This window comes from Chelon labrosus (assembly GCF_963514085.1).
Source record: "Chelon labrosus genome assembly, chromosome: 18".
In the NCBI taxonomy this organism is placed as follows: domain Eukaryota; kingdom Metazoa; phylum Chordata; class Actinopteri; order Mugiliformes; family Mugilidae; genus Chelon; species Chelon labrosus.
Window position 1 is genome coordinate 21,474,089 of NC_140351.1, and position 71,845 is coordinate 21,545,933.

At 42.0% G+C, this 71,845-nt stretch overlaps 3 protein-coding genes across 9 annotated transcripts; 2 read left to right on the forward strand and 1 right to left on the reverse strand.

The window, feature by feature from the left end:
• The first annotated feature begins 6,487 nt into the window (after nt 1-6,487).
• On the forward strand, nt 6,488-26,749 carry pde7a (phosphodiesterase 7A). 5 transcript variants are annotated; one of them, XM_084566341.1, is made up of 13 exons: nt 6,488-7,151; nt 7,409-7,559; nt 17,979-18,039; nt 20,730-20,819; nt 21,456-21,619; nt 21,710-21,773; nt 22,967-23,163; nt 23,527-23,658; nt 23,785-23,876; nt 24,065-24,209; nt 24,299-24,395; nt 24,764-24,844; nt 24,938-26,749. In XM_084566341.1, exons 1-13 carry the CDS (start codon nt 7,147-7,149, stop codon nt 25,207-25,209), a joined length of 1,551 nt encoding a protein of 516 aa, XP_084422467.1. In that variant the 5' UTR covers nt 6,488-7,146; the 3' UTR covers nt 25,210-26,749. The 5 variants fall into 5 exon arrangements, with proteins under 5 accessions (XP_084422467.1, XP_084422468.1, XP_084422469.1 ...); XM_084566342.1 differs by having other exon boundaries at nt 20,733-20,819; XM_084566343.1 differs by having other exon boundaries at nt 6,488-7,034; nt 7,136-7,559.
• A 660-nt stretch (nt 26,750-27,409) lies between these two features.
• On the reverse strand, nt 27,410-32,833 carry mtfr1 (mitochondrial fission regulator 1). Its single transcript, XM_084566386.1, has 8 exons — nt 32,763-32,833; nt 31,729-31,828; nt 30,810-30,908; nt 30,006-30,148; nt 29,657-29,892; nt 29,254-29,512; nt 28,884-29,064; nt 27,410-28,760 (listed from the first exon to the last, which is right to left on the reverse strand). The coding sequence occupies exons 2-8, from the start codon at nt 31,762-31,764 to the stop codon at nt 28,713-28,715; spliced, it is 1,002 nt and encodes a 333-aa protein (XP_084422512.1). The 5' UTR covers nt 31,765-31,828; nt 32,763-32,833; the 3' UTR covers nt 27,410-28,712.
• A 361-nt stretch (nt 32,834-33,194) lies between these two features.
• armc1 (armadillo repeat containing 1) lies at nt 33,195-41,615 on the forward strand. 3 transcript variants are annotated; one of them, XM_084566389.1, is made up of 7 exons: nt 33,195-33,229; nt 33,968-34,179; nt 35,540-35,631; nt 37,243-37,435; nt 38,000-38,116; nt 38,631-38,705; nt 39,274-41,615. In XM_084566389.1, exons 2-7 carry the CDS (start codon nt 34,018-34,020, stop codon nt 39,463-39,465), a joined length of 831 nt encoding a protein of 276 aa, XP_084422515.1. In that variant the 5' UTR covers nt 33,195-33,229; nt 33,968-34,017; the 3' UTR covers nt 39,466-41,615. The 3 variants fall into 3 exon arrangements, with proteins under 3 accessions (XP_084422515.1, XP_084422513.1, XP_084422514.1); XM_084566387.1 differs by having other exon boundaries at nt 33,199-33,466; XM_084566388.1 differs by having other exon boundaries at nt 33,199-33,381.
• The last annotated feature ends 30,230 nt before the right edge of the window (nt 41,616-71,845 follow it).

A 71,845-nucleotide genomic window follows, 5' to 3' on the forward strand; every position in this document is an offset into this window, starting at 1 on the left:
GACAGACTATCATCAAAAAAACATGGGTGCTAGGCGCCGGGTCACTTTGGCCCAGAGTGGCGTCACGCTCGGTCGCAGCGGCTCAGGACTAACCCTCCATCCGACCATACAATTTCATTGTATGATGTATAGTGTATACATTATATAATGACAAATAAAGCACTATACCTTTACCTATGACAAAGGATCCTCTCAGTTCTGGCATCTTGTGGCATATCTAGGTGTACCTAATCTCATTTGACTCATACAATTTGACGTCTGCCTTCCTTGCACCTCTCTTCCTTTTATAGTTAGATCATAGATATGTACACAGTGCTATTCACACAAGCATAGGCATCAGTGAGTCATATTTAAATATTACAGACAGATGGTATTCCTGAAAATGAATGAATGCCTCTCCCTTCCCCACTGTAATTTGCCTCTCTTTGTTTCATCAGACTGCAAGCTGAAAACTGTGGCTGAAAGCGTATACCAGGTTAACACCTTAAAGGTGAGAGATATGCCTATAAAGATAAACTATTGTCACCCTCTTATCCTGCTTTTAACTGTAAGGTTTCATCTTATTGTGTTCCCTGAATCAGTGAAAATGCAGACAAAACAGCAAACATGTTCATTTTTAATTAAATGTAGGCATGTGTGTTCAATTTCTCCCAGTTTATGTTTTTTTTCCTGTGATGTACTACAAATTATTTATTAATTTATCTGTCACTTTGAGATGCCGCATACCACTTTATTCAATTTTAATCAGTTATCTTTAAAAAGGCTGAACTACTATGATTACATATTCATTAACGGCAAGGAAGGACCGCTCAGATGCTCACCATTTAGGTGACGCCTAAAAGTGAATTCAAATGAGATCAATTAAGAAGATGTTCTGGGTTATGTCTTTGTGATTGAAGTGAACTCCTAATTTTTAAGCCATTACTGCCTGACTCATAATATTGCAGCGCCTGATGGTAAAAATTCAATAAAGATTGACAAATTAAGAGCAGTGTGGAGATTTCTTGGAGATGAAAGGCAAATATGAATGACAGACAGTTCTGCTTTTGAGGCTAAAAGCTGCCAGTTTAAAGAGCGCAGTGTGAAACTCCTGTTCCTCTCTTGTGCTCATTGGTGGTACATGGCGCTTTGAGCATATAGTAAAAGGGCCTGAAGACACTGCATAGGGCCACAAACTATACAAGAGGACGTGCTACACACATGCATTCATGCATAACCACACACATAGAGGTCTACAAGCTCAAAAGCTAGATAAAAGTGTATATGGGACCTGAAAAGGAAGCAGAGCAAAGGGTGCCATCTGTTCTCTTGTATGAATATTTCAGTTAGGTGGAAGTCATATTGTATTCACACAGATGGTGAGCAGTCACTGCCTGTGATTTAAAAATTCTTGGTAAGCAATTCCGTCTATTTTCTGCATTTGCACATTTGTCCTAAAATGACCCACTGACATAAAGTTATTCATGTCAAAACAACACTTGGTAGAAAAAGTAGTAAAATCGTAGAAAAAGTAGTAAAATACACAAATCAACACAAAATAGTGCTGCAAACTGCAGCTAGTAGTGACTCATACTGGTCTAACATTAATTGTAAAGGTAGCAGTAGCTTGGGAACCAGCTTGGGATGAAGAGAAATAAATGAATGAAAGTTGAAGACAAAAAAAGAGCACTGTATAATTTGTCACGTTACTTCAAAATGTCGAGGACGCAGTAAAATAAAAGAGAAACTTCTGGACAATATATTCCTAAACTTGTAATTTTTATGGACAGTGTGATAAAAAACACATTTGTGGAAAAGTGATACAGTATTACTTGTTTTCAAAGTATGTACACGGTATATACAACACAGCATTTCTAAGCAATCGAAGTAAATGTAATTAGTTTCTCCATTGTGTCTGTGAGGGTTCTCAGTCATCCAGGTCATGATATATCCAAAAAACCGACTGGACTTGTAGAGTTTTATTTTTTTTTTTTTGAGAAGATGTTTCACCACTTATCCGAGTGGCTTCTTCAGTTCTAGGGGACTGGTGGGAAGTTTTTTGAGGTTTAAATAGTAAATAAGAAACTTCTACTGCAACTAGTTTCTCCAGTGGTCATTTTTGTGCGTCAGTTTGAAGACATCAGTAACAGAGATGTTCTATTTTTGTCTCTTATAGGGCAAGTTTTAGGAGGAGACCAGAGTGACAAGGTTTAGGATAATGTGCAAGGAAATCAACTCACCACTGGTTGTCCAAGGTAAGAGTTGTTGTTGTCCAGATCCCAATATTGTTGATATGTTATTGAAAAGAAAAATAGATGAAGTCATGAGTGCTGTTATAGATAAGAACTGGCATAATAGAAGAGGTACTGCATCACAGAAATACCATGCCACTGATGGCAATGGGCTACTAATTCTACCCATCAGAAGATGGTTTCATGGGCATTTTCCTTTTTGGTTTGTTTTGACGTCTGTCCACATGTCCATGTTTTCTAGAGATACACAGTATTGGTTCTTTCCTCCATTAGGACGTTCTTGTTTGTCATTACCTGCTAAATTCAAATCCAGGAAATTGACAATATTATAAAGATTTAAGCAAGTAATTTAAATTAAAATTGACATAGACATGTTTTTTAATCATACATAATTGTCACATACTTGTTTTACTTCTCCTTTGTTTCACATCACCAGTGAATGTTGAGGTGGGAGTACTTTGTCCTGCTTGTTTGAAACTTCTGACAGCGTCCTCATCACTGACATCCTTTTGTTCTAACAAACTGCAACAAATATTCAACTTGAAACAAGCGTGAATCAAAACAGGAAGAGCATAGATTATTCGCTTAAGCAAAACGTATCTCCAGCTATATATGAGTGAGCATTTTACAAAAGAGAACTGAGGCAGATTTGCATTTTGTTTGAATTAAAATTTGATGAGAAACAGATTAAGTCAAGCAGCCACTGTTCAACTATGGTAGGGTAATTTAAAAATATACTTACAACAGCCACAAAAACCAGAGTCCAGCCACCATACTACTAAGTGGTATAGGCAGTAAAACAGACCACTGTATACTTATTTTTGTCATATATCTTGTATTAAACTAGTAGCTCATGCTGATAAAACTTTTTTTAAGGATATCAGAGTAGTGTTAACGTTAAACCACAATATCTATATTCCCACCGAAAATGTGCATCAGTGAAGATGAATATACTGTTGGATTTGCATGACAAACATAACATAAAGCCTCACTCTTTTGTAAAACACCATACGGTGTCCTGATCACAAGAAAGATGAAAAGCAGATTTCCACTCTTTATGTAACACCTTCTCCCATACAGTGACGTAAAAGAGACGTCAGCCTGTTTTAACGAGCGCCACTGCAGCTCGTGGTCATGGGAAAGTGAGATGCACTCAGCATTCAAGTGCTTGCCTCAGCTTGGCTCAAACCTCATACCCTCTAAACCACGAGAAGTTCAGTCCGCCTTCTTTAACACTTAACTTCAGAGTGTAGTAAAGCGGGGTGATTGTAACATCTGACGTGTATACACGTCAAAAGATGTCCGCAGTGAGCAGGTTGAACCAAGGATGCAGTAAGCATGCAGAATCCTGCTATCATCATGAATCCTTTGACGTTCTCCGTACTGTCCAGATAATTGAAGTTAAATACATTGTTAAATGAGGAGTTTTACATTATGTACAGAGACCCCTATAAGGGAGGAATAGATAGACGGAGAAGTGTATCATCACGTTTCTTTTATTTAGTGGCAGCTTGGATGAAGTCAGCATACCGACATTTAACTGATCTATTGTCACAAAAGACATTCATAGAAGTCCTAGGGACAAATTATTTCCTAAGGTGTTCTTTCTTTATTATAGCTCTGTTTTAGAGATCTCAGGAAATGAGCAAGACAGACCTAGACTTAGACCTGAGGCATCACAGTTCATGGTTGATATTTAAATCCCTAAGAAGACCGGCACCTACGAATGAGTTTAGGGTCTATTGTTTCATCTGATTCTCAAAATTAAACTTCAGCTTCTGCTCAGCAGTTTATCTGTTTGCAGATTTAAATCAGTTATCTGAATCTTCACGCTGATCACATACTCACCATAGCTTCTACGTAGGAGAAGTGACTGCAAACCCCACTGGCCTTTAACACAGTCAAACGGTGCCATCTAGTGGTAGGAAGAGGGTAGGTTATGTCCAGGAGTTTCACAGCAGCTTACTGACATCACCTCAGTCGTCACCGTAGGATTTTCACTGCTGTCATAAACAACCATTTTTTATGTTACACATGACCAGTACCAAGTGCAACTGTTCTGGGCTAATTAATTTTATATAATATGTAGCTCTATATACTTTTATAAGACAGAAATACAAGTTTTCATCAAATTATACGCGTTAGCACCAAGATGTGCAAGGTTTGCAAGATCTTTGGAATCCATAATGTAGTGTGTAGTAGTTAGCATATTGAACAGTACAAGACTATTAAAAATGTAATCAGTTTTGCTGCACAATTAATACACTCTGATAACCTACTATTTATAGTACGTCTTAACGTTTTTTTCATTGTAAGTGCTCCTTTTCACCACAAGATGGCTCTATATACACAGTAACACATCTTTACGCAGTAATAATGGCATCTGATACTAAAGTACACTGTTGGATTTTAATTTCAACCTGATGATCATAACAGTACAGACTAGAGAATGTGAATTACTTAAATAAATGTATTAAAAGCTCAGGAGTGTCATTGTGCATGCATACGTAGGTCTGTCTGTTAATGTGCGCTGGTGTGTCTCTTGACAGATTCGCATAAAGAATCTTTTCGTCTATAGGTGTAAAACTGCTGCATGACGGAAAAGATAATGACTCCAGTGATGCTCATGCTGTCTTCAGAGGGTAAAAGGTAACTCAATTACAGACACCACAGCGGATTGCGGCCTGTCTCATGTGAGTTGTAAGTAAGACTAGAGTCTGGGGGGATGGAGCATTGGGGGTCTCGCATGCAGATACTGCACCTGTGACCCCAGGGGGAATCAGCATGTATGCACCTCACCTGTCTCACTAAAGCTCCCGAGGCTGATGCTGGAGCACTTAAACACACCTGCTGCAAAGCTGTGTGTCTGTGCATGCTGTGTTTTTGTGTATGTGGCAAATAAATGGCTGTGGAAGAAATTAATGAATGGAAATACTTCCTAAATCCTTTTCCTTGAGGTATATTTAGAGGGTGTGGTTGTAAAGTAAGTGCTGACGCGTCCATGCAGATGTGACGTGCCACTGACATAGTCATATGTCCGATCAAGCAGTTTTAGTTGTCTGGCAACAACAGTTCCGTGAACTGTATGTAAAACCAGCAACAGAAATGTGCAGCTGACATCTCTGTAGTGTTTGTAACAGATACCTTTTGAAAGGCAAGACATTAATTGCTTAAAACAAGTTTGACACCGCAGGAAAAGTCTCAGTTTACATCACATTAAAAGGCTATGTATGCGTTCTTAGCCACAAGTTATTCCACAATTGGTGTCATTCTATTTTTAGGGAAACATGTTGATTGTTACTCAAATAAAAGTTCTCTTTTTGTTGTCAACCGCAAGCTGTTAAAATAACATAGTCAAAAACTCTCCTTGAGGCGGCTATTGCGGTCGTTTTTTCACTCCTGCCACTGTCTGCCCAACATTTGTGTTTGTGTGTTGCCTTAGTTGCCTGGAAAAGATGCATAACCTCTTTGTGGGGGGTGTGATTTTGCTGAGCAACATTCAGACCCATGGAAGTGGGGAGGGAGGGGATTACGCCTGCATTGGCACTGGGCCTGACTGTTGCCATGGTTCGTCCATTGTCCCCCGGCATATGGACAAGGCAGAGAAACCTCCAGTCAAAATGTTAATCTTCTGGGTGGTTATTGTTGTAGTATGTTTGGGGACTTATTGGAAGCACTTATTTGCGGCTGGAGGTCATCAATGCCCTGTTGTGCATAAAAATGATCTCGCCAGTATCTCAGACACTTTTGATGCCGGCACAAACTCCAAACATTGCGTGCAGACAATAAAATGAGTCAACTTTATAGTGGAATTTACATGTGCCTTGAGTCACCACATGCAAGCATATGGAGCAAATTGCCACAGCCAAAGAGAGATGCAACATTTAGCTGTATTTCCTAGGCTGGTGTTTCAAACTCCTGGTAAGTCTCAGCTCCCAAGTAGTATGACTCATGAGAGGAAGGTAATCACAGGCAATGATGTGGACCGCTGCAGGGCAAGCCCCGTTGTGGAGGAATACCCTTGAGAAAGTCCACGCCGTCTGCGAACGACTGCTCATATAGGTCTTGGGATCGCCCTGGCCACACAGCCAATCATTAATGTCGTTTTGTATTCTCCAAACGGCGTCGTCCAATCAACGTTTAGCTTACACCAAATGCCTTCACGCGATTGGTCGAGCCCAGACAAGGGCGGTTTTTTTTTTTGCTAGCTCCAACAGCACCATCTCAGGCAGGTGGTGTGCGCTTTAAAAGCATACAGTAGGCTAATGTTTAGGGCGATAGGTAGGTAGTTGTAGGGGAAATAAACACATAGTAGGTTATTATTTTGTCGGTAGTTTTGTGCTGCGTGCCAATGCGTTTCATTTGAACCCCAGCGGAGTCGCCGTAGATGAGATGAACGTCGGGGTTTCCCTCTCTGAGCCAGACACTTTGTGTTTCACGGTCAGCGGTGAATTAGACAACTGCTCCTTCATCATGCAGCCTCAGAAAAAAGACGGAAAAGCCCTACATGTTGATTATTTGATCTCGCCAGTGCTTCGAGTCTGAATGAGAGAGAGCCCACCCGGCCACGACTGGCGAGCTCTCACATCCTGGAGCTGCCTCACTTCTTCTTCATCCGCCGGTGTGTTACGGAGAATATGATATGCTGATGACATTTTTTGGAAGTGGTCGTGCCTTTTGTTTTCATATCGGGATATGTAATATGCGGATCTACAAGCGCCACGAAGCCCAAACGAGCGGACGTTTTTTTCTGCTTTGAAAATGAGGAAGCGATTTCATAAAGACCCAGAAAATGGCAAGAAGGTCTCGTCGTCCGTGGGCCCGGATTTGAGTAAAATGAGAAGGAAAGGGGCAAATGCAACAGCAGCGTGAAATATATATATTTTTTTTCTCTCTCCTCACAGAATGACACCAAATGAGGTAAAACGGTGGGGGTTAGACGAGACGCAGCATCAATGAAGGCGATCTGGACAAGTTTTGAGTCGCTCATAATGAACAGAAATACTTTGCAGCTCGATATCGGATCGTCTCCACAATATTGAAAGATTATTTTTGTCCGGCTTTTGTGGAGATCTTCTAATTCATATATATTTTTCGCATTGCATCTATTATCTTTTTCATTGTGTATTTGATTTATTATTATTATTATTATTTTTATATTTTTGATCCGGATCCAGCCCTGACTATTCAATGGAAGTATGTTATCAGCTGCCGGTTTTGCCTCTAGACAGGCCGGTTCCCAAACATGTACTCAGCCGGAGGGGAGCCATTAGTTTCAGCTCCAGCTCTTCTCTCTTCGGGGCTCCTGATCCAAGACAGCTGTCACAGGTAAAAGAGAAATAAATATTTACACTTATCTTTATTGTTTTATCATTTGGGCGCGGTGGGGTTAGCTTTGTGAAACACGCGGGCCTTTAAACCAGCTTATTTCCAACAACTGTATGAATAATCCACAGGAATCTTGCAGGTGGTTGCAGGATATTTAGGCCCTAGTGAACACCTATTCTTATCCCTTAGTGAGCTAAAACACCCTCAACAACACAGCTCCCAAAACCAACTTTGTGTTTGTGTTTCCCACACAAAAAGGCCTCCCTCTTGGCTTGCACTTTAGCCAGCCCCGGTGCTGAAGTATACTAGTTTACTCCTGGGATTTGTCAGGAGGAACGTGCCACACTGTTATTTATGTTGACGTCCTCTGACACGTTGACAGAAGAAACATAAATCACTGGGTCACGCTTGAACTTTCTGCCTTCTGAGTCTTGAACTCTTTAAAACGTGCCTCCGTTCATTTCACCTGCTCTGTGGTAGAAGAAAAGAAAAGGTGGGCCGCAACAGCAGTCTTCCTGTTGTGAGGTCATGTTCTGCCTGACTGCCTGACCATGTATACAGCAAAACTAGCAAGCACAGTACAGTGCATGTCCAGTGCAGTCACTAACATTGAGTCATTTTTTTTACTATTAGACCGTCGTCCAGTACAGGAGTTTAAGCAAAGGGTACTGTGTGTGTGTGTGCAATGTTAGCTGTGAGAAATCAGTCACTTTTTCAATATCGGAAAAAAATCCTTGCTATTGCTTCATCGTGTTTTGGACAAAAGCAGTGGGTGTATTCTCATGTCTTTGGGTCACATCCCGCTAGTTGCTCATGAACAGAATTTCCCACAGCGCTGTATGGCATCTCCCAACCCATTAGCCAAGCATTAAGTCACTGTATTTGACTGTGTTACCCTCTTCTTCAATGGGCCGTCCATTAGTGCTTTGTGCAGGACCCTGCTCCACATAACCACCCATGTGTGTCCGCTTTGAACCTACCACCCATCCTCACAGGCAGCCCCCTCATAGACCAATGCATAGCCTAGTCTATCAAAGGCACTTCCACTTTGTCTGTTTTTCTCTTTTTTTTTCCCCAAGAGATGTTTTGAAATGTTGGCTGAGTTAACTGGACAGGATTTCTCTGGCCATCCAGTCCTCTATCTATTCTTCTGTTTGTTCATACTTACCATACCACTCCATTGTCACGCTCTTCCTCATAAAACTAACCCCGAAGGGCCTGAAACGGTCTTTGCGCCTTGGTGGTTCTTGAACCTTGCTTCTCAAAATGCAGCCAAAAGGAGAGTTCCCTGGAGCGGATCCCAAAACCTCAAGAGAGCATCCATCTCAGGATAATGCTGGATTGCTCATCTTAAAGCAAGTTTCAGGCTGTTGTGTCTCATTGCCAGGTTCAACAGTTGATTTCTCAAGCGGGCCAGAGTTCCTTTTCAGTCAGCCAGTATGAGGTGCACTGTCATTGTGCTCCTTTGTTGTGAAAAAAATGGGGCGTTTGCAACAAACGGTGCACTCTGCCGTGTTAAGCAAACAATGATGATCAGCCTGATGTTTCTGGTGGAAACATCAATAAGTCGTGTGGAGTTTACAAACACTTTATACATGGTGCAAAACTAAAACAGCAGCAGACGGAGTAATTCAACATAAAGACCTGCTGTCATTTGTAGTTTTTCCATCATGAACACTAGCTGAATTGGGTGAACATGCATGCGCGCATGCAGCAGTGTCACTCAGCCTTTGTCACTGAGCAATTACACTTCTACAAATATTGTGTTTCGGGCCCTATTTATGACCATAAGGGTGCATTTGTTCTTGGTGGCTGCTGTGTTTTTGTGTGTGGTTCCACAGGCCTGTTGTTTGTGGAAGCAGGGCTGGACTACCATTGCAGAAAGAGGCAGTTAGGCATGTGCCTGGGCTCTGTGGGCAGTGGTTTGGCTCTCTGCCAGACTCACAGATGGCCGGAGTCTCAGTCTCTTTTCTTTCTCTGGCTATCTTGTTCCGCTCACTCACAAGCTCCCTCACTTTCTTTCTTTTTCTCTTCCACCCCTCCCTCCTCTTCCCTCACAGATGAAGACATTTCCTCTTGTAAACAGAGAACGAAAGACTAGGGTTGAAGGCACGACTGAGTCTCAGAAGAATATGTCACTCTGTGGTTATGGAATGCTTATGACTGGGTGTAAATATGCTGTTGAAGAGGCGTTGTAAACAGCAATGGCATTAGATAAATGGGCTCCTTTTATCCGTTACAATGCCGCCATTGTTTTTTAGTACAATGCATGCTGCTTGTTGATTAATTCCCAAAAGTGAGTTGGGAGATAAGTTTGAATTTTGCTTGAATGTAGTGGCGCATCCTGGTTCCCTCAGGCTCCTCTTGAAAAAGACAAAGGTAAACACAGGATGGAGACAGATCAGATTGGTGCAAAATGAAAGCACCAGGAAGAACAGACAAGGAGTTGGACACGGCAAACAGTCATGTGGTTCTCATCTCAACTACAAAACACACGTTTTTGTATAAAAAACGCACGGCATTACTGCACGAATATTAGAAATGATGCACATGTCAGGGCTCAGGATTAAAAGACACAGTCACATGGTTGTCATGAAGCTGTTTAACTTGGAACTTTTCAAAAAAGGACAAAAAAAAATACACAAGTCAATAAACAGATGCACAGTATTGATGGGGCCTGTGCAGTCACATGGCTTTTGGTGATAATGGGAGGAGAGCAGCTTAGTCTGTAAACACTGCTGTCAGCTCAGTCCATCATATCATAGTCAGAGATATCATCAAGAGAGTGGTGGCCACTGACCCTAAATCAGCTCCATCTCATTTTAGATGTTTAGACTCAGAGGATGATGATAAGCCTGTGCATAAGGGTCGGAGATAGCGCCACTAGTTTCATCCACACTATGGATGTTTCTGTGCAGAAGTTGATAAGGGAATACAGTACAGTGCTTCTGTATAAGGGAGTTACTTTGTTGATTTTAACTGAACCGATAAGGTCTTTTTTTTTCTGTGCATTGCCATCAGATTGACGTAGTTTCAGGATGTGGTAAGAATGCTGAAGGAGCTGTTCAGACTCTGAGCCTAGTGTTTCACAACCTTTCACAAAAACGTTAACCCCCGCGATGCCAAAACCTAGGGTTTCAGCTGAATTTGCTTGAATGGGCTGGAGTGTGCAGCGCCGTTTGTTATTAAAGGAGACGTATGTTATTTATTAAATAAACTGGAGCAAAACCTTACATCCTGTGATTCAAACATATGCACTACCCATGTTTCTCAGCCTGTCTCTTTCTCTCTCTCTCTCTCTATGTAAGGAGGCCCCTATCACATGACCATTCTGTTTTTGTGCTGCAGTGTCGGGTGCAATCGGCCGTGAGAATGTGGTTCCACACATCAACACACTAACCGACACGATGTTGACTACTGTGGCTGAATTTTAATTATATTTGCTGTAGGTTTATAGACATATGAGAGTATACAGGAAAGCAGAAGAATATTTCTACAAGTGTTACTGGTTTTAAAACACATGGACAGATCACACTGGTTGGAGACCTAGGTTTTGTTTGCCCTCCTCATAAGTTTCCAAGGAGGGCTGGGGGCTTGGAGGGCATTAAGCTGGCCTCGAGAAGCAATTAGAGCCTGGGGATGATGTTTGAAATGAATGAAATTCCTGTGCAGGGTAGCCAGCCGGTGAGAATATGAAAGTAAAAGCTCCCCCTCCTCCCACCCCTTATCTGTGTTTATTTCATAGAGCACTGCTAAAAGCACATGTATACACCAGCCCTTAAAGCACCCTCTGTAGGAAAAAAAAAGGGCTTAAATCATTTTATGACACTTTACCCGCCAGTAAAAAAAACATTGGGTTGTAGATATATTACTGCTCGACAAGCATGCTGCTTTGTTCAGCGAGAACACTCATTTTCATTTGCTGGCTAAGGCATGGGGCCAATTCACCCCAGGCCTCTCCTCCAACCAGCAGTCCTCTCTCAGAAATGCACTGCAGCTGGAGTGTGTCACAGTCGACAGTGTACTCATAAAACACTCTTCCAACAGGTAGACTCTATCTAGAGGTTTTGTGTATGCAGGGACTGGCACACACACACTCCAAACCTGCCTGTGTTTATGGCCTAGCACTCAGTTATTGGAATGTGCCATCCCACACAGCAAAGCGCTGCAAGAGGTCATAACTCAGAAGGAAGCTTTTAGTTTATGAAACCGCGCTGAGTCCAGCTGCTTTTATCTCAGAAATTTACATGTGTTTGCGGTGTGCGTGTGTACACTGCTTTGTTTCTGATATGTCAGTTTATAGGATTACTGCTGGCTTCCTCATTTGCTTGGCACAGTTGACGTGCTGCCTGTAAAAGGACTGTGTTGAGTTAAAACTCAGTTTTAAAACTTAACAACATAACGGCAGGTTTTTACGTCTGTGTTTGAAACAAGGAAGTGTGAGAATGCGGCACAGCGCGCTGGACTGTTGAGTACCATTCAAAGGGCATCAGACTGTGATATCAACTCGATCACAATGCTGTGCTGACAAGAGAGTGTGTTTGAAAAAGCCACTGAAGTGTTTTGAAGTTTTTGCGACTCCCTCGCTGTCTTCTGATTTAAGGGGGACGAAACGCAGAAATTCGTCAGACTTGAACCACCAGACTCCAGCAAGGTCACACAAGTCCACTTTTTTTTTTTTTTTTTTTTTTAAAAACATTTGTGATATTGTTTGCATTTATCCAACTACCTGTGACAGAAAATGACAAACACTGAAGCCCCGGGGTTAGTCACACAAGTCAGGAGTTCTGACCTCTAGTCCTGACCTCAGAAACCTGAGTGTTGTGACTCCAGGCCGTGAGATGAAGCCAAGATAAGAAACAGAGCAGTATGTAAACGAGCTTATGTGGAATTGCAGGGAGCACAATGAGCGGACTGTTATGCTAGCGGTAAACTCCCAAACAAACAGAAATGAGCTTGTTCCCAGACTGCTGCAAGCAGACACTAAGGGGCTGCAAATCCATTTGTTAAAGGCGCCCATAGGAATAGTTTTTCTTAAATTTGTGAAGCTTTACCAAAGCAAAAAGAAAAAATATGGACAGTGTACGTCATGGTAATGCTATTTGTTTAATATTATGTACGGTTGTAATTCTAAAATTTAATTTCTGTAAAATATTCTATTCTATTTTGCAGTATATTGATGGCCTCTCTTCACACTGCAGTTACCCATTACAAATTAGACAAGTAAATGAACAAAATGTAGGTAGTGTGATAAGCTTAGGTTGGACCCTTTCTAGACAAACAATAGCCCTTTCTGTAGAAAAACATTAAAACCTCTAATAATAGAATCTAGAGGTAACGTGGAGGCAAGGCAGCTAATGTTAGCGGCTATGCTAATGGCTTGTCTTTTCACCAGTTTTCCGTTTTTATTTGTTATTATTGCCATTATTGAATCTTGGAATTGTGTTTTTTTTATAGACGTGAACATACAGTTGACAAATATATGTTTACGTCTTTGAAAAACCACAATTTTCAATGCTAAGTCTACAGGTTATACAATATTTTTTCTATAAGAATGGATCCATGGATTTCTATTGTTAATCCAATGTCCATTAAAGGGTCAATTTAAGTGATGATTCAGGTGATCAGATGAAGATTTAATGCCTTGCCGAAGAGACGGACAAATAATGATCCTGTTGCTTTGTAGTCAAGTGAGCCAAATGTCTCCCGTTATACCTTCATTTTACATGAACCCAAAAATAAATAAAACGCCAGTGGAAAACCGATTGGTAGAATTTTTAATCGCAATTCTCAGATGCCTGAGACTAAGGGTCGAATGCAAACTGGCAAACCAGCATGATTTTGCGTTGATGATAAGCATTAGTTCCTAAAGCTGTTATGTCGAAAAGACGCTTTAATTTTTTTAGTTATTCCAATGCATTCCCTGGTAGCCATTTTCACAGACAACAATTTCTTTTTTGTTTGTGGCTAAGATGGTGATTAGGAATGAAGACTGACACAGGTATTTTATCTGCATTTTTATTTATTTTTTGGTCATTCAGTCTGTAATCAGCTGGCAGACGTTCCGTTGCTGTGACGCACCTGTTAGCATTACTGATAACTATCTGTGATATGGGTGCATGCTTTTGGTTTTGAGGGTTGAGATTCAGATTCAGGTTGCAAAGATTAAAAAGAGCATTCTTCCAAATGCAGACTGAGATGAATATATTATTTATACGTAGTATTAAGCTACAAAACATCTTTTGTTACTGGTTAAACTTGATTGCTAGTATGGTCTATGTTTATACCATCAAACCATACAATAGCCTACTAAATACACCCTTATAGTAACTTTTCATGCTTGTTGTTGTCATCTGTTTGAAACTGAATATTTAGCACAGTGCCTTTGTCACTGCTCAGTTTGAAGATTTCACTTAATTTGAAACTTAATAACTTCAGAATGAGCAAATAGTTGGATATTGAGATCTAGCTGTTTCACATACACCTGCTTCATAATTAAAACTTGCGAGTTTACAACTGAACCATGAAAGTCTTTTATTAAGTACCTTTAGCCTAGTACAGCCAGCCTCAATTCTTCTTAGAATATGAAACTGGTAACACGACATTTGGGTTGGGATGCTTCGAATGGCACAAACTGTTCATGTGACTGAATAGCCGTGCAACCGGTCCGAGCAACGAATAATGTGATGTGTGCTTCGCGAAAAATATACTTATCGCTGTTAAATGTTCGTCCTTTACAGTTATTTTGTTGTAAACTAAATTAACTCAACAGCGTCCAGATGACCTATAGAACAAGGTCACTGTTACTTTTCTGTCCACCAACACATGAAGTGCAGCAAACAACAACTTGATTGGCCCCAACAAATCTTAATGGATTTTGAACGGAGTGACTCCACGGTGAGTTTCCCCCACCAAATTAAGTTATCTATTTTCTATTTTCTATTTCTATTTCGGGATGGCTTCCATGCTCGAGTACCTATACAAAGTGTTAAGCTCTGAGTTTCTTACTCAAAACCTGCATATCGGTTTACTGTAACCTCAGCTCTGTTAAATCTTAATGAAAATGCCTTTGCCAAGTTCTGAATTGGCAAATGCGTTAAAAAAAGGTTATTAACCAGTGCTGGACTATATTGCTACCATTTAGCAATGAGTGCATACAAAAATGATTGCAAATCTGTCGTTCAACAAATTCATTTTGCATATGTAACATTGAGTTCAAGTCCTGCCCTTGACATCCTGCATGTCTCTCCCTTATCTTCCGTCACCCTCAACTGTGAAGCATAAATCCCAAACACACAAAGCTTACAAAGCGCTTCAGTTTCTTGTCGAATCACGACAGGACCACGGGTGCGTGGTGTTGTATGTGTTGATGCTGCAAAGCGTGGCAGGGGTGTGTGTTGTGGGCTGGTCATTTCAAGGGTAAAACGTGACTTTCCCCTCTGTTCACAGTGGGAATGTGACATTGACAAAGTGCAATGCTGCCTACTTCTTACCCGGCGCACAAGGGAGCACATGGCAGTAAGTGCCAACTGGTGTCTGGCCCTGTAGTATGTGTGTGTGTGTGTGTGTGTGTGTGTGTGTGTGTGTGTGTGTGTGTGTCTTTCCAGCAAGCTCTGGCCAAAAGGTTTGTTTGGGCAAGTGTTGGCAGGGCTGGTCACTCTTCATTCCCAGCCCTAGAGCCAGCATTATACAGTTCCCACGCATGTTACAGCCGATACAACCCCCTGACACACGCACTCACACAGAGACGCACTGCCCATGCATACATACACACAATCTATAATGCTCACACTAAACACTGGTGCCGTGTGTCAACACAGGGTCTTGTTTACACTAAAATACAGCTTTGCACATTACCCACCCTGACTCAAGTTGTTTGCTAGCCGGTAAAATATTAGCTTTGGATTGGCGACTGTCATGAGCTTAAAAACACAGATATTGTCAGGTATGTGTGCTGGAGATTCACAATAATCCCAAGGATATGAAGTAATGAGTGTACAAGCAAGTGTGTTGTGTTTGTTATGTGAGTGTTGTCATTAATTGGTCCTAGATCATGACAGATTAATCAGGCCCATCACTGCCTTGGTTCAGACTCTATAGCTGAAAGCCAAAATATAACTTTTACTGGATTTTTGTCCCACTTCCAGTGTTTTGTTTATGCTTTAATGTAATGAAATTTTCTTTCAAGCATTTTAATAACTTTCTGGTTTTCATTAGTTGAGAAGTTAAGGAAGCCTCGCAGACTGTGTGAAGATGTCCAGTATAACTTGGGGTTATCCATTGAGTCGGCCCTTTCACCAAACAGTCAACAGTCTGTCCCACTAGACAGCCATCTGTCTGGCATCCAGTCAGTCAGTGAGCTAAACTGCCAGTTATGCAGGCTCCCCGTGGAATGGGTAACCCTAGACGAGGGTAGCCCGAGAAGGGAGAGTGGAGAGTTGGCCTGGAGGGGGGCCAGGATGTGTGTTGTGTACAGGGAGGTGAGCCAGCACCTCAGCCCTGAGCAGCTGCCTGTCGACAGAGCAAATATGCAGTTACAACAGACATACAGCTACCCCTGTGATAGTGACAGCTCTGCTGCAGCTGCCTCCTGCTCAGGGACACACTGGATATTGTTGCAAACACAAATATTTTTGCTGGAATCTCCTTCCATGTTTTGGTAACTCGTTCCGCTTCTGCGATCGATAAGAGCACCCATATTCAGAACAAATATAATTTCAGAAGAATAAATGTTATTTTCTTGTTTTGCTTTTGTAGCCCATCACAAGATGCACCTCCAGAACATTTTTGGTGCATGATAAGTCAGTATAAACAATTAACTTCCTGTCTGATGTTTCAAGTTCATTTATGCTCAGTAAACCCAAACATATGTGTATGTAAATCTGAACCCAGTGTCTGAGAAAGTTTAAGTAAAACCTCTATTATCTTTTGTTATTATGGCATTTACTGGCAGTAAAAATGGTATGTCAGCAGAAATTTGAGCATCAATATAGATTTCACTTAAGTTGGTCCTAAATTACATTGTGTGGGATGTCCTTGTCCTTCCATGCTTTGAACAATGATATTCACAACTTATTTGTCTGAAATGTCTGAATGTGAATTTGGTAAACCTGGCTGTGGCCTATCATAGTTCACCACTTTTAAAACGTGTATTGTTTGGATTATTTAATAGAGCCGTGACACATCGACTGAGTTATCCACTGTTGAGCCATCAGTCAGTGTGCAGCCAGACCCTTTTCTCCAGCTTTTCTGCCAATTCAGCGTGTTGAATCTGCTGCAGAAATGGTGACTGAGATCACTCTGACTGGCTGTTCACCTTAGAAAACCAAGAAGAAAAAGTGTCAAAAGTACACCAAAACACACCTCAAGGATTTTCTTGTTCTGTATCTCTGTCTGGTGTTTTCACAACAACATAATCATCTAGACCGAATGAACTGTAGATCAACTGATGAGCATGATTCTGGAAAGCACATCTCTGTACCAGAGTTTGGGTCTCTCAGCCTCCTAGCTAATTGCAGCTCATCCAGTTTTCCATTTTAATGACAAATGCAGACTACTGACACCTACTGGTATGAAGAGTTATTTCCTTTCAGGCATGTGCTAGCTGGCAGTTGGCTGTACTCTTTCAGGTGTGTTCTTGTGTAACTTCTTGGTCCAGACATAGACAACATGAGGTGATGACACAGTCAACCGACATTGTCAGTAGCTCTTTGATGTCAGTTTGGTGTGTCTGATAACGTCATTCCCAATAGAAATGCACTATTTACAAAGACGTTGTAAGTGATTTCTGAGGTTAAAGGATTATCATATAATGTATCCAGTCATGTCCTAACTTAGTCCAAAAAGTGCCATATCAAAATTTAGATTTAGATGAACTTTTACTAGTTACTAGCCAACTCTTCCTATTGGTGTTCAATTTCAGTCACGTGCTGACATCAGAATAGGGAAGTATTTGTTTCCGAAATATATTTTGCACCCTTTCTGCATTTTTTAAACAGTCCTGAGACCTTCAAAAAGAAGTAAAAATATCACAGAAAGCTTCTTGGGCGGGGGCAGGTCTGTTTGGATGGGAGACAAAATAACTTCTATTTATGGGAAATGCTGTGTACTTGTGCGTGTTTCTCCACGTAGCACATGTTTCTCACATGACTGATAGCAGTGCGGTATCAGGCCAATGATACGGCGCTGGAACATGTTTATCAGGGCACACACATACACACTGCAGATTAGAACCAACAGTAAGAGCGCCACGCCGCCCGCCACTTATCGAGTCCTGCGTGCATGTTAAAATGTGTGTTTTGGAGAGATGGGATTGTTATACACTCACTTAATTTTGGGCTGAACACTGCTGGTCATAATTGTAACAATATAATTGTATAATTATATTTGTAAAATCTCTGTCTCTTTATGTTTATTCAGAGACGAGGGGCCATCTCCTACGACAGCTCCGACCAAACAGCGCTGTACATTCGCATGCTAGGTAAGTGTTTCCCCGCTTTTGGTGCATACACACATGCATTTACAGTAGAGACGCACACACATACACCTCCCATACATGTAAATCTTTCCATGATCATGATGATTTCTTAATACGCAGTGGCGTTAAAAAAAAAAAAAAAAAAAAGCAGTGAGAGGGATGGATCAGAAGTGGAGTGAGGGACGTGGAGATTATGAAGAGATGAGGGAGCGCTAAAAGTGCACGACCAGAATCCTCTCAGTCAATGGCCTTTTTCTAATCCTGCAGTCACAGTAGGTTTGTGTGCATCTGTAGAGTTGAGTGTCTTTGTAGTCTGATCAGATTTGTTGAGTACAGCATTTCATCTAAACCCTAAACAGACTCAAGTGTAGTTTTGTGTACTTGTGTACACGCAGTGTTTGCGTGTATCCATCTGCCCTCAGTGGCCCTAAATAGGATAAGCATTTTAGAAAATGGATGAGAGGATGAAGGGCTCACTGCTCTGCCATATAGATGGAATCAAATGCATCTAGGAAGACAACAGATCAGCCGTAGCTTCCTGATCAATAAGAGGTTATCGGGTTTAATGGTGCAATTGTAGCTCGGTCATATCTTGAGGTCTTTCTACTAAATATGAATGCACCCTGGTATGCAACTTTCGTCTCTTTATGTAGTTTTTCTGGACATATGTAGGAAGTATTAAACAGCAAGGGAAGTGTAGGGCTTATTGTGTTACTTGGTCGAACTGTTTGACTTTTGTTCTAGGTTTCTCATAATACTACACTTTGTTTCCTTCCAGCTTGATCATGAGTTGACTGCTCATGTGTCTCAGTAACAGCAATTTATTGCGCTAACCGAAGGAGCTTTAGCTTTTTAATCATTTTACTTGGCTAAATATGATGGCAGCTTCGTACGTCACTGGCATAAAGCATCTGTCTCTCTAGATTTTTATATTAAATTGAGTGTGAGGAGAGGCACGCTAATGCAGACTGGTGTTTGCCCGGGCCAGGGTTCAGTCTGCCAAGTGAACGCTGATGCGCTTTCAAATAGCAGGACTCAGAGCTTTCGCCACATCAGTTATAATGACATGACCTACATCCACCCTGGAGCGGCAGTGCTAATGCACCGTAGGGGGAAACATGGACCCCGTGACACTCAAAACACACTAATCACACAAGCGCACACGCACTCATACACACGTGCTGAGCCCTTGCACATGCATCTGCAGATGTGACAGATGCATATACATATGGACACACACTCAGTGCTAAGACTGCATGAATAGTAGTGTCTGGTTGTTGTTGGTTTTTCCTTCGTATTTTATGTTCTGCACGTGAAACGCCACTGCAGTTTCTCCACATTCATGTCAAAAACTTTACAAAGAGCTTTTCAAAGTACTTTAATGTTTAGTGTCGTCTTGCCTTGAATAGTAATTCTTAGTTTTTGGTATTTTGATAGGAGCTTGTGTAGTATTCAAACAGCTGTTTGCAAGTAAGTAACAACATGCTGGTTGTGGGAACACACTTGTGTGACTGCTTTTTAATCCTGACGCACACATGACACAATCTGAAGTGCCGTTGCTGGAAACACACCATTGCACTTGTCTAGCAACTTGACTGGCATTTTACTGCATCAGTGTCACAGCACCATCCTGTCGCCTCACTGTGCTCTCACTGCTCCCTACCGCAGTCTACAAGCAGGCCGGCCGCCGTCTGTTGGGTCCAAGTCTGGAGCCTGTTACCGTTCCTCTGCCTGACTACTAAAAACAGTCATAGATCGACTATAGATCACTCGCAGTGGCTCTGAGAACTAATGGTAGAGCAGACTGTCCTGACATGGCATTGCATGCTCAGCTGTTTGACTTGTCTGTCCATTGAATTTCCTTTTCTGGGACATGGGAGTGTGTGTGTTTGTGTGTGACTGTGCCCGCACATGGATAGTACACACCAGGACGAGATCAATTGGTATTATCAAAATAAGTCACACATTTTGCTTGTTTTAGTTTGCTAGTAGTACCAAAATGATGGGTTTTACCACAACATTTTATGCCCTGCTTCAGTTTCAATGATTATCAGGCAGATCACTTCCTAATTGTCATGAACAGCTTCATGGGGGTTTTCTGTCTAGACTCCAAGCTGCACTAAGTCAGCTACTGTATTGACTTGGAAAAAAAACCCAGACAGTTCATTTGGAGATTGATTATTTTGTTAGCCTTCAAAAATTACAAAGATGTTATTTTATTTAACAAAATAAAAATTGTTGTTTTGTATGGAATCTGTTTTTACTGTGCAATAATATCAGGCCACATTGCAACAAACACGGGAGGAAAAATGCTAATTTTACATCAGAAATGCAAAAGTGGCAATTATTAAGTACTAAATTCTCTTCTCTTTAGACATTGCCAGCAAACCAGAATCGGCTCCTTACAAGGACCGACGACAGAAACTGGGATGAGAAATTAACTGCCTGACAGAGGCTCTTGGAAAATAGGCTGGCTTAAAAGGGTTGGGTGTCAGCTATGTTGGTAATTTGCAGTTCCATTTGTCTTATTGTAGTGCTCTGTTCTTTGTCATGTGGTAAAGCCCATCCTCGTGGCGCATAAGCAAGATAAATTCCAGCATATAATCGTAAATACTACTTGGCCGAGCACATTCAGACGCCTTTCTTTGCACGCAGTATGAAATCTTGAGGAAATAAGTGCTGATTTCTTCTAGGAGATGTGAGAGTGAGAAGTCAGGTTGGATTTGAACCGGAACGAAGAAGCTCCCACCCATACCTGTGCATCGACTTCCGAACTCTTCATAGTGAGTATGAATCCAAGCCCAGTTGATTTAATTTATTATCGTCAACCTGTAGATATACACAGTTTGTTTTTCTGGAGCAAGATTGCCAGGTGGTTGTGCAGTGCTTTTACGCAGTATTTCACACGATGATAAAGATCGAGGTGTGTCTTAGTTCATACTTTTAATCAGTTCTTTGTGATAAAATACCCACCTTCATACTCAATGAAAGCTTTTTAGAAAATATCAAACAGTTACAAAGAAGTAGTGTGAGCACATGTTGACATTTTGACCCTAAAGTAATCCTACCTCATGCTGATGTCTTTCCGGGTGGCAGCAACAGTTTATTCAGACACAGTGCCTTTGTGTGTGTCTATGTGTATGTGTGTGCGTGTGTGCGCGTGTGTGTGAGAGAGACCACTGACAAAGCATGTCTGCTGTGTGATCCCAGACGAAAGGCTTATGAGTGGGCGGCTGTGTCAGCAGCGACTGTTTGTATATTGCTGTGCTGGTGTCAGATCCCCACCAAGCTCGCACGGGCCAAATTATTCTCACAGCCTAACGAGCTTTTGAAATAAACATGCCCCCAAAAATTTGTTGTCTATCAGTGGCATCTTTAGTTTAATATATTTGTGTGTGTGTGTGTGTGTGTGTGTTCAGCGCGGCTGAGCTTTGGATCCGCGTCGGCCAGCTCTGGTCCTGAAAGGAGGGTCCACAGACTGCTCAGCTTCCAGAGATACCTGCACTCGTCCCGCCTGCTGCGGGGAGTTCCCCAGCAGATCCCCCTCCACATACTCGATGAAGATTACACTGGACAGGCTAGAGTATGACGCACAAAGTTTTTAAAATAGTCAAATTATTATTTCTTCTGGCTTCACACATCTAACTGTACATCTATTTTCTTCCTCTTGTAGTGCATGCTGGAAAAAGTCGGGACCTGGAATTTTGACATTTTCCTCTTTGATAGGTTGACAAACGGTATGTACAATATGATATCTCTGAGAAGTTGTTTTAAATGTATGGCAAGCCAGCATCACCCCCACCTTAGATTCAAAGTGTTACCACTGGTGCCATCTATTGGATGAAGTATGAAGATTAGCTCTGTAACTTAATCACTACATCTTACTCTGCAAATGAAATCATGATCACATGCAGTTTGGCTTTAGAGCCCTAAAATAGCTGTCTCTCTTACGCCTAATAGAGCAAATAAAATGTGGGTCTGATAAAGCTGTAGTAGTTGGTGCTGTATTTTTTTAATGTCAGTCATGGTGTCGAGGTTTTCCTTTACCTCACAGACTTATGTGTTAAAGTTAGTGGCATATCATTTAGTCTGTATATCAATCATTTTCCACAACGTGACACAGGACTGAATTGCAAATGGAAGCAGGCGTCACTCATACAGACCCACAAAACCTGCTGTGTTAGCAGCTGGGAAGATGACAGATACGGAAAAGATTAAACATTGGCTCGATTAGTCATGTCTTTGTTGACGTTGGCAAAGCAAAAGTTATGCTCTTTCCCATAGCAAATGTACAATTGATATTGGCATCCTTACAAATGGTAAGAAGATGGACATGGTTACTGAAATTACCTTAGTTAAATGCAAATATTTGACAAATTAATATATCAGTCAAGCTACAGACAGTATGTGTGCTACAGTGGCTGAGGAACCAATCATTAGCTTGTACAAGCATGACTGATTATATTCACTCGAGGATACTGGAGAAAAAAAGTCACAGTTTTCCGAACTTTTCATGTGAATTTCAAATCATAATAAAACATGTGGAAGGTTGAAAATTTCATGACTCACCCGAGTTGTATAGGGAAAGCGTATCGTGCTCATAATTGGACTTTCTGTGCTGACAGTAATGTTTTCCAGCCTCTAAATACTTTCTTGCCTTGTCCCTGACTTGAACTGTCTTGAAGAATGAAAATGATAAGAGGGGAAGGTGAGGCCAGCTTGAGTTGAGAGAAAGTGGACCAATAAAATAAGATCGGAAGACGCATTTTAAAATTGAAAATAATCTCTGGAATGCACTGGGCCCGATAGATTGGTATGTTATAATATAGTAACAATGTGTAACTGCAATTACTCCTTTATTCAGTATAACTGAAAAACCGAGGTGAAGAAGGTGAAAGCATAATGTTCGTTCGTTCTGATATGCGTTCAGGAAACAGCCTGATCACCCTGACCTACCACCTGCTGAACCAGTATGGCCTGGTGGAGCTCTTCCAGCTGGACATGGTCAAACTCTGGAGGTTTTTGGTTATGGTTCAGGAGGACTACCACAGCGACAACCCGTACCACAACGCTGTCCATGCTGCAGATGTCACACAGGCCATGTACTGCTACCTGCGGGAACCCATGGTGAGGCATGCAGACGAGACTTTGTGGTTCTCTTTGCGTTTAAGTGAATAACTTTTACCCAGTGCCCAGCTGGTGCTTCAATTATTCTTAAGTCAAAGGAAGGTTTCTTTGTTTCTTTTCTTCTTGTCGTCTCTGGCCAGCTAGATGACTCAGTACGGGCTTTCCTCTGTAACTTATTATATAATTATATATATATGATCCAAATCTATGCTTTTATATACAGTACGTAGGTAGACGTGTGTGTGTAAGTCACAGTATATAGGTATGTAGGGTTATGTATGTATCTAGCTACTTAGATATGTGTGTCTAGGTCCCTATTATCTTTGTGACCTTCTAATCTCCATTTTCTTAATATGAATACAGCTTGCAAAGTCTCTGACCTCCTTCGACATCCTACTGGGACTCCTAGCAGCCGCCACACATGACCTGGGCCACCCTGGGGTCAACCAGCCTTTCCTCATCAAGACTGACCACTATCTAGCCACACTCTATAGAGTAAGACAACGTAGCCTTTATATCTTTTAGTATGCCTGACTCACTTATGAATTGACTTGCGTGCAGACATCATATGATGTATTCAATTAGCGTCTCTGTGCACAATTTCCCATTTTCAACTCTCAGAATACCTCAGTTCTGGAAAACCACCACTGGAAGTCAGCAGTGGGTCTGCTCAGAGAGACTGGGCTGTTCTCCCATTTGCCTCCTGAGGACAGGTCAGTCTGACACTGAAATGTTGTTTAGAGCACGCTGTAGACACACACACACACACACACCCTCGGAAGGTTTTACAGAGTTATTTCAGCTCTGAAACATTTTTATAAAGAAACAGAAACAGATGCCACAGTCTGTGCTTAAAAAACCTGATCATCTTAGTAAATAAATCTGCTCTCTCACACCTCAGCCTGAACCTGGAGAGGGAATTGGGCTCCTTAATCCTGGCCACGGACATCAGCAGACAGAACGATTACCTGTCCAGGTTTCGCTTGCACCTGGACCAGGAGAACCTGTGCTTGACCAACGCCAGCCACCGACACTTCCTCCTGCAGGTCGGTCCGGTTGCCTCCTCTGCCGCAAGAATACCAGCGTCTCAGCAAGGGTTGGGTTCTCATTTTGTTTCTGTTCCCACCCCGCGCAGATGGCTCTGAAGTGTGCGGACATCTGTAATCCCTGCAGACCATGGGAGCTGAGCAAACAGTGGAGCGAGAAAGTGACAGAGGAGTTCTTCCAACAAGGTTATCTGTCTGTCTGCTGCCTTCACATACGGTCCCGCTTAAAAGTACTTGCGCCCCTAGGAATTTTTCTACATATCTTCATAAAAATGATTCAAAACATTAGTGGATTTTCACCTGAAAGTAGATGAAGAGAACCAAATCAAGCAAATGAATGAAAACATTCTACTTGTGTGTTAGTTTATTTGGGAAAATGAGCTAATATTACATATCTGTGAGGCGCAAAAATAACTTTAAGCAGCACTGTATATTGTTCATCATTTATCTGCTATTCCTTCCTCTGTTCTTTCCGTGATGAATTCTGTTATAGTTTTACTTATAATGCCACCAAACCGTTCACATATTTGTTCTGTGTATTATATTTTGTACAGGAGACATTGAGAAGAAGCACAAACTTGAAGTGAGTCCACTTTGTGACCGAGAGAGGAACACAGTTGGCAACATTCAAATAGGCAAGTTTGGCAGCTAGGTTGGATATTTGCTGTATTCACATGTTCTACATGAGTTCTATCTAAAGCTTAGCTGCATCTTTTCTCCTCTTTCAGGCTTTATGACGTATGTGGCAGAGCCGCTATTCGCAGAGTGGGCCCGTTTCTCCGACACGCGTCTGTCCCAGACCATGCTGGGCCACATGGGGCTGAACAAGGCCAGCTGGGGCAGCCTGCTGCAGGAACAGACCCCCCTCTCTGAGGAGGGGGAGCCCAGCGCAACCGGCCCGGACAGAGAAGAGGGCGCGGTGAGAAGAGACAGCAACACAGCTACGGCCGCAGGAGGAACCAGCTCCAAAAAAATACCTCAGGGAAGCAGAGAATCCTGACACTCCTTTTGTGCCCTTTCACCTCAACCTCCTGACCCACGACCCCGGCCTCGGGGGCCTCACCACACACTGAGGGGCATCCAGCGGCTTGCAGCCCTGCCGCTGCCCCACCTGATCGTAACACCTTGTTTATGTTTTGTTGCTTTGGCCTTCCATCTTGAAAAACCACTGATTTTATTTAATTTATTTAATTTTTAAATTCCTCTTTTTTGGCATAGAGCAATACATAGATACCTCATTTGGCTACTGCTGTATTTTCTTTTTATTTGCTTTGTTTTTATTTATTTGTCCACCGTAGTTTTGGCATTACTGACTGAACACACCACTTTTTTTTTGCTGGTGAACCATAAAGGGGAAAGCAGTATAAGAACTGAAGAAAACTTTTTTTTGTGGTATTTTGAAGTGCCATTTGAAAACAAAAGATTTGAAGAATGGACTGAATTGAGTGAGAATACTGGAGTATTGAGACACAAGACCCTCCCACAAGACTTTTCGAGTAATGCGGTGTTGCATTTGTATTGATTCTTCCTCATGTAAAAAAACAACAAAAAAAAAATGTGACAAGCCCAGTCCTTTTGCTGCCTCTACGAAGACTGTTTACGCATCACCTTGTTTGTTGTACCTTTCCCTTGAACTGAAGTGAATCATGTCGGCTCCACGGTTTGCCTTCGAAGCACAGATGTGAAGAACCACTCGTTTGAACTGTCATCCCACTGTTGAAGCCATGAGCAGAACCTTATTCAAACACACCAGATGCCATAAATGACTCCACCTGTGCTACCATGTGTTCTTGCACTCCTAAATAACGATGGTGTTGGATGTGCAGCTCCGTCTCCATGACCTCTCCAAGACATCCTGTGAAGGTATTACTGGAATTAGTCATTTTTCCGACGTCGTTTCCGCATCCTGGCTGAACTCCGGGGTGGGGGGGCTTCCCTGCCAGACTGGAGACTACCAGTCAGTCACTGCACATGCTTCAAACCTGGAACTCCACTCCACGCAACTCAACTCGCTCAGGGTTTCGCCAGTCTCTTTTTAGAGGGAGAGGGGGAGGAGGAGGAGGAGGGAGGTGAGTGCGGACGGTGCAAGGTTGTTGGCTAGGGTCTACTGAAGGAGACTCCCTCTCAGCAGAATGTCTCTCACAGCCACATGAAACCTAAAGGACTGCTCGATTGATGCCTTATAACTATGCACAAACTATGCTAAGTGACCAAACCAACTCCTGTTCCCATCAAGTGCATGGTGTGCTTGTCTTTGAATGCACTGTCCGATCCCTTTGCCTTTTTGTTGTGAGGAACAACTCCAGCTGTCCTTTTTTTTTTTTTTTCTTTCTTCGTATTTTTTGTACGGAAACAAAATGGTCGAGTGAATTTGAACATTCCATTTCTTTGTGTTTGGTTTGTCAACTTTGATTCTGTATAGTGGCACAAATTGTGTTTGTGTTTAAACAACTGAACGATAACAGGTGCTTTTCTTACTTTAGCTGATTTGTATTTTTGCTGTAAGTGCTGTAAGACTGTTGATAAAACTGTTTACAATTTGTTGCGACAGCCATTTTTGGGAAGACTTCGGTGTCGAGCCAGATTTTGTAAAGGCTTTGCTGTATTGACCTTTTTGATACATGCCTGTTGCAGTTACGATTTGAATAATAAAACCTGTTGTTGATAAATGTTTGACTTTCACACGGGTCCAGAATGAACAGACACAAAAAAGAAGTCCACGTTACTTCATTAGACATCCAAGTTAGTTTAGATATTATTAACCTCTGAATCCACTACAGGCTAAACTCCTTAACATCCTAAAATGCAGATTCTGAATCCTCAGATATCAAGCTGAAAATATCCCGTTTCATTCGTTCAATAGCCGACAACATAAAAAATATTCAAATATACATGTATACAAGTTGCAACCAGTGACTGCACTGACTTTCTACTTCATATCGTCACATCAGTCGGATTAATTTGTAACAAAACTGTGAAACTGAAAATAATATTTTACTACTGACACAGAGTCCGACTTCTCTCTTAAAAGGAAAAGGTTGGCTGAAAGCAGCAACTACACACACATAAATACTGATCGGGGAACAGTGTGCAATCAATCGCCAAGTTGACCATTTAAAAAGACCTCTTTCTCTCAGGCAACAGCCCATGACAAAAATACACAATGACAGAGACCAACCGGGGCAAATCAGGATAGAAACTTTTATTAAGAGATTTGACAATTTAGGTTTATTTTTACAGACAAAACTAAAATTGAAATCACTGCTATTACTGACACACTCAGTCCACCATCCCTTATAAAAGGTAACAGAGTTGAATTAAAGCAGCAACGACATAAATAGCAATCAGCAACGGAAACATTGTGCAATCAATTACTCTAACCAAAATACTGCCTAAAAACCTCACAAGACTCGGAGGAGTCAGCAGGTCACATCATAACATAATGACGGACATGAAAGTGTCCAGTACCTTTGGGACACTGATGACTGTGGGTACCTTAGGACCCATTACTTCTGTTTAAATGTGAGGCCAAAACAGACCTAACTACAACAGAGCAGTATTTCTTCAATTGATGATCTCTGGTGATAAAAGGCAACTCTATTGACAGAGGTAGGTACTGATTAAGGAACACAACACTGCACATGTACCGGTTAACTAATTAATTAACTAGAAATGTGAACTTACCAGAGAACAATTTTCTCAATATTTAGGCATCATTTTAATTGGGAAATTTAAAAAGAACGACTTGGCAGTGAAAGGCTTGCAGGGCATCAGTGGAATGTCTTTGGCTGCTAAAGGCAATTTTTACAAAGATGCTGAGATACACATTATTAAACCAGAGAAAGACACAAGCCACTGGGACACAGAGGTTCAGCAGATGAACGACTCTGAACCTTGACAGGGAACGCCTGGAATTAATAACGGACAAATCTAGGACACAATTAAAAACAAAATTATATCTTAAACCACAACATAAATAAATGCAACCCAATCATAAATTAGTCTACAAGTCATAGATGTATAGGCTAACAATACAGCACAATATTCCACATGTTGGAAAGTGCTCCTTTCTTCTGAGATAGAAGAATACCTTCAGCTTATCACTCACGAAAATGTGAACACAAAGCTGATCAACTAGGCTATGTGCAACAACAAAACCTAAGCACTGATTAAATAACTGAACTGATGACATTAAATAAAGCTGTAGTGCTGCAAGACTTTCACAAAGCGTGACTCTTAAAACAGAAAAAAAAAGACGTTCAGTTAAACAAAATCAATGCTTGTAAAACAGAAAGCTGATATATAACTTATAAAAGTGCAAAAACAGACGGTCAGCATGATCAACAGTTGCAACACTATGAGATGACTGATACTGGGGCAGTCGGTCTACTTCAAGCTAAATCTCTCGTCCATCCTTCTGCAGAAACAGCTGATATTAAAAGGTCAAGAAAGCACTTCAGAGTGTCCGCAGAACGTCTGGGCCTCCAGCTCAGGTCCACGTGTTCAGGGCAACTTTCTTTTTCCCGTTGCTTTCAACATGTGTTGCCCAAACTGCGGAGACAGACAAAAGACGGTCTATTATGAACCGCAAACCACTCAGACGAGACTCTGGCCAGTCACATGGCAGACACTTAATACACGGAAGATTTCATAAGGCAGAAAGCTCTCTCTCACCAGAGGGGTTTGGCTTTGAGGTTTCACTTCTGGTACAGGAAGTTGGAAATCATCCTTGTCGTCTTGTTCACTGTTGTGTCGATAGCGATGGGCGAACTTGCGCTTCAGGGCTTCAGCGATGAGAGCTGCAGCATCAGTCGGCTCCTTGGACTTCACTTTGGCATCATCTTCCACCGGACGACTATGAAAACACAGATTCACCACGGCATTCACAAATACTGATAAAACAAGACTAGAAGAAAACTACTTTGGGCTGATGATGCCATTTAAGTTTAGAGGTAGAACACATTCATGAAGTTGACGGGGATCAACTGATTCAGTAGTCACCTTTTACCATGTGAATGTGCTCCAAGTCTAAAGTTAGGTCTACCTTTTCACTGATCGCAACTTGACTTTGGTCATGTCCTTCAGGACGTCGAGCATGTTGGGAATTTCTGCTGGTCTGGAATCCAAAACGGTCTGGCCGTCTGTCTTCTTCCCTTTGCGCTCTTTTATCAAATCGATAACTGAAAATGTCCGCTGCAGGCCTGGGGGTGGCGGTAGTGGAGGAGGAGGTGGTGGAGGGGGCGGAGGAGGCAGGCTGCCACCGGGCGGAGGGGGAGGAGGAGGAGGTGCCCCTGTGGTGGCAGCTGGTGTGGAACAAAAGAAAGGGAAAACCTTACAAGGCGTGCAACATGTGAAACTCTGCTGCCCTCTAGAGGATACATTCTAGTATTACAGTGAATCCATGAAATACAGGGCGAGATAAAGGCATGCTTGGTTAAGATTGATACCTGGCTGTGCATTCTTTTCCTGAGCCAGAACAATTTGTGCTATCTGAGCTCTAAGTTTTGCAAGTTCAGTCTCCAGTGCGCTGATCTTCTGAATGGCCACATCGTTCGCTGCCGCTGGCCCCTGGGGGTCGGGAGCTCCCTGATGCAGGCTGGGTAATGACCTCCGGCGGGTTAGTGGTTTTCTCTGAGGATGAGGCTGCTGGACTCGAAACATGAATCCTGGTGGGATCCCTGACCTGATTCAATAAGGACAGTTATCAAAGACAGACATTACTTCCAAAAACACATCAGTTCTTGAACCTGATCTTGCTCTAGAAGCTATTCCTACAAATCATTAGTCTGCTCTCACCTGGCTGTGCCAGAGTAGTCTTCCTCATCCTCCTCATCCTCCTCATCCCGGTCGATCCAGGCGACGTCCGCCAGGGAGGCCACCGGGCCATTCTGCCTCCTGGTGCTATTCAGAACACTACTTTCCTCCCTGTACGGATAAAGCTACCAGAGAGGGAGGAGAAAAACACAGTTAGAGAGGAGGTTCAGAAAACACATGCCAGAAAAAAACACTCACCACCACTGCATTTCAACAACTAATAAAATAGAAGGTATTCAGTAAAAATCAGGACAGTTAGAGGGAAAAGACGTGTAGGGGGTCTGTGTCTTGTTAATGAAAAGTTCAGGTAACTCAGTAGGTCTTTAACCAGCACAAGGTTGTTGAAGGTTGCTGAACAAACTGACCTAAAGCAGACTTGCTGCATTCCTCACAGCTAGGGAGAAACTGCAGACAGAAGAAAGGAAGAGACAGCACTGTGTTGAAAGGGACAGAAAAGTAAAGAAAAGCAAGTCAGCTTTTGAAAAGGACATGCAGCTGAACGGTAATGTCTCACCGTTTCCCTTATAAAAACACTCAATGTGTGTTTTTATACGGAAGTATCTATCCTGTAATGACTTCATCCTCTCTGTTTATGGTTCATAAATGAAAACAGTCAGACGAGAAGAAATAAACAAAAGTTGGAGAGGGTGGCAGGAAAGGACGGATGAGGAGAAAGATCTTGAAATGACATGAGGGACTGCATCTCATTACCTGAAAATCTAGAGCACTACATTTTACTTTCCGTTAAGTCACATAAAAATATAGAAATAAACTTGTTATTCTCACCTGAAAGTGAACCCTGGGGCAGGGTTTAATGGGAAGGCTGGTGGCTATTCTCCTCACTATACTTCTCGAGGATCCATAGGGCTTTGCTGAACCAAAAGCCTGCAAAACAATCACAACGAGATTTTAATTAAAGAAAATAAAAAGTCTGTCAGTTACAGTTAATTTACTGTTTAAATGCAGCTTAATCACCGCATCTGGGTGGACACACCTACAGATTTCTCAAATCCAAGGCAGTGTAGCAGTGTCTCATGATCCGTGTAAAAGCACATGTGTGGAAATAGCAGGTTTTGCAGACACCTGCTGTATTTACATGGAGTATTACACTAATAAGTAAAGCAGAAATCTGAAGGAATTTTCAGTCAGACCAAGAGAGGTGGTGTAAACGTTTGATAATCAGTTCGATGGAAAAATATTATAGCCTAATAACCATGTAAACACTTGACCTGATGGTTTCTCTCTGGTTGGATTAAATACATTCTTTCTGAGCATGTTTTCCTCACATGGGGTAAACATCAGGTGACATGACAAGTCTCTGGGAGGGACAGAAACAAAGGAGATACCAAAACAGTCTGAACACAGCTAGAATCTATTTGGTCATCGCCGCTGTAAATGTGAGTTTCTCTTGACTTCACCTTTTTCCACTGGATGAATTCAAGGTTTTTAATTAAGTAGGAAGACAATCCTCTGTTATAATAACAGCAGATTCAATGCTGCACAGCAGGTCAAACCACTTTCCCCATGTCAGAAACATTATATTCTGATTTCTGTTTTAGGGCATGTAAACACACATATATCAGTTCATTTTATCCAAGTAAACAGTTACATTGGCATCTCTAACCTGCACAGTCTCAACATGGTTGAGGATATATTGTCATGTAAACATGGCCAACGACTGACATCTACATGTACTGTCACATACCAGGTCCATTTCAATCCGTGGATACTCTTTACTCATTGCTGTTGATGTGTTTCACATGGCCACATGGACACATGCCCCAACATCGTCACTCAAAGGTCACCTAGAAGAAACACAAAACAAGAAATTCAGGTTGAATTCAAACAGAAAACGTAAAAGCCACAATGAGACAACAGGACGTTTATGACTCTACAGCAAACATGTGGTGAGATGCTCTCTTACAATAACCAATATAATAATGGTCTTACAACAATCGGGCATAAAATGTACATCAGTTCTCTCTCCATGATCAATGCTGTCAATATTTGACAAATTTCTCTGGTATTTTCCAACAAGGTGAGGCAGGCGATAAAAATGTCAAATAAACATCAAGCTCGCTAAATAAATATATGTAACACTTCCTTAATACTGAACACCTGTTAAATAAATAAGTTGGCATAATATTGTTATACAGTAATTTATAGTTATTGTTTCCACTGCAGTTTGTGTTTTGTTTTGTGACTTGACTACTGTTACACTTCAGTTCCTCGCTGAGAAGAATACAGTGTTTACAGGATAGTTTATATATATATATATATATATATATATATATATATATATATATATATATATATATATATATATATAACGTTATTCAGTCACAATTCCCTCTATAATTAAACAAACAAAGTTTATTATGAAGCAGCTTAATTTGTATGTTTAGCGAAAAATTCAAACATTGAATAAGGACAGAGAGAAACGTGTAAAGGTGAGTCAGTCACGTTTCTGATAAATATTAACTTATATCATGCTTGGTTCAAGCTAATGTGCCAATTAAACTAAATTAAACTAGTGATTTTGACTTTAGGTTAACGGGCTAGCTGATGCTAACGAGAGCAGGCTAGCTAATTTACCGCGGAGAAACTTATCACGTTTTATGTCTTAAACTTTCACACTTCTTGTTAGTTGTGATACATAACAGGCGACTAACACTAAATATGTAAGAGACGTGTTCATATTTGAAAATCGGTTTGCGTATGACTTTGAAAACAACTCACCGGACTGGCGCAGGGTAACAACTTCCCAAAGTTTTCCACCTTGTCAAGTCGACGGACATATGCCGCAGGAGGTAACTACCGTGGGAAGAGCCAGGGAATGTTTTTGAACCAATTGGGTTACAGGGATTACAAGGATAGGGCGTGACTATGGACCTCTACCTTTAGTTACTTTTATTGATTGACAAGTAAAATAGCCAATTCACGTTGAGTCTGAAACAAAATCTGTGCAATGATTTGTCATGATGGCAGTCAATCAAAGTACAACAGCCAATCATATACCAGGACACTAGTGTATGTTCGTTATATTCCCCCGCATTTCCCGGCGGTGATGCGTCGCGTTTATTTTTCCGGAGTCCTACTGGAAAACTGGGATGTCCTGGGTCACAAAACAGCTGCACCCATTGGCGTGCCACAAAACCCAAACACAGTGCACAGCTGCTAGCTAAAGAAGAGCTGTAAAGAAAGAGGTACAGGCCTAGCGTTAGGGAAATTATTTCGCTACTGTTGTTTTAAAGCTACTGTCGAGACATAACTGCTTGTAGTTGCGCCAGTTTTTATATCTGTTGTAAATGAAGTCAGCTGGAGTCGTGTCGCGCTTTTCATGAAAACTGACAAAAAGGTATGCTATAATTGTCAAGTAACGCTTGCTAGCTTAGCTTAGCTTAGCTTCTGAATCGTCTCTGTACCACAGGGCGTGATTTGAGGTGAGTGTGGGGGTCGTGGAAAGTGTCTTTGGCAAAAAGAAACATTTGTGTTATATCTTATATAACTACCTGACTGTTAACAATTAAGTGTACGATTAAATGGCATCTTTTAGAAAATGTCCTACCATAACACGCTTGGCTGTTTGATCCTTGTTAATAACTGCAATTTTATCAGTATATATCAATAAAAATAACACAACAAGAACCAATAGGTCAGATTGGTTAAGAAAAAAGAACAAATAGAGAATATTTTACTATACACAAGTTTAGAAGTGTAATGATCAATTTAGGAGTTGACTCAGACAATTTTGTAATGAATATTTACACTATTTATGAAGATAAAGGGTCAAATATTCACTTGATTGTCAGCTATAATAAAATAAACTTGTTGCCTTTACTTCTTAATCCCAGCATATTTTATAACTTTGGTCTTTGATTTAGGCAGTTACTTGTGATAATTGATAATTAAACAATGACTGACTTGTTTTGTTGTACTTTCAGTCTAGCAAAGGAGTTGGGTTGATGTGTGTGGCATCGAGACAAGAGGCACCATGAGTGCGGAGTTGGATGCACTGACCGTGGTGAACCAGCTGCGCGACCTCGCCGCAGACCCCTTGAATCGACGAGCCATCGTAGAAGACCAAGGCTGTCTGCCAGGTCTCATCCTTTTCTTGGACCACCCCAACCCACAGGTCGTCTACTCTGCATTATTGGTAAGCAACGTTGATTTATTCATATTTGATTTATGCCTTCAAGTAAGAGTTTCTTCATGTACAGCTGGACACAGACCACATTAGTTTTGGAACAGCTTGACTGACCCCTGCAAACATACAGACCAGTGTAGGTTGCTCAGTACAGAGGTTTGACCCAGATTATCTTTTAATGTGAGGACTTGGAGATCTGCTCCTAAACCTCCCGAAGCGCTCGCAGACTCATCTCGGTCAACTCAATGACTGTTGCACATTTAACACTGTGATGATTATCTCAGTACTTTAACAGTAAACAAACAGACAAACAAGTCTACAAGGACAGGGGACAGCTGACAGTGTTGTCAAAAAGTGATAAACATTCTAGCCCTTGAGGCAAATGTTAGTTAGAATACTACTGTTGGCAAATATTAATATATTAAATGTAATATAATATTAAAACTGGCTGTTGAGGATAGATGGCTTGAGTTGATGGCATTTTCTCAATGGGAGCCTCTCAAGTTGTTGCGCCACAGTCTCTGTTTTTGTTCACAACTATTTCAACAAGAGATCACGTGAGATGGTGCATTCAGTTCTCCCTGATTTGGCGTAGCAATGTAAATAATAGTTAGATATTTGAAAGAAGAATATTGAAGATAGAAGTTTCTCCTTAAGTACTTGATAAAAGCTAATTTCAAAATCACTTTACACTTCAAAACGGATCCACTGACACATACAGACAGTGTCTGCAGTGTAAAGGAAAACTTTAGTGTTTGAATACACCGTTGTGTTTATTCAGGACCAGCTAACCAAGTTTTTAAACATTTAAATAACTTTTAGTTCACATTAAACTGTTCTTGACTAACCAGATGAGTTTGCTGTTCGTTCTGTTGTTGTTGTTTTTTTTTGTTGTTTTTTCTGCTCATGTTGTCTGTCCAGTAGTGTCAGGGCATGTTTCAGTGACGGCTTAAAGGTCATTTTTTCCACCACCATGTCCCACACAGTCACAAGACGACACGTGGTGGCATTAAAACAGCCTCATATTAGAAGACACTGTACAATGGTGACATCTACTGTCTGTTGTGGTGTTAACACAGTAGAGCCTGTCTATAGCTCCCTGTCTCCACTTCCTCCACCGCCATCCTTATGTACTGCATAGTACGTGACTGTATTGTGAGTACATATTTAAGTGGTCTTATGTAATAGTTGGTCCTTGACAGCAACCTCTGAAGTCAGTGCATTTACATTGGTTATGTAATATTTAACCATTGCACATGTGCGCCCATTTTAAAAGGACTCTCTCTTTTTTTTTTTTTTTTTTTTTTTTTCACAAAGCATCTGTCAGCTTTTAGCCCTGGATAGATAACAGTTGCCCTTGTCCTTGCAGGCCGTGCGCTACCTGGCAGAATGTCGAGCCAACAGGGAGAAGATGAAGGGCGAGCTGGGCATGATGCTGAGTTTGCAGAATGTCATGCAGAAGCAAGTCCCTGTTACCACCACATCACTCACACACACACACACATGCTCACAATGCACTTTCTTTATATAAAACCTTAACCTAGGATTTCTTTTGTTTTGCATAGACAACATTGTCCAGTCAGCAAAATTTCCAGGCAGGATGGTGTCCTTCCATGTCAAAATGAATGTGATCAAACTTGAATTAGAACTGGGTGGTAATGACCTAAAATGCTGTTTGCGCATAGCTTAGATTTTAATGGATCTTGTCAGTTTCATTCTTACATGTTATAACTAATAGGGAGTGTCATTTTATTCTTGCTTCACTGTCTGATTTGAGGAGTATTTTCCACACATGGTGTATTTGACCACAAACAATTTGATCATGGTGTAACCACACAAACAACAGAGTTGTTGTTTGTGCATTACAGACTTTATTCAGTACATGCACACATTTGATCACCTATATCGTATTGTAAGAAGGTGTGGTTTGAGGAAGTGTCACAATCCAGATAGCTGGTTTTACCGGAGGCAAGACCGTCCACCCTGCGGTGAAGCCCTGTTAGAAAGCCAGTCGCTTCACATAGTCCGGGTCGCCATCAATAGGAGCCCTGCAGAAACCGCGGCAACTTTCTCTGCTCTCCAGTCAATCTGACTTTGGGTAGAGGTCGATCATAGCTGGACAGAGTGGGAAGTCATGGCTGAGGGGGAGGGTCTAGCATAGCTGCACAAAACAGGTGTGAAATTGTAATCCTTCAGCTCATTAAGATCTGAAGTTTGAGAAGATGTCGCCTCTTTTTCTATGCATAAAGTGTTAAGTAGATGAATAAATTAGCTGCAGTAGGAACGTGTTTTACAGTGCTGGGGATCACCAGGCTCCCAGAGGGCAGCTATGCCGGGGAGCCAATGTCATTTGTGGTTAATATAAAAGGAGTGATGACTTGTTGACATATAAAGCTGTATAGCCTGCGGTGGTAACCCAGGATCCCTCATAAAATATCAGCTGTGGCACTACAATAGCAACTGACCTCACATAGCTTCCTCAAGAAAAGCTGCTGCGCTCTAAAATATTTTGCTCTACTGTGGGTTTTTTTTTGTGTATTTTTGCAAAAATGATTTAAGTCTGACTGAAGTGCAGAATAGGCGTAATTAGAGATGGAGTGTTGCAGAGTGGACGACAGCATTGTCTTTGAGTACACTAAATAGATAGAAGATAGACAGAATAATATTTAATTAGATGCAAAGGTCAGAAAGGACGAAGCTAGTCGGACTAATCTGGTCCATCAGAGCTTGCAGAATGGGAGCTAAATACATTAGTTTCAGTTTTATGCTTCTCCTCTCCCACGTAAGTATCACAATTTCAACAAAAATATCTGGAAGATGTAAAATTGCCATTTATAAGTGCACAAGATTTAACTGGCCATGTTCATGACATCAGTCTTAACCTACATTCAGCTGCGTAGCACCTTTAGTATCATTAGATGAGATCAAACACGTACATAATGGATGGTTTAAACTGTTTCCTGTTGGATGGCACTGACTGCAAAATTCTGAACATAAACCATGTTAATTTTATTTATTTTTTCATGACTGTGTTCTTGTCTGTTGTTCACGCTCACTTTCTCTCACCCAAAGGACCACGTCACCTGGGGAGACCAAACTGCTAGCCTCTGAGATCTATGAGATTTTGCAGTCAGCTGGTAAAGAAGAGGCCGAACAGGCCGAGGCAGCAGCTGCCTCCTGCCGGCGTAAAGCCCACTTCTTCCTGGGCTCCAACAACAAGAGGGCCAAAACTGTCGTGCTGCACATCGATGGTCTGGATGACTCCGTAAGTGTCCACGGGGCGCTTTTAAGACTCAACACCTCCTATTGGCATGCATCTGTCACATCCAGATACGCATGAAAAAATCTCTGTTCAGTTAACTGTGTTTGCTGCTGTCATAATCGCAGTGTTGCCAAAGCATCTTCGAGGTGTCTATCTGGCACCTGATAGGAGGGCGGAGGGGTCAGGTTGTAAATGTCAGCCATTGAACAGCAGGACGTTGAGATTGAACCTGAATGCTGCTCTGCAGGAAGCTTACATCTAGCCAGATTACATTACAGCAGACAGATGACCCCTGGTGGGTCACATCCTACCCCTGTAGCAGAACCACACAACTCTGTAGCAGCTGGAAACCGTTCATATAAACTGTGTTTCTCAGTAGCATGTTCAGTGTTTTATAATATAAATCTTGTGCACACATTTAATCAAAGCTGAAGCTGTAATAATCAACAATTGCAAAGCTATATTGTCTAATTTTCCTTTAAGCCATATTCATTTCTTGCGTCTTTAACAACCTTGGAGCTTCACACATCTGTTCATAACTGACTCCTGGTTCCTTGGCGTTGTCAGACTCGGAGGAGCCTGTGTGAGGAGGCCTTGCTAAAGATTCGAGGGGTCATCAGTTTCACCTTCCAGATGGCTGTTAAGAGATGTGTTGTCAGGATCCGTTCTGACCTTAAAGCTGAGGTAAGGAGCTGCCTGGACACAGAAAACCACTCAGACGTTTAGCAATACATTGTTTTCTGCTGGTCTCTTTTTGTTATTAGTCTACTTTCGGTTGGTGTTTTACCTGTCTTGCTTTTGCTTTTGGTGATTTTAAAATTGTGAAACTATGCCCCCTTTATTTATTGGTAAATATTTGAGAACAAAAAGATTTTAGTTTTATTATTTAAAACTGACATGTAAAATCAAATGTTTTGCCTGTAAGAGATGAAAATATACTGTACATACAATGCATCAAATGTTTTTGGTTTGATATTGGTCTCTGTAGCAACTACACCAAAGGTAAAAACTGTCCAGTACAGGCGTATTATAATCCTGTGATAGGAACACAGTGCTCATGCTGGCTGCTCCTACCTCTCCAGATTAACTGCTTTATATAGCGTTAACATTCAATTTTCCCATCATACTCGATTCATGTTTAACATGAAGGTAGACCTGCTGCTTACCAGTTCAAAACAAATCAATTCTCTTCTCACAGGCATTGGGAACGGCGATTAACTCCACCAAAGTAATGACGGCTCAGCAGGTGGTGAAGACGGAGGATGGAGAGGAGGTAAGGACGACTAGATTGTCTGACATTGTTTACCTTAAACTGCTACATATAAAGCTAATATACCCCCAGAAGACGAAGAAGTCAGTTGATAGGTCAGTGTGTGTTTTGTGTATCTGTGTAGAGGAAGTGTGGCCCCCCTGCCTGTGGCTGAGACTTATTCACATTGACATGATTAGCTAGTCACATCTCTGCCTCGGCCAGTAGCCGGTAGACATGACCAGAACTACTTGCACCTTTTACAGCACAAATTCTACAGTGGCTCCATATTTACAAATCTGATCTTGAAAACCTTTTTTGAAATTCCACTTCATAACGAATAAAATAATTTGAAAGCCTGAATCTAGAACAAAGGTTTTAATTAATAGCATTACATTATGTGGCCAGCAGGGGTCAGACCTGGCTCAGTCTTGATATTGACTGAAGCTTATTTTGCTGTGTTGTCAAACCACTGATCTTTACTCTAACACATACTCATATATCCTATATTTTTGCACAGTTTGCACAGTATCCATTTGAAGAAAAGATCACAAGTTATTTTCTTTCATTTTCCTCCCCTGCCTGTGTGCAGCGGGTGGTGCCATTCCAGGAAGACTCAGCAGTGGAAGTAGAAGAAAACACAGACATCCCAGACTACCTGCCTGAGGAGGAGAGTCCGTCCCAGGAGCAGGACAAGGCGGTCACACGTGTCGGATCCATCACAGACGGCATGGGCTGGCTCAGCACGGCGGCCAACTTCCTGACGCGCTCCTTCTACTGGTGACGACTTCCTGCCCGTCTGTCTTGGCTCCCTATTTTGTCGAAGGTACCATCCAGCTGCAGCCTTAGCATCTTTCAGCCTAGTCCCGGACAAAGCCCTGCCTCACAGCCCCACACTAGTCTCGACCCCCCCCCCCTCTCCAAAGCACACGGAGCCCGACCACATGTGTGCAACAAGTGCTGGACTGCCAAGTGGAACCTGCAATAACTTGTGTAAATACTGGGCTAGAAATACCACTGCTGGCTGTAAGTGCGCAACTATATACTAGCTGTATCTCAGAACATATAGCCAGAGGACTTTAAATCTAATAGCTTTCTGGAAATGTGTCTCGCTGCGCTGACTGATTGGCAGGCGTATTTAATCCTTGTGAGGCAGATTTTGCGGACGTTTAAAATTGGGAGGTCGTTTTGTGCATGATTTTGGTTGCTTTTTTCCTGGTGTCTATTCCCCTCTTATGCTCTTTTATTATATACATATTTCATCCTTTAATTTTCTAGTTATGCCAATTCTTCTCTTCCCTCGTGACATTTTTTTAGCACGCTATTGCGCTATCGTGCCAATCTCGCCTGATGCCCACAACCATGATTATTGTGTGTGCCTTTTTTTTTTTTTTTTTTTTTTTTTTTTTTTTTGACATTTCAGTGTAATTATTATTTATTCATCATTCATTCAAATGAGTTGAGCGCTCCGAGCATGCTTAATGTTTGTGCTTTCCTAGCAGCAGCTGGCCTCCCCCAGATTTCAGCCCACTGAGGGACGTCACTTCTGTAGAAATAGTAAATAGACACCAGCAAGAGGCCGTGGCTCGCTCAGGCTCACGTGCGTTAGGCTGCATCGCGTTCTGCAACTAATTGGCCAGTTGGCTGATTAATACACAACCCCTCAATGAGTTCAGTTGTTTCTGTTAAAAATTAGGACTCCTCTGATGATATAATACTGCAGGAAAATTCAAATGTGCGCTCTGCGGAGGCTGTGAATGGACTGACAGCTCATTGTGTTTATATTGCACAGATTCTAGGCTACCTCTGCTTTCAGTCTCTTATCGCACATCAACGTTGTGGTCTTCTATAGTGATAGCATGGTGAAGACAAACCTGTTAGCTGCCTGCTTTGCAAATGCTTCCCAGTGTTACCTGAAATTCCATTTTTACAGTATTGTAGTTGCACCTGTTTTCAGTTTAGCCAGCAGTGTCCTTAAAGCAAAGATCACGTTGATGCACGCTCACACAAACGGAGGACTCACAAAAGCTGTTGTTTGAGCAGTAGAGGTTATGTACATTTTGTAAATGGTGCCTGATTCCCTAAGATCTCTGACCTTACATGTGAAGGATTTTTTGTTTTCTTTTAATATTGCGGATCTGCATTTTATGTCACAGTTTAGAGGTCATAGCAGCAAATGCTCTTAGAGAGTTTTTTTTTTCCTGATTCTTTAACTTGTGATTCACACCAGGCTTAACTACTGTGACGTGTGTGAGTGTCATTAACAGTTACTACGTTCACTGCTGACCAGGCAACTTTTATTCTCTTGATGGTGCGAGACGTCACACTTCATTGAGGTTAAACTGAGAAATGGTGCAGAATAACCTGGTGGCTATCCTCTGGAAAAGCAATAATTATTTGTGCATTTAATGTAGTCATCATAGTTCAACAACAGCAGTATTAAAATTTCTTCTTAATTTGTCCATTTTGCACAGAGTTCATCTCTTAAATTGCAGCGTGTAGTTTCATTTGTTACATTTGGTGTCTTAGCTCATGACTGGATGAGTTTCCCTCTACTGCTGGTTAACAAATAACCACAAACCAAGTCCTCAAAAATGTATCTTCATGTGTACAGACTTCAGCCGTCAGCAGATGTATTATAATGTATGCAGATCTTAAAGCTGTAGATTCCCATACACTGTTAATGCCAATAATGATAAACTTAAAAACTGAAGTTGTCTTGCTCTTGTGCTTTTTTGCTTTTAGCAGCTTTTATGATGAGGTTCCAGTGAAAAGTGTTGAATTATCACTTTCCATTATGATGTCTGATGCTTTCATCCTCATTGCTCACACCACAGCTGCAGACCTCACTTTGTCAAACCGAATTGCTGAGGGAAGCAGGCATTCCTAGCAGAGACTGAGGGAGAGGGGCGAAATTCAGCTTTCTTTACTGGTGCATAAGTGAGGTACCCCAGGGCAATCCTGTGGCCTGCCCACCACTTCCCCAGCCCTCGGTGCTGGTAGGCAGGCAGAGGCAGCAGCCAGCCCCAGCTGGAGGCCCTGGAGCCACTGATGCTGCTGATGCGGCTGCTGCTGCTGTTGCTGATGCTGAGCCACCAATGAAATGCCAAGCTGTAGAGAAAGCCTTCACTTATCTGCTGGATCATCTGAATGGACGTTGATCAGAAGTAATGTTGAATTTGCTGAGGACATATTTATATTTTTATGCAGAGAAATTCCTCAAGATAAGAAAGTTAGCATGGCATGTAAATCACTCTGTTGTATCAGACAGACTCTTGTTACTCTGGTTACAGATGCACAGATGTGACATAAAACAAGCTGAGGTTATTAGAAATGTTAAGTGGGAAAACCATCACCTATTTTTTAACCAAAACATTGCATCCTTCCTAATCAAGCAGAACAAAATAGTCACTTTATAATAATAAATATAGTCATTTTATTACCCTCTTGGTAGATTTTTGGCATTAGGTTTGCGTGCAGGCCTCAACATGCTGAACCGTTTCACAAACGGTAAAAACAACGTAGATGAATGGAGTCCTTTTTGCGTTTAATGAAAAGTGACAGTGTATATATTCTGTCTTTCCCTGGCTACAGGAGTCATGGCACGTCTAGACCACGTTGTTGTTATTATTGATCCTGAAGGAAAAGGGAAATTAAAACTTCTCACACATTTACAATAAATGTCTGGAAGCACCAAACTGAAGCACAAAGCGTTGGAATAGTGGAGGAAAGTCGTTCTAGCCCTTTTGAAAGCCGAGTTTCAATTCCCACATTTGTCTCTAGCAGGTGGAGACAGCTGTGATACTGTGCGGCGTTAGATTTTACACAGTCTATATCCGAGCGATCTTCTCGTCCCCGTCCCGTCACAGATGGATATCAAACATTCACAGTGACCAAATACTTGTTGTGAAGGTATTTGTTTCATCATAAAAATCCTTGTGAATCCTCGTGTTCATAATTCTCACACGTCACCACTAGAGAGAGACAGTAAGCCTGACAAAGGAGAAGAAATGAGGAAGTGTGTGTGGTCCAGAGTATAATCTCATAACACCTGATGAAAACACTTCTGATTACACCACCTAAGATGATTATTGAGAGCCTGTGCTGAAACTGCATTTCCATCTGGTGGGTTTGAACTTGAGCAAGAATCATTATTACCATTAACAGACTGAAACCGTTACCGTGCTGCATTCTCCTCAGTGTAATGATATCTGTGGACCTAACGGGACTAATGCAGCCATAAGGTTGTTTTTAGTAGTTAATACAGTGTGCACCTTTCTCCTCACTGCTCTGAGCACAGAGCCATTTCAGAGGTTTTTCTTCAAGGGTTCATATGCTGTTTTATAATGGTATTACTCCTCTCATGCGTTTGCACATAAGTGGATATCCTTCAGAGAACGTAGGCTGCGCACACACACACCTCTCATTTTCAAGTTAAACCTTCAGATAATTTCTCCTTTGGATAAGCAGCGTTGCAATTCCCCTCTATCTCCTCCATCGGATAAAACACAATCAGCCTGGCTTGTGCACAGACCCCCATATCAGCATATATGTGCATAAATGTGTTGATATCACCCTCCCACCTGTGTGTATTTGCATGGTTAATCTGTGCAGGGGGGAGGAGAAGGGCTGATGGAGGGTAGATAGGTGCGTCTCACGGCCCCACGGGCTCTTGAGGATTTTTATTGAAGGTTCAGCTCCCAGTCAATGGGATCAGCCGTAAATCCCGCTCAGAGTGTGGCAGGAAATGATGTGACTCCGGCAATTTATGTCAAATAACTTTTGAGGATGTGTGAGTGTAGCGATCAGCGCTACCGGGGCAGCGATAACTCTTCGGCAAGGGGGCCCCCGGTGAAGATTTAATTGAGACATTTTTCTTTATCTGGAGCGAGGCGCCGGAGCCGCGTTGTTGTGTAACGAGATGTAATGTCTCTCTTTATACGGGGGTCAACATCCGGGATGAGGGAAGGTCACGGGCTGACTGTTTGAGCATCCAATTTGCTCACGTAATACCCGCTCCACAGGGAGCTGGGTAAAGACGCACAGTATTAAGTTACACAGTCCACATATCACAGACGGAGCCGAGGCCCTGCTCGCTGCAGGGATGGAATCAGTCTGAGAACTTCCACTGAGGAAGAGGCATCTTTATTATAGATATGTTTTAATAAATTACACCATAAAGAACACATTTTTGGGACTACAATAGCACTCACTTGCCAGTTCATTAGGTACACTAGTGAAGACACATGCACCCTAATATAAAGGTCCTGCACTAAATCTCAGCTCATGAAATAAGTGGGAGAGCTGCTGATTCAACCGTGCCTTCATTTTGGAGTAATGTGGGGTTTCTACTGAATCCCATTTTGTTGTACCAACACATTTCTGTTATTTTGTTAACCCCGTTTTAGCCGGTGGATTATAGGCCAAACAACAGAAACACTTTGACTCAGTAAAGTTTAACAGCACCACAAACTACATCCTCAAAGGATGTACCTTTCTTGTACTTTCTTGTACTAACATAAAATGAACATTAGCACAGAGCACAGAGCTAAGATTTAATGCAGGACTGTGGTATTAGAAGTCATTTCTTACCACTAGTGTACCTAATGAACTGGCAAGTGAGTGTACCCTTTAATAAATATTAGTTTCTCACTTTCTATTAAGCAAATATATTAACAGCCACTTGGAAACCGTTAATATTTATGGTTTATAGTCATAAATAAAGCATCAAAGATAAAAGCTTGATGGAAAAGGGTCCCAATACATTTCTTTAAAAGAAAGTAGTAATAGTAAAATGTGAGACAACTAAAAACAACCAGAAGTTTGGTACAGAGGAGTTCAAATGTGGAGTTGCTGGGTGAATTTTAACCCCTTTTACACCCTGCATTTAAATATTCTCTCGACTGAAACTACTCAAGCAGTAAAATGTACTTTTATAAGTGACTGTTCCAGCATCATAAAGCGTTAGGCTGTCATGTAAACATTAGATTGAGCTATTATTCATATTGCACAATGGGATTTTTTTTTTCTTTTTGTCTAAAATGTGAATGAATACAAATTTTTAAATGCGGTGGGTGTTGAATGTATAGAAGCGGTATAAAGCTGTATAAAATTAGGCCACTGAAGTGTCACTTCACCAGACCTTCATTTTATGTATTTTGTATATTTTTTTTTCAAAAACTGTGAGGTTCCTACTAAATGTAATCCCTTTCCACAGCTGTTAATCTGTAAAAAGTAACAATGCAAAAAGGCATGTAAAAGACACAATAAAGTCACGTTCAAGTAGACACACAATAACTTATATGAAGTGGAAATGAGTATAGCAGTAACTCAGATATCTACTTATTGATTTTTATTATTACAGTCTATTATTTTTTCCTCTGTCATCTGTTTCTAATCATCTATATCCATTTCTAATCGTATATTCCAGTCATCTATATTTCCTGCATTGTCTGTGCGTGCCTCCCCTCCTGCAGCAGCTTGCATGGGGCCCTTGATGAGATGCATGCGCACACGGGCGGCTCATAATTGTGGCCATAGCTCATTATTGTCCCCCGGATGATTTGGGTCCGGGCGGGGGGGTGGGGGGGCGAGTCTCGTCCTCTGACACCGCCGCGTCCGCCCGGCGACAGCCACTCCAGGCGCTTGATTGGTGGGATGAAATATTGCCGGCGAAAATTAAAAGGTCCCGGTGTCAAAATAATTCATGATATGCATATCTTCCCCGGCTTGATGAAACCGCTGATATCTGGATTAGACGGATAATAAAAGCGATCAGGCTACAGTGAAACTGTTTAAGCGGGTGGGGGGGGTGAGGCAGCTTCTCTTTGCGTCAAGCGAGGTGGATTGCAGGGTCAACGTACAACAAGTGTGCGTGCGCGTGCACGCGCGGTCAACCCCTGTCAGGTCGTGCGCGCCCCAGTTCGCCGCACACCCGCAACCTGTGATTTGAATATCCGCTGTAATTGTCCCAAAACGGCTCATCAGTGGATCTGCCTGCTGCCATTAGGGCCCAACAAAATGGTGTGACATTCAAATTCCCCTCAATGACAGGTTATTAGAAGCCCCAAGCAGCCGGCACATAATTAAGCACCGTAACGTTGACCTGTAATATGAAGTGAAGGCTCAGTCCTATAGTGGGTGAGAATGGAAAAGGTGCCTTGTTAAGACACCAGAGAACCGCTGTGATTTTTTTATTTTTTATTTTTTGTAAGTATTCATAAAAATAAGAGAGCTGTCAGTAACAAAAAGAGAGGCAAATAACTATGATTTTACAGCAGGAACAAAAACTGCATGCCAGATGCCATGGCAACTGCTGTCACACATTAGAGACCGAGGCGTTAGTCATCAATACTGTTCAAGAAAAAGTGATGCTTTTGGCTAAATCCCGTTCCTCCGTTACACCGAGCTGGTTCATGTTATACGCTTTACTTGCACAGTCCGTTTTTTAATCACTGTGATGTTGAAAAGTGTGAAAAAAAAATCTCTCGGTCCAAAAAAAGGGGGGAAAGAAAATAACCTGAGAAAAAGAAGCAAATGTGCGACTTTTTTATTTGTGACACTAAAAGACTATTACACAACTTAAGACATGCTGTCTGAGGCCCCCGCTTTCCCCTTTAGAACAAGTGGACGTTGTGATGAGCAATGGACCCATCTGCTGTGCCCTCTCCTCCAACTGGTGTGTGAACATGATGTAGTCTGTAGGTGCCATTTCCAAGCCGGAATATAAGACCAGTGCTACCTGGGAAATATTAGAAGGAGTTACAATTACGTTACTCTGAGGTGACCAGTTATCACGCCCCTCCGTATCAAAGCATTCTTCTCTGCTGTTAAAATAATGTTTTAATGTGTTGAATTGTGTAAAACCAAAAGTTTTATGGCCCACTCCTGCTTCGTTAATGGAGCTCACCTTCACATACTGGGACAAAGCACGTCTTCATGTTAAACTGTAGGCCAGAGGCCTGTGTAATGGTGGGTCTGTGGCAGGGTTGCTGAACAGAAGGTCTGCACTTCCCTCCCTCCTACCTCCCTCCCTCCCTCTATCTCTCTCCCTCCATCTCTCTGCTAGTCCCCCCCCACTCCCCTCCCTTCATAACGGTGGCAGATGGCTGCAGATGAATCCCTCATAATCATGTCAGGACGGCTCCTCCGATCCCAATTCATCTCTTTAAACACATTTCATCAGACGGAGAATTACACAAAGATAAAGGCGGCCGGCAGACAACAAAAGCACACAAAGATTGTCCTTGCAAACAAGTGTTCCTAGTCCCTAACACCACTTAATCATTTGTGCTCCTGTTATGGCTCCTCACCCTGTGTGCAATCAACTCTACCCCATTTTCCTCCTCTGCCTCTGCACCCTTTCCCTCTTTATTTATGTTTTTCCATAATTGTCTCCATTCCCAGTTACTGTCTGTCTGTATTAAGCGTAAATCTTTCCTCTCATCCCTGTCGCTGTCTTTTTTTTATAACAGACAGGTGCGTAAAATCCTCTCCTCTCCTCATTGAGTCCCGGTTTCTGATGGCTGCTCCTTTCAGAGGGGTGATAATTTGCCACAAAGTGAATTGTGCTTCCCTCCCCCCCTCCCTCACTCCCTCCATCCCTCCATCCCTCCCCTGCTGTGACTGTGTGTCACCCATCCGCGTGATGCCGTTAATTGTGGATCAGGTGAAGTTTGTCTCACCTCATTTCAGGGCCATGCTCCGCTAGGGCCATTCTCCCCACTCAAAGGCCACATAATTTCACAGCCTCCTACTTCTCATTAATCCCTCCTGAGTGGCTGCTCTCCGAGTTCCAGATCACAGATTTGTTTTGCTCTTGTTTTCTGACTCGCTGCCCTTCCTGCCCCACCCACTCCTCTCCCCCGCCTTCATATTAACCCCTTTAGTGAGACCCCTCCTCTCCAGTGTGTCTGGACCTTGGCTGTCCACTCATCCCCATGTTTCCTTCTTGCATTTTATATACATTTGTCTTCTCTCTCACACATCTTCTCCACTTTTTTTTCCAGTATGTTTGGGATGGAGGCTACTTCCCCCTGCTTTTCTTGCCACTAACAGGCTTTTGCTCGCGATGCCAGTATCACCTCTTCTTCCAAAACAACTCCACGCTCGGCTACATTGTGCATTCAACTGCGATCTCAAGGCTGATAAATACCCAGTGACAAATTGAACAAAACAATGGGAAGTGAAGGAAAGCTGCGTGTTTGTGCGCGTCTCCGCACACGTGCTCGCGTCTCATCAGCTTCCTCCTTCCTTCCCCACTAAACTTTTTTCTGTTGTGCCATGAATTATTCACGAGCGAAAAGAGCTGAAGATCTCCTATTAACATAAAATAACAATTTGCTAATTTATGGAAACTCCTAATTACTTGCCTTATTTGCCATGACCATATTAAATATTCATAAATATGTGATTATTTCTTTGATTTGACTGTCGTTTGGTTTAATCTACCATTTTTCCCTCAACAATAGCGGCGTGCCAGCTTGTGCTGTGTGTACCAACCAAAACAAAAACCCAGGAGAGAACAATGAACAATATTGTGCATTCATAGCAGGAGCATTGAATTTGTAGCCTCTTACACCTCGATTTTGTGTAGCCCACATGCTACTTTTATTGCATTTATTGATTATTTTAAATCCTTTTTATATATGGAAAGGTCATTGACCATTTAACATATCTTTAGTGCAAAATTAAACAGTTTACAGTAAATTTTTGGGTTTTTCAGTGACTTGTACACTCAAAATGTAAAATGTTCCCCAAGATAACTTGTGTTCACTCATTTAAATGACCAACAGTGTAACTTACTAATACTGAAGCCTACTAATGCATGTCTGAACTAGCACAGAAACGTTAGGAAGGAGCAAGAACTCTGAATTATGGTGCGGATGCAGCTTCATTTCATCGCGAGTCAAAATCTAAAATGCATTCATTCATTTGGCTCCCATCCAGAACTAATCATTTCATTTTCCGTTCTGTTGCCTGGAAGCCGACATTCACTCCGGTTCATTTTTGATTTACTCAAAACTGAAAAAGACTGAAAGGGAGAGCAGGAAAACGAGTCTTTGTGTCCTCTCTTGTCTTCATTGCGGCAAACGGTTGTCAGAACAAGTCTGAGCCAAGTTCTTGGGCGAAAGCGGAGTCTCGGATCCCATCTGGGACGGCTAGATGAGGTCTCTCGCTGTCATCGCGTCTGTTGTCAAGGCTGCGTTTAACCTCAAATTTATGGCTTTGTTATATCAGAATTAATTACAGATATTTCCCCCCAAAGTGAGTGACGTTGACGAAAACGCAAAGCACAGGCAATTTAGCTCCATTTGCAGATTAATTTGGGCCCACCTGTGATGCTTGGTGTGCTAAGTAGGTACATCAGTTTTAATTACAGACCTCACAGAGTGGGTTTAGTTAAATTACAGTATTAATTATCACATTTACCAGATATCAGAGTGACAAACGGTTGTGTAGAAGCACTTCCCTCGAACCTCCTGTTTCTCCAGACAATGGCCTCACTTCTGTCCTTCAAGCAACCTTCAGACAGGTACATATGATGGGAGATGTTGCTTCTGAAAGAGTTTCCCTTGATTTACCCCATTCAGTTAATAGAGCAAAACTGAAATTTAAGTTTTCTTGCCATGTGGTAAAATTAGGCCAAACACCTGAAAGAAATAGAAGCAGTTGCTCAGACTGTAAAAAGAAAATAAGCTGCCTTTGTCCACATCATTACCCCCTCCATTCACTCAGCCACATTAATCTCTTCAAGGATAATATGACTCATGCTTGACTGCCGCTTCTCCAGTCTACATCTGAAAGAGAAAATAGAGACCTTTGACCCACAGGATCATTAAAAACAGAAGATATATAGAATATGAGTGAGCAGTTTGAGACATCAGTCTCTGTTGTGTTTATATGAGTTTGCCATTATTGTTCACAAAGCAGTAATAAAAGCAGACGTAGCTTTTGGCAGTGGTAAAGTCATTTCACTAAATATGAAGCTACAGAAACAGCCGGTTAGCTTAGCCGAGGGAAAATGTTGCTCTGACTGTTAGATTGCTAGGCTTTCAGCGGAGAAGCTGTACCTGAAATAGTCCAGCACACAACCCCCCTTTAAAACCACAATGTGTTGTTTTACCCTCCATTTTTAATGCAGCACCAAGGTGTGTTAAAGTTGATATATGGCCAATATTCTTCTGCATCAATTAGCCACTATTACGTGTTAATCTGTGCTCACAGAGTATTACGGTTCGGCTAACGTCTAATAAAGTTGTTCCATTTACTACAAGTGCTGCTGGAGTCTTGACCTTTCTACAATTTCTATTCCTCCTCCTCCTTCCACCCTGGTAGCAGATGAAATCGTGCCAGAAATAGATTTTTCTTAGCTATGCAAAGATCCACAGCCCCTTTCAGCTCAATGTTTTGGTTTCCTAAGACGCAAGGTCTGATTTATTCATGCAGCTTCTTCGTGCCTCTCTCATTGTGTTGTTTTCAGCTGGCAGTTGTTAACAGCTAAAGCCAGATTTATATCTGTGCATCAGATCTATGCCACAGGTACACCATAGATCTGAGGCCTACGTGCTAGCCTACGACGTAGCCTGGCTTGTACCTACCCAGAAGTGTAGATACAAGCCAAGTATCGATACTGTGATCGATCCGAAATGCATTGCCTTGTTCACGTCTCTCAGTGGGCAAAATTCACCCTCCTCCTCCACGCCCTCTACTCAGATGTCCTCTCTTTTTAGTGTGTTTTAGAGATTTCAGCAAAGCTGAAAATAACTGTTGCTCAACACCATCTGCAACATGATCTGCTAATTTCCATCACTGAGGTGGTAAGAGAAACTGAACCCGGCTGACTAGCCGCCAACTAGTAAGTATAACTATATAAATGCTTACCCCATTACGGCACGTGCTCTTTGTAGTTCTCTTGCTGGAGTATAAACCACGCTTAACTGGTGAACACAGTGGAACTTTTCCTTCCCAAAAACTTGGCGCAAACGAAAAAGAGAGGAAATACTGGAGTTATAACTGCTAGGCTGCAAGAAATATTTGTGCTAATATCTGCTAATAGGCCACTGTTTGCCATCAGGTTAATAGGTGATAATTTAAAGGATGATAATGTTTGAAATTTTGCACAGTTACCCCTCCATATTGTTCAAGAGCGCAGTTGTTGCAGTTATTGCAGGATGCACTTCAACATTTGTGCTGGCACTAGTCTTTATGATAAGCTAAACTAAGCTAACTTGCTACAGGTTGCAGCCCCACATGTATGACTCAGTAAGTTGTATTATTTTTTTCAAATAAAATACTGCAAATAGTGCAAAGCAGTGTATTTTTCAAAATGCCATTCCTTTTCAAAAAGCTCTAAGTTCAAAGTATAGCACATTGTGGTGTTCCATAAATTCCACAGTCACTTTCTTTTCTTTTCTCTAAAATACAGGCACCGCACCGAGTGCAGAGCTGAAATGTGTCCAGCACTGGAGCTGGAGAGAAAAGGTCCTCATTTAGCCCTTGGCTGATGCTCTCTCCCACCAAAGTACTATATTAATCATAATCACACAACACCATTAGACTATGTCATTCTATTAAAGAAATCACATTATCATACATTTCATTAATTAAACTCAAACCCAGCACATCCACATCCACAGACAGAGCAGGAGGAGGTGGAGGGTGGGTGGGTGGTGGGAGAGGGATGGGGGAGTCAGAGGGCAGGACACTTCACCACTCCACTCACCATCTCTCCAAAGTGAAATCAAGGGGGCCGGATTTGCATGTCATGGGCTCCCGGGGCGGCGCACGACTGGGGGCTTAGACAATAGCAACTGATGATGGAGGTGGAGTGGGGAGTCTGGGAAAATGGCAGAATCCTTCTGTCAAGTGTCTGCACCGTGGAGAAAAGCAAGAGGAAGAGCCGGGGAAGAGGAGAGGAACTCCATCCTTAAATGGTAATCAGCTGGCTGGGTCGTGGGGTGAGCCTGTATGGCGTGATGAGGATGCGAGAGATCTGATGCCTCCTGCCTGACACAAACACACTTCAAGTGGCTCTGAAGAGACACTAGTGTCACTGATACCCCTTGGACAAGGAAATGTGCACTTGTTCGAGGATAGAGTCCTGCCCAAATGATCCCTTTACACTCTGTATTTTGGGCTTTACCTACAGAGATGCACCATAAGATCCTGGAGAAGAAAATCAACTTACTTAAAAGTTATCTTATTATCTTATTTATTATTTTTATTATTGACTTTATAATATGCCAGAAATACGTATTAAATTATGGAAAATCCAAATATGCTGAAATACAAAAAAAAGTAGAATTTTTACACTGATGCGAAATCCTTGAGTCGTTCAGAATGCTCTGTTAAGATATAATCCTGTAAACACAGTGAGTGAAACAAACAAAATGTGGCGCTATTCACTGAGTTTGTATTAACACAAATAAGCCAGCCAGTTGAATCACTTCCCTTCTTCTCTTTGTGCTTTTCTGTTTTAACAACTGCCTCCTATTCTGTTGCGTTTTTATCTTTAAGTCCACTCTGTTTGTTTCTTCTTTCTTCATTTCTTCTAAAGAGCCTCATCCCCTCTCTCTCTTTTTTTTCTTCTCTTTACTCCATCCCTGCCTCCATCTGCCCGTCTCTCCCTCTGCCTCTCCCTCTCTCTCCGTCTCTCTGGGTCTGATTAGCATGTGTAGTGTATGTTCCGTCACGCTGTAGTGTTGACCTGTGCTGTCATCTCCCTGATTACCTCCCTGATTCACTTTCCTTGTTTAGTAATGTGCAATCAATCATAATCAATTAGCCAAAATGTTGAATCATTAAAACCATTATCATTAATTAAAATAATTATCACTTTCTGCCAATGCTTCATTACCAGTGTTGTCTAACGTGTCTGCCACACACCAGACTTTCCTGCTCCTGTTTTTTTCCTTGCAGAAGTCAGATTTATAAAGTTCTTTTTACAGCACCGCTGATGATGTGTGTGCAACGCGAACAATCACTGATTGCACTGCTTTTTGTTAATAATAATTGTGGAGTTTCTCTAATATGCTCGTTTGAAAAAGCGACAGAGGCTAATAAAACCATGAAAAGTGCTGAAACGTTTGGGTTGTTCAATGACATAGTTTTCAAAAAAGTTTCCTTGAAAGTCTGAACATCACGTTTGTCTAAAAGAACTTTCTAGCAGCGCACTAGCAGCTCCTCTTGACATGAACTGAAGTGTTTTCTCACTGTCTGTAGGATCCTGCTGCCTCCTCTGCAGCACTGTTGTCCTTCTCTCACGCTTGACCAGAAACTGTCTTTTCTTCCACCTCAGACCTACTGCCGCCCGGCTCTTTAAAGGACAGAGACGAGACAGGGGAACCTTAACGATGTGTAAACATCCATGGAGAGGCAGAGCGCTTGTTTAAAAAGCCCTGAGGGGGGAAGAGAGAGGCAGACAGACATGCAGCTCACTTAGTCCGGCGCACTGCCTCGACCCAAGTGGTAATTCCAGACGATTGTCAGCACGCTTCCCCTCTGTGTGCCTGTTGAAACCTGAAATAGACCTGTCACTCCCTAACCCGCAATAATTGCTCATGTCAAAATTTTCTTGAAAGTGGGCTGGAGGCCCCGAGGGTGTGAAGGGTTCAACTGAGTGGATGTGTGCGTAAGCGATGTGCAGGCCTGTGTGGGCGTCTGCTTTTCCAGCCCAATCCACTGGGCAAAGAAGGGTCTCCTCGCTCCCCTGCCCCTACACCGTGGAGGGAGCATCGCTCACTGCCACCTGGGGAAAGCAGGCGTCTCATTGGGGTCATGCCACCCCTAGTGGAATGTGAGTCAAAAGGAAATGGGCCTGAACATTGCACAGTATCCCCAGTCTGAGCTCCATTAAGCCAGGCATCCTCACTCTGGGATGGATGTCCATTATTACGCAGAGCACAAGGACCATCCATTGAACCTGTAGTCATACTCCCTCTTGTCCTACATCACTATACAAGAGAAGAGGAAAATGAACTGATGGTGTCTACAAGTAAAGAGTTTCCGCACTCTTTGTTGCAATATCTAAACAAATAAAACTCTGGTTCAATTAAAATAATCAGAAGGAAACGTTCACTAATTCTTCAGTGCTTTATCCTTCCTAATCTAATGCCAATCTCTGTGGAGACTTCTGTTTGGCTGCTTCATCCCTCCCAGCTATGCCGATGCCCATGGCACTGCCTGGCATGGTGGGGGGTCCTGCAGAGAGGAACCACAGAAAACAGGCTGCGAGAGACAGGAGGGGTCTTGGAACATGTGGCATCCCCCTTTTCCTCCACCAAGAGGCCCCCTGATCCTTCACTGGAGCCCATCATGCCCACCTGATTGCATTATTCGCAAATGGTCTCCAGGAATGAAAGTAATTGTGTCTCATTATGGGCTGTGAAGTGTGACAGGAAGCGGCTGAAAATGTTTTACCAAAAGAGGGACAGAAAAATATCTTCAAAAGCGGCATATGCGGCGCATCCCGGAAACACGCAGGGGGAAAATGACATTTTGCAAAACATTAACCTGAGACTGAAATCATGAAAGGGTGGCGCCGTGCACGGGGTCTTGTGAAATAACAAGACACAAGCAAGTCCCGCTCAGTCCCGCTCAGGCGGCCTCCATCTCTGCCTGTTTATGATGAAGGGCTCTTTTTTTGGTGCGAGAGCGAACGAGACAGGCTGGGCTGGCTGTCATGTCATAAAGGATGCAGTCAGAGAGAGCAGACATGATTTCATGGCTAATGATTCCTGCACTAATATCAGTGTGGGCTGCAGAGAGGATAACCAAGTTGAGCTGTCTTAGCTCAAATGATTCAATTAGGCCAGCTGTCCCTATTTGTCATGGCTCAACTGGCTTCTAGATTACCTTTCCAGAGTGCATACGTGCCTCTGCGTTGAGCTCACGGGCTCAACAGTTCCACGGGAAAAAAAAAGAATGCAAGAGAGAAAGGAAAAGAGTGGCGGAGGGGGAGGAATGAAACAAAGAAGGCAGTAATAACCATATTATCCACTTAAACGCTGAGGCCAATTACAGAGATAAATGTGACTTTTTGTTTGGAGGAGGATCCTTGTGAAATCAAGGGAGAGCCTTGACGCATAGTAGAGTGACTAGAGATGTTGTGCATTGAAATCTCATCCACCGAGAGAGACAACAGAAGAGACAACATGAAGGTCAAGAGATGCAGAGACGTGTAATTTTGACAAATGTTTCTAAACATGTCTCCAGTGTAAATGGAGAATTACTTCATCTTTCCCTCTCTCCTTTTCTTTTTGTGCGTTGGGCCTCATTTAAGTGTGTGATAAGTATTAAATTCAAAGAAGCATTAGAGTCATTAGCGCTGATTGAGCTGACGACTCCGAGGGCAGTGTCTTCTTCCTTTCACTTTAATGTAGTTAAACGTAAATTTGTGTCAACTAACCTCATCAGATGTAATTAACACAATTGTCAGTTTGGGGTCAGGGAATAGAAGACAAGGAGCGGCATACTAAAATGGTAAAATATCTAATTTATTAAAGCTGATTAGTTTTGTTAGCTTTATTAGTGGCTTAATGTAGCACCTTTAAAGCAGGAGAACTGCCGCATCTCTGCACGGCACACAGTGTGCAGGGCTCCATTAGACGCGCCCATTTACAATACAAATAAATAACATCCCATTAAAAGCAGGGACGTCGCATGCTTTGTGGGTAGCGTGCTCAATGTTTACACGGCCGTGAAAAGTGCAAATGATGTTTCATTTTTCACTTCTTCGTGGCTAAACAACATCACATTACCGCTCTCTGCAGAGGCAACATTAATGTTAGGAATAAAGGCTTCTATCCTTGTGGGAGACATCACAGCAGCCTAATGGGACAGCATTCCTTAAAGACGCTCCGTGTACTTCCACTGTACTGCTCATGGTCTGATAACGATGACAGCGGAGATAATGAGATAACACCGCAGCGTACATCAGTGCAGCTTGGCATCCTTGAAACTGTGAGAGGAAAAAAAGTAGATGCTCTCTTTTGACAGCTGGGAAAAATTAATTCATTTTTTGTATCATCTCATTTAGGTTCCCACAGAAAATTATCAAAATTGACTGGTGAACATGAGAAAGGTGCTGAAACAGAAGTGGAAGTAAATCAAATTGGTAGTAAAGTGCATTACCAACTATTTCAAAGAAAACCATTGATGAGTTTGATTTCAGGAGAAAGTCCAGAAGTGAATTTTGGTTTGGGGCGATTTTTTTCCCCCATGAATCCCCTTAATCTTCACTGTACCCCGGATTAAATGCACTGCTGTGTACAGTTTGCTGCGTGTTCACTCTGCACTTTGTTAGTCCAATCATTTCGCCTCCTCTTGTGCCGTAAAGAACCGGGGCGGCCTCATCTCTGAGCTGTCAAGGCTCTGACTGGGATCAGCCTTATTACAGTGATTGAGAGAACAGGCCTTTGCAGCGGGAGCACCATCCGAGGGGACCGGGAAGACCACATTCATGCAGCCGAGTTCAAACATTTGTCTTCGTTAATCCAATTCGCCTCCCTTTTGTCAGTTTTTCAGCAGAACGGTTATGCACACATTTATGCGGTCGGGGAAGGGATAAAAGGACCAGATACTGCCTGAGGTCACAGAATCGATACGGTAAACGGGGGTGCTTTGTGTTGTTGTGTAAGGAAGGTCCCTCGGGTGCTGGTGTTTTTGACCCTTTCAACACCAAGAGTATGATGATTACTGTGACTGATTGATTGTTGAAAGAATTATCTGAGATCCCAGTTTGACTAAACTGTTTTCTATTTTTGCTAAACCGTAATCTAAACCATAGGCACAATTAATCATCCTTCATTTACTTTCCTCTTGACCTTCCCAGTAATATATTTCTATCAAACAAATATGGCTCAGAAATGAAGGATTTCAGATTAATTTAGCATATGTTGTCAGCATGCTATTTTGCTGTTGAGATCTTTACCACTTGGGTCCAAATAGTGACTAACGCCCAGACTTGACAAGCCCAGGAATACAGAACGTCATTACTGCCTTATCTTTAGAGATGGAGAGAGGTGTCGATGACACTTCTGCTGCATGCAGGCGGCAGCTGAGCTGTGAGATGTCCTGGCACACAGAGCAGTCTTCCTGGCCAGAGCCTTGCAGCCAAACACCCAGAATCTTTACCTTTTAATTGCAGGAATATTCATCGTTTACAGAGTCCACATACCGAGTGGTGTAATTTTGCACTTTCTCCAATGCCACAATGTTTTTTTCTTTATTTTTCTTTGTGATTGTTGTTGTATGTATTACAGATTTTTTTTAGTTTCTCCTCTCTTGAAGCTTTAGACAATCAGATCTGCCTGATTTATGTAACAACCAAGAGGCCATAGAGACAGGAAACAGGAGGAGACAGCTGGCCTGACACCAAAGCTTGAATTTTTATACTTTAGCTCTCGTATGGATTAAACAATAAACATATTAAATGCTAATCGATGAGATTTAGAGCTACTGGCAGGAAGCTTTTATCACATTTGACAAAGCCAAGCTAGATGTTTCACCCTATTTCCAGTCTTTATGTAAAGCTAAGTCATCCTAATTGACTCCTGCCTATAGTTTTACATTTAACAGACTTATGAGAGTGGTGTCAGTCTTGTCGCCCAACAAATGTCTGCATTATCGACTTTGTTTGTAATTGAACTTCCTCTAAAATGTGTCTGAGCACACATCCAGAAGGAAAGCAAATTGTTGTAAGGTCAAACTTCTTTGTTAAATGCTTCTTTGTGCGTCCAAATAGTTCAGTGATTTAAAGAGTGCATAATAGTCTGACAAGGTGAAAGAAAACATGTGACTTTCACTCGAGTGCTTGTTTTATTTTTGTAAATAAATCACAATATTAGCTATGCCCCTTTGCCATGAAGCTCATCAAATTCCGTTTAGGCAGAGGATGGCAACCTGACAGCGTTACTCTTTTAACAGGCGATGATGTCAGATGATGTTAGTGTATTTTAACCTCGTCTTTGTTCATGCTTCACATCAGCTCTCTCAGAATTCATCCACTATCCGCCCGGCTGGAGAGCGAAGAGACAGAGGGCTCGTAGACAAACCTCTTCACCTGCTCCCTTCACCCCTCCCTCTCTCCTCCATGTGTACCTGCAATACCGGGCTGCAGTGCATCATGGGTGCAGCTGAGGCCATGCCAAAACCCAATTTGGATCGCGTCCAGCACTTCATTGGAAAGTAATGGTTTTCACTGAACTGAGTTATGACCAGCTGTTTGCAGACAGTCTGTGACATACTGATGGAGCAGAACACCGTATGTTGCTTTCCAAATCAAATGATACAAGGAGTGTGACAGTGTGGAGAAACATCTGTCATTAGCAATTTTCAGCACGCTCCACTAATTCTGGACAAAATACGCCTAATGAAGTTACTGCAGGAAACTTCAAATGTTGTCAGTGCAACAAGGCCATGAGAAGCCAGTGCTCACCAAGGCCTGTAATCGGATTCGTTTGTTGTGAGAAAAATACAGAAGGAGGAGGGTAATTGTTTTTGATCATGACGTTTTAAAATGCAAATGGGAAACGTGCTTCTTTAATCCCAGAACAAAAACCCAAGAAATCAAGGACGAGAGGGTGGCTGGCTCTTCTTTATTGATGTCCCCTCCCTTGTAGTGGCACTTTATAGATGGGGTTTCCGTGTGGGGAGGACACAAAAGCTTCAGTCACCGTGTATACATGAAACCGATGCTATCTTGTATTCTGTCATGTGCAGAATAAAAAGCCTCTGCTCATAGTAATGAGGATTAGATGTCATTCCAAGTTATCTCACAGGTTGTTTCTTCAATTTTCAAATCTCCAAAGGAAAAAAAAAAAAGCTGAATTCATAGCAAGTTATGAATTATTTTCTGTCTTTATTTAATCATATATTAATGATGATATGGTTTGGGCATTGTGACAAATCACTAAATAGGATATCCTCCTCTAAATGGCTCAATATTGAGTTAAAATATAGACTATAAGTCTAGCACTAACGATATTCATTTGGCTTCTGTCTGCTCGTAATTTGCCAGTTTCCAAAAACTCAATTTATTCAGACTTTGCAGTGAGGATGAGAGGGTTTGTGACAGGCAGCTCTGCTGAAAGTGGTCCTCTCCTCCAGAACAGTTGTTGTAGTGAGAAGTGTTAGAGACGGGTGGGCGTCTGGACCCAAGTATGCTGCTCAAACACGAGGCCTGTGTCTATCTGGCAGCCATCTCCTGGCGGCAGAAGGGCCATAAACCCGCCTGTGTTAATTCTGCCGTAATTATCATGGGTGCCACATGTTATGCAGGATGTCCTACCACTGCAGATCCACTCGAAAGTTTGCAGTGAAATCCTTCCACGCTGCCGCTTAAAGCTGTGGCAGACGAGCGAACGCGGAGGGTGACAGTTGGCCGTCGTGATTAGAAAGGGCTGCTCCTGGAGCCCTGCCCCACATCTCATTTCCTGTCGTGGGCCTTTGTAATGATGTGTTTTATGCGGTGCATGTTGGTGAATAACTGGCTGCATTGAGATGACAATAATCACCCATAATGCCCCGAGGGAGGGGGGTGGACTCTCTCAGGGACAACATTAGTCATAAATATGCAAAACGGCTGCTGTCCTTTACTGTGTGCTAGTTTTGTTTCTGTTCAAGGTTGCAAATGTAAACTTCAGAATATACTATTCTAAAAATATATAGCCATTTACTGAGATTTATCATTTTGAAACCAAATGAGACTCATTTGTGCTGCAAATCTTGCATTACTAAGAATGAGAATTAGAAGAATTTGTGCTCGGTAGCAGTTAAACATTTACCCAATAATCTATCTACTGATAATTTGGTGACGTTGGAACTACCCATCAATCTCAGCCTCTGTCCTGGTCCTCTCCACTGCCTCATCTTGAGTCCCTGTTTCCCCATAGGAAAACCACAAGCAGCCCCTCTCAGCCCGCCTGGGCCGTGCCTTGGCAGGGCCGCGCGGTTTAGCACCCTGAGAAATCGCACACTCTCTCCCCCTGTCCGTGTGGAAGGCTTTGTGTCTCTCCCATCTTGACCTTCTCCCTCTCCTTCACTCCTGTCGTCCATCTGTTAGAGAATGCTTTCTTCCTGTTGTCCTGTGATTCTGACAAGATCACCCACATGGTCCCATCTTGTTGTCTGCTTGGAGGGAGACAACGGGCCCACTCAGCCATTGTTTCATGCGCTCTGTAGTAAACTGAGTATCAACACATAATCAAACTGTATAGGCTCTTGTCTGGGCAGTAATAGCGCACACTCTGTATTATCTGTGGTAGTAAAATGAAGCCCTCTGTTTCATCCTCTCAGCACTCTAATCAGTATTAACGTACCATCCTGTTTCCTGGGCTCTAAGCAGCTAGAGCAGGGCAGTGACATCTAGATGTGTCTGTCAGGTTAGTGGATGTCTCCCTGCCTGAACCTGCTGACGTTGATTTGTGAGCATAATGCCTGATTATAGGATGGTTGACAGATAAATTTTATCAAAATTAAGGCACAATTAAACATTTCATCTCTGCTAATTACTGGCTGTAGATTTGGCGAGATGACCATGTGCTGTAGGAAATCAGCAACCATAACACATTTTAATGGGGCACAGCTGTCTTACAGCTTGGTAATATTTGCACAGTGCACCAGAACTGTAATTTATGAGACTGAAAGAGGGAGAAAATCTGCAACGGATTGAGTGCCAGAATAGATTTTGAATTTATATTCTTTAATGAGGTTTGGGTTTGTTGCTGATTGCTGTTCTGCATTTAACATTTGGTGAAAGGGATCGCCGTTGTTTGTGTGTGCTGAGCTAATGTTAATGTTGTATCGTGCAGCTTTGCACTCGCGGCGTTTCGATTTCTTCGAGAATCTCGGCGCAAAAAAAAAGAGGAAGGTAGCCGGGTTTTGAGCGTGCAGACTGGGCAGACTTGATGGGTTCACGCTAAAGTAATCAGCCCCACTATTCACTTCTGCCAAGGAGTAAGCCTGGGAAATTCACCAAAATGTGGGAACAGCTTGGGAACAGATTGATGCAGAAGGGTGAAAAAGGCTGAGAGTGAGTGTGTGCTAAAATGGGTGTGTATGTGTGTATGTGCTCTCGGAGCTAATTCCAGCGCAAACAAGAGGAAGCTTCTTCTAAGTAACTCAGCTCTGGTGTGCTCTGATGGTATGTCTCCAGTGGGGTCTAGCAATGCCTCTTCAATTACATGGAAGTTTGGCCACCAAATCTCTTCTAAAACATGGTTAATGCAATGTGAATTTTATTATTTTCACACTGACTGGATATCTATTGATCTGACAATGAAGGAATTTTCACCTCAGCAGTGCCTGGAGGTTAAAAATGCCGTATAAAGGTTGAGCAATGGTTTCAATGGTATTTTTGTCACAAATTCTCACTGTGTCCTTCCGAAGCAAAGATTTTCCTGATTTGGTTTTATGTTATATTCACGTCATTTGATTAATATCCCCCCGCCATTATTTTACCCAAGCTTCGGGCAGTGATTAAAAAGGGCTTGGTAGGACTGTGCTGGCATGCTGCGGGCTGTTTTTGGTCAGAGCCCACTGAGGTTAATTTAACTGCTGTTTCCTGGGTGACACCTTCAGTCTGTGACAGGCCTGCGAGGGCTGGGTGCTTGTGGCACTTTCCATGATACCCCACTGATCTGCAGTTGGGTCCAGTTCAGGTGCTTCTCAGTACTGTACGTCCCCTAAAGGCCCTGTTGACCTTCTTTCATGAGTGATTATGTTTAGTGCAGTGATATTATACTGCCATGTGGTCATTTAGCCAGTCAGACACTCTGTCTCTGTGAGGGACCTATGGCAGGTAATAGTAGTTTTAGTTTATTTTCACATTAAACTGTTAGAGAGCACATGGAGAAAGACTTAGGTCTAGTATTTACAACATGCTCCAGGACCAAAATGTTCTTGGTCCTGGAGCATGTTTAGATTTAACATAACTCTCATGCTTAATTGTTTTCTCTATACATGTTTTCAGGTTGTCTTGCCTTGTTTTGACCAAATTTATGTCACAGTCTGGAGTGTTTCCGCTTTGCTCTGAGCTGAAATATGACCACAGGCTGGCGTACAGTATGTCACTTTGTGCACCGTGCTGGAGACGGACGAGGGGGCTCACCCTCACAGATAGCCGGCTGTTGTCCTAAAAGTGCAGCACATTGCCGCGTTGCTCCAGGACAGAAAATCAGGGACAGCAAAGGACAACAGAGTGCACACACTCACATCAACCCACTCTTTTAACAAACAAGCAATTTAGAGGATTGTTACCGCACTCACACAGAGGAATTATGTCGATTATTTTCTGTGGATATGCTACAGTGAAGATTTAGATTTATGCAAGCGAGTGTTTCTTCAGTCATTAGGTCAGCTTTGCGCTTGAATAGTGCATTTTTGCAGAGGGAATCCAAACATTAGATTTGATGTAATTGAGAGAAACGAAGCCATGCTTCAAGCAGTTAAGCCTTTTGCATTAAAGCGTACACTGAAATGCTCTTTGTTAGGCTCTGATCAAGTGGGATATTACCTCTCATGAAGAGCTTAGTAATGCTCATTAAAGCATTTCACAGTAAATGCCTGAATAATTATGAATTCCATTTCCCTCTCTATAAAATCTCACAGTTTAACAAACAGTGAATGGCATTAAAGCAAATGAACTTTAGGATTCTAAAGGACCATGGCAAATGTGTGGTGATGTTACACATGTCAGTTTTTAATCCTGAACATACTCTTCACCCTCCTGGTCATGCAGTACATATGTCAGGGATAGGGACAGCAGCCTCCTGCCAATGTCTCATACCAGGCTGAATCTGTTTGAATCAGACCCATGCATGGATGGACATTTGTGCACACAGACTCTATTGCACAGCATAGCGCTCTGATTGTTTTATTATGACAATTTCCAGGCACACACACTGATGCCTCTTTAGAAGCCCTTATGAGCGTTGATCACTGGCCCATGTGGTCACACAGCCTTTGCCATGATCCTGCAGGAATCTGTCATCACATTATGTAAAGGTGTGACGCTGACAGCCTGTGTCAATAATCCTAAATGTCACACGTCAAATGACAATGTCTATTACATGACAGTGGGTTTCCATGGCAACGAATGTCACTTACACCCATCCCCAGCTAGCATTTTACCACACACCACATTTTCCCATTATTCAGGATTAGAAACAGGTGTTTGTGTGTGCGTCTGTATGCAGATGTATTAACACAACCATCACATGCCCTGAGTTGATCCGTGTTTGTTTTTTTGACAAGTGGTCCTGTGCGCTGTGTGTGTGTGTGTGTGTGTATTGTCGCAGGCCAGTGACAGCTGAAGAAGAGGACTGTATTTGTGGAGGAACAGCATGGCTGCAGAGAGGAGTGGAGATCCTGAGGGAGGCCTAATGGTTCCACTCCTTCCTGCACAGAGATAAAGACTCATAATAAGCGTGTATGCTCACCATCTGGCCCTGTGCATGTGGCCCTTATGGAGGCGAAAGCAGCACAATCTGTAAACGATCAGGAGCCATGGCGCTCCCCCCAGAGAGGCCGCCATGCAATCAAGGTGACAGATGGCAGCACCACTGCTGTGGCCTCATGGAGGAGATCAAAATCACCTTCAATAAACTCTGACTGGAATGGGCACAGGCCCCTCAAAAAGTCAGTTTGTCAGTCAAACTGTGGCAGCTTGCTGAAACAGGGGGAACACACAGCGGTCCGTCCGTCCACCGCCTGATTTCCATATTTTCCATCTGACTGAGCCTGAACTGTGATCTTTCTCCAGTTGTCCTCTCGACTCGTGCCGGCTTGGGGAAGCTGGCTGCCAGGACTCGTAATGCTACTGGGGGAAAATTGAGAACATGATGCTGCTAATGTGGGGCAATATCAGCGGATGGTGGTAGGAGGACATTAAATAACCGACTGGTACTGGTTTTTGATGTGACAGGACCCCCATGATTTGCCTCTCTTTGTTTATTTAATTACACATTTACACACACACACACAGACAGAGCCACATGAAATCCTCGTAGAGAATAAAATACAACTCCTTACTATAAAATAGCTTTACACTGAGTCTAGAGTTTGTACTGGACGCCTTGCCTTTGATATGTATTTTTTTGTTTTAACATCTGATGGAGCAGCATGGACCGTCCTCCGCACCGTGTCTGTATCTGAGTGTTTGTGTCCTGAGCATGGAGACAGAAATGCTTGGGAATGCTATTTCACACATCCCCTTCATCTGATGCGCAGCTTCTGTCAGTGATGTGAGAAAAACAGCCTGACTCTCCAAGCTTTTTTTGCACCAGTGCAAAAGTTCAAAATTGAAATGCCATCTGTTCAATAAAACTAATCTAGGCAGGGAGAGCTGCTTCCAAGGCTGCCCTGATTGGACATGTTTCTTGTCTTTGAACCCCCTGCCACAAGGTTCATAATGAGCCCAGTATATTGTCGTTTGCGATAGAAGGCACATTTAAAACAAGCAGTCCAAATCTTTTCACAACATTTACATGTTTTCTCTGCTTTTTAATTTGGGCTTAAATATTCCTCTATATCAATACTTTCTTATTGTTATAAATTCTGCTGCAGGCACTTTTATTGTAGATTATATATCTGGATTCAACCTCTCAGCCATCTTCCGTCTTTAGTTCTAATAAAACGAGAGGCCTCAAGTACTTTCAGTGAAAATCAATTGTCCTCTTTTCCTCTGCAGCCCTTAAGTACTCACTTAGTTAATTGCCACACTTATTTGATTAATTGGACAAGTTCCATTGTAGTCTCTCTTTACCTCCTATGTTTTATAGAGGTGTTTCGGAGTACTCTTAATCATCCACTTTTAAACATTTGTACCAATGTTAAATATGTGCACTTTAACTAATAATTAGATCAATTACACTAATTACTTTCATAAGTTGAATTGAAAACACTAAAATGGCTTTTAGGTGTGATGTCTATAGCGTGCCTCCTGTCTTAAATCTGTGACCAGTGCCTGTCTGGATGTTCTGCAAGGACATTCGGCTCTGGACATCACGCTTTAAGGTTAAAACGGTAGTGCTTAAAATTCATCCAAATTGAATTGGTTTTATTTTGCCAATAAATATAACCTATGAGTTGGAAGACCAGGGACCACAGCACTAAATTTGTATCATGAGGACTTTTCAGCTATTACATTTTAGCTGAGTTCAACCATAGTGGGGCAAACTACTACTTCATTTGTTTTTATAATCTACTCCCAAAAGTGTCAATGTAGATTTGTCTCAAAATGAATTACGTGGTTGTGACTAAGCTCTGAAGTATGCCATCCTAGATAAATAAAGCAGATGGATTAGGCTACTCTATGGAGTCTTCTTTAAGTCTTTAAAGGAAGTGCCTTATGTGCATATTTTTTTATATTAACTCATGAAACTTGATTGCCTTTTTTGAAAGGTGAATCAGAAGAAAAAATAATGCACATCAGTTGTGTCACCAGCAATGTGTTGGAAAACAATCTTTGTGTCAGTAAATGTTATGCAGCTAAATTAAAATACCACACAGCAAAACCATAATTGCACCAGATAATTGAGAGTGCGCCAAAGATATTACAGTTAACAAAATTTGTACCAAAAAGTAAAGCTAAGTGTGAAAAACAAAAACATTTTAATAAAGCAAAACAAAATAACAAAGCCAGACTGAAACTATACTATATACTTGCAAACTAACTGTAAAGCAAACACACTACGTAATATCAGCATAAAAATGTCTAGTTATTTCCTTTTTAGTAGCCTAGTCAGATTTGTTAACGCAACAAGCATGAGGACTGTGTTGCGTTTGCAGCGTGAGGATTTTTCTGAACTTCTAAAACTACAATTAATATGGAAAGTGGTAAAAGTAAGCTAAAGCTAAAGCTTGTTAAATAATAAAATAACAAATAATAAAAACTTAACTGAAACCAGCAGACCAATGCTGACAAGGAAGTAAATATTGATAGATTCATTTTATGATACTTGTTTCTATTTTTTCTTCTTCTGTGTTTTGTTCTACATACCCCGGTCCAATGGGCGACGCCATAGACATATATGTGTCTATGGGCGACGATTTGCACTTACACGGTAGCAAAATCCACCAATAAACGCAACGAAGAAGAAATATTCCCTTCCTTACGTTCCTTGCGTGAGTGTCGTTTTAAATGGCGGCTAGTGGGCGGAGCTTATCAATTAGGCTTCAGGTGTGTCGCTGCGGCCAAAAATCTCGGACTAAAATTGGGTCAAGTAGCTTCCTCTCTCTTCGTGTTGGAAAACTTTTTTTTTTCTTTCTTTTATTAACCAATGATTACAACATGAGCCCACACCACCTGATGAAGTCCAGCTCCTGTTGGCTAAAACAAATGGCAACTCCAGGTAGGTTTAACCACCCAACCTTGTTCTCTTCATCTTTTTGTAAAGTTTTTACCTAGATAAATGCAAAACAAACAAACAAACAAAATATGAAAGTACAATATTGTGTTTCATGACACTTTTGTCATGACTATTGCGAAACAAATTTTTGTTTCGCAATAGTCAGCACTGTGCCACAGAGCTGCAGAATTGACAACAGTGTTGTTGACGTGCTAGTGTCGATGCTAGTTAAATGTTGCTAGCTGCAGTTGTTGCTAATGTCACCTGTGGAGGAAGTTGCTCCACTTTGCAGCTTGATCATGCAGCATGACTGACTTAATGGTGTTGCTTTCTGTAAGATAAAATAGGAGATTTTTTGTATTAAAGCAGTTGGTGAAAATGTATAAAGGTCAAGTGTTTTGCTAAGATGGCATGATGTGATGATTTGTGTTCTTAATGACTGCAACCTGGTTGAACCTCCAAACCAAATGTCCCCCTTCAAGACTTAATGGCAAAATGTGAAGAAGGGCAATTGGTTTGATCCTTGGTGGAGATTTTGGCTTTGGGGTCTTATATGATTGGATTAAATCTCTCTGATTCATGAGTGAGCTCACACATTCCCCATTGCTTTGTCAGATGAGGATTTTAATTTGAGCCTCACCTGATGGATGCTGGTAATTTATGCTGATTAGAAATAAAGCATCATATTTTCCTTTATCCCCCCTCCACCCCACACCCATCTGAACAGAAGAAGATTTTTTTCCAGAAGGGTATATAGGGAGAGCAGTTGATTAGTTGTAATGTGGCTGCTGTACCCCACAGGCTGAAATTTATGTCCTCCATTTGAACTGTGGCTGCGTGTGCTGTATACATCAGGTTTGTTAATGAAATTTGTCGCCAGGAGGGAGTCGGTGGCTGCGGTCGTTCACCGCTTTGACACATAATTGTGTGAAATCTAACCTTTCAAACTTCAAGTCAGCACAACTTTAATTGTAGTATTAATATTGCCCACATCAAAACATTATACATTGTGTTTCTTTATGGATTATTGCTTTCAGACTGTTGATAGAACACATTTAATTACCAGTGTTTTATTTAATTGTCTAACTCCTACACAAACATGGATAAAAAAACAATTAGTTTAACATTGGTCACATCAGCAGTGTCACCATGTGGCAGCACTGCTGTAGCTGCTGTGGGGATGAGTGGTAAAGCGAGCTGCTCTGCTGTAACATGTGGACCTGTGTCTGCTGCTGTCCTCTCCATCCTGTCTGAGAATGTGTGAGTGGCAGGTCTCAGGCTTGTCATAGCGTCCCAGGCTGCTGTGGGTGAGCTGTTAGGGGACAGGGTGAGATGGAGGCAGTGGAGGAGAGGGGTGGTGAGAGAGTCTGTCATTTCATTCAGGCTTTTCTCTTTATGACACGCATCCGCATCCCCGTATTGTCTATCAGTATCAGCAGATGACTGACAAAGGAACAGCTCAGCTACAGACAGATACACATCAGGATTGTGTGTGCTTGTGTGTGTACTCTATGTACTCTCACGGATGAATGCAAGTGTTGACGCATAAAACAATGCCATGCCCCGACTTTGCGAGATCAGCATATCCTCACAGTTGTGATCAGGCCTTGCAGTGTTAGCATACAGTACAGAACAACTGAGCCTGCTGCCTCTTCACTGCCCTCTCCCCTTTACACTCACTCAGTGACTTCACTCTGACCATCAAAATGCTGACTGCTTTCCAAAAACTTGATTTCACAAATGGAAAAACAGCATCTGCTTTCCTACAGCTTCACATATGGCTGCCATAGCCGCTCATATGAACTGAAGCAGGTAAGCACGGTAGGGGATTGGCCCCTGGAGACCTTGAACAGAGGGCCCGGCCCTGGGGACTGTGATGGGCCACTCTGCAGCAAGGGCGACACTGTCCTGAGCCAGATGAACCTGCATATGAAATGAGGCCACAGAGAGCCGGGGACCATGAACATGGAAGAAAGTGGAGGTTGTGCATTTGTTGTGTGGTAGGCTGAAAAGGCAAACACTTATTGGAATGGGTTGATCTGAGTTACTGGTTGCAGCAGGGGATCACTGAAGAGGAAGAGACCAGTAATAAATGCACATTTGTTAACCAAAACTACTGATACTAATATAAATAGAACTGAATTGCAAGTTTGTCGTACAGTACCAGGTTAAGAGAGAAGTCTTTGTTGACCTTTTATTGTGGAAATAATCCATTTTTTTTATTATTTTTTTTTTTAACCTTTTAGTAAAATAGTGTAAGCAGCATAAAAGGTGAGTTCAAGGACAGTGGCAGAGGTTAACAACAATCACGTCTTTGAAGCTGAATAATTAACTACTAATTTGTGGAGTGCTGTCTCGGCCTGCTAAGCCACACTAATTCCCATAGTTTATGCTCACTTCTCAGGCTATTTCATGGCTGCTCATGCTTTTTGCCACATGAGTACATTTGCAGGAGAATTTTTATTAGTGTGTCCACACCGTACTGTCGAGTACGGCAAAAGGCCAGCTTGTTTTGTAGTAATTTGTCATTGAGTGTTACTCCCTCAGGTGTAACCAAGGGTGTTTTAGGTGTAGCTGTTTACCCTCCCCTCCCTCTGGTCTAGGCCTTGTGGTGGTGTTACCGGTGATCACAACGTGACAGATCGTCCTCTGGGAGTCAGGACGACCGTTTATAGCTCTTTTGGTGTCAATGTCTCCTGTCTGGTCTAATTTCCACCTCGCTGTTGTACCTCCTGCTCTTGCTCTGTGCTCATCCCTACTTGGGACATGCACATCTATTATACATAGGGTGAAATGGGGCACAGTGAATGGTGGCAGAAAAACACATGGGTAGCTCAGGCTTTTAACCTTTATGTTTGTCTGTCCTCTCTTTTAAACAAGCATGCAGATTCGTTAGCGCTTGCAGACACTAGCAAGAGATTAAATGCACTGATATAATCATTATCAGTATCTGCCTGTGGGCCACCCAGAGTAGAAATTTGTAATGATTGCTAATTGCCTTGTTAGTATGAAAACAAAGCAGCATTTTTTTTTCTCATGCTGAAGGGCTAAATTATGAGGAAACAAACAAGTGGAGGGGAACATGTGAATAAGGATGTTTTTACATGAGCATCTGTGGATACAGCTGCTGCTCGCTCTGACCAGCCTGCCTTATCCTCTCTGTTTCTCTCAACAAACAAAGCCAAACAAGGCAGCATCCTCATGTGCCTGTTCTGGGTAAATGTTATAATCTACAGGCCGTGTTGTTTAGGGCACCAGTTTGTGTTTTTTTTTTTTTTTTTGTGAGCAAATAAGTCTCATCTGCATTATGAATAATTTTTAATCAGTGAGTGGCAGCATTTATATAGATTTGTGTTATAAATGAATGTTATCACTAGTGTATCTTCTTACAATGGTGACAAATGGCACCCCTGGTCATTAGTTTCCTTTAGTTTAGGAGCAGCTCCCCCAATGAAACACACACTCTTACTCTTTTCCATGGTTTATCTTTTACTCAGTCTCTTCCCCAGAGAAGTGTGTTTACCTCGGCAGTCACCTGCCACTGCAGGAACCAGAATGAGATTCAGGGGCCTTTTGTCCCAATCAGCTTTTCCTATCAGGCTAAATGCTCTCTAGAGACGGGGCTTATTACCTGACACGATTCTCAGAGTAGATAAATGGCCGCCCATGTCAAAAGCCGGACCCTGCTTGTGGGGGCTGGGTGGCGGGGGGGTTGAGGAGACAGACAGCTTGGGGCCCCAAGAGATGAAAGGAGCCCACAGCCTTATTGACGTTTTAATCAAAAACAGTTAGTACTGAATCAGTCTGTTTGCAGGCAGTGGTGCAGGGAGGCTTTTCATCTGTGCCGACTGAAAATATGCAAGGATTGAAATGCAGACCTTGCTGACATACAATTTACCTGCTGTCAGTCTGTATGGGCCTGTTTCATCATGAGGGCTCGTGGTGATACCCCCACACCACGGCTCACTCCACCCGTCCTTTACATCTCCTGCCACCTGTTTCTACCTCAGTGAAGCTGCACGGTATTATATTTAAAAATGGACTTTCTTTGGTTGGTGAGTCTAGGGTGAAGGTCTTCTGAGGTCAGTGATTTGTCATGCTATAGACAATGCAGTGTCATAGTCAATGGACAGTAGGTTCGGTTTGCTCTTGTCAGTCAGGAAGCACTTTTAGAGGTTGAGTTTTGAATGTTCTGCACTGAGATACACGTTCGTTCTGTTATTTACTTAATAAAGACCCCGATTGTTTGATGTAGACCTATGCTGCCATCTTTTTCACACATTTTGACTTGTCATAGTAAGACTGGTGTTGTTAACAACATTAGCAATGGCTTTATTCTAGTCAAGTGTCACTGTAAGCCTTGTCATTGTGACTTAGTGCATTCAGTTACCCAAGATGACCTTTTAGTAATGTTACCACTTATATGATCAGTCATGCATGAAAAGACAAACACTTTCAAATGTTACATGTTGCGGATTCATTCAAAATCTAAACCCTGTCTTCTTTATGGCATGGACACTGTCAGGTTGTCACTGAAACATTTAACATACATTACTGTAGTCACTGTAATTAAAGGAGGAATTTGTGTAAAGCTTTGCACGATTAAGACATTGGTCTAACCAATCATTTCTCATGTTGTAATTGGTTACACTAATGGTGCATTACTACCATAGAGATTATCTGAATGATTCCTAATGAAGATGATTGTAGTGGGTGCTCAATGGCTTTTAAAACTGGATTAGCAATAATAGGAAGCTTTTGAAAAGTTACCATATCTACATTTACTACGTGCTGAAATATTGCCACTAAATGGTTTGTGAAGTACATTTTTTTGGTATGTAAAACCAACATTAAAAACACTAGAGGGTTTTTCAACTAACATGACACACCAGGTGATTTGTTACACATTAACATCTGAGAAGTTGTCTTTGGAAACTGTTTGCAAAGGGCCAGCACTTCAGTCACAGGCAAAATGCAACAAGCCTCAGTCTAAGGAGCTTTATAACATTATATACATTGTATGTACACATATCAAGCATTTAGTGAAGCTGATTGTGTGGTAAGCAATTTGGTATACAAATCGTGCCAATTTGTGCATTAAAGGTTATTTTATTTTTTTAAATATGAATGACCTTGTAACATGCCCATAGCTGCCAGTAGTTCCTCCCAGGACACTTATGGTTCACACATCTTTGGATTAGCCATAGATTCTGGCCTCGCTTGAATCGGCAAGATGGAGTGTGATTTTTCTGATCTCACAAGAATTCAGCTGCCTAGGAAAATATTTTAAAACTACAAACAACCAAAATCCTTACTATTGCTGGATCTTCCATATGCACTCTTACTATACCCGTCTCATATTAGGATTTCAGTACTTTGTGATTCATGTAAAAAAAAAAAAATATATAAATAAATCAATTCGCTTTGACTGTGCCACTGTCTGGCTACACCATCATTTGGATTTACTGAAACAACGCATATTCTCATGTTACTGCTCTTAAATGCAGGAAATTAAAGACTGAAATAGATGAGGCAGATTAGGAGGACAGATTAGGAGGACACACTGAAGATATAATTTCCAAGCTTCATTATGAGACGCATATGCCATAGGTTGTTTGAAGTCAATAAAAGTAGTATACAGGATTATAACAAGTCAAACATTGTTAGTAGTATTTCTCTTAGGATGATGGAAAAGTGTACATAATTTAAATGTGCATTTGTACATTGTATGCTTCATATTATTATTCATTCATTCATTCATTCATTCATCTTCTGTAACCGCTTGTCCTGTGAAGGTTCGCAGGGGGAGGGCTG

Coding starts and splice junctions, on each gene's coding strand:
- armc1 (XM_084566389.1), top strand. CDS start 34,018: ATGAGTGCGGAGTTGGATGCACTGACCGTGGTGAACCAGCTGCGCGAC. Junction 38,117..38,630: donor GTTCTGACCTTAAAGCTGAG/GTAAGGAGCTGC, acceptor CTCTTCTCACAG/GCATTGGGAACGGCGATTAA. Junction 38,706..39,273: donor AGACGGAGGATGGAGAGGAG/GTAAGGACGACT, acceptor GCCTGTGTGCAG/CGGGTGGTGCCATTCCAGGA.
- pde7a (XM_084566341.1), top strand. Junction 20,820..21,455: donor CGACTTCCGAACTCTTCATA/GTGAGTATGAAT, acceptor GTGTGTGTTCAG/CGCGGCTGAGCTTTGGATCC. Junction 21,620..21,709: donor ATTACACTGGACAGGCTAGA/GTATGACGCACA, acceptor TTCCTCTTGTAG/TGCATGCTGGAAAAAGTCGG.
- mtfr1 (XM_084566386.1), bottom strand. CDS start 31,764: ATGAGTAAAGAGTATCCACGGATTGAAATGGACCTG. Junction 30,149..30,809: donor GCCCCAGGGTTCACTTTCAG/GTGAGAATAACA, acceptor CCTCTCTGGTAG/CTTTATCCGTACAGGGAGGA. Junction 29,893..30,005: donor GACTACTCTGGCACAGCCAG/GTGAGAGCAGAC, acceptor TTATTGAATCAG/GTCAGGGATCCCACCAGGAT.